The sequence below is a fragment of the Lottia gigantea genome (genome assembly GCF_000327385.1).
Source record: "Lottia gigantea unplaced genomic scaffold LOTGIsca_16, whole genome shotgun sequence".
In the NCBI taxonomy this organism is placed as follows: Eukaryota; Metazoa; Mollusca; class Gastropoda; family Lottiidae; genus Lottia; species Lottia gigantea.
Window position 1 is genome coordinate 2,214,815 of NW_008707965.1, and position 72,089 is coordinate 2,286,903.

Consider the following 72,089-nt stretch of genomic DNA (forward strand, 5'->3'; position numbering starts at 1 on the left):
ATGAATTTGTTGTATAAGCAGGCAATTATTTTCTAGAGATAGTTATAAGAGATAGTTGGGGATAAACAAAAATACATAGACGAGTACAGTTTATGATCTCTGATTTTCGATATAAATACGACATTAGATTTATAAAAGATACAAGACTTAAGGAAGAATATGTTTTAAGCCACTGATTGAATGGAATGAAATCTCCCGATCAGTGTTTATTGTTCACAATGCATGTTTACTGAAAGTTTTTATTCATAAATATTCTGAATATTATCATAATGAGCTATCATGTCTCAAAGATATATATCTTAGTATGATGGATTGATTTATTGGCTATCGACACGACAGGGTCGTCAAGTCAGTCAACCGTAGCCTCGATTAACACGGAAGACATTCAAATATCACGCCTCATTAAGCACAGTGCAAAGATTAACACGAGATCAATGTCCAGCGACATTTTGAATACCTTTGAATAAACATTTTGTTATGAACATCACGTGATGCATTTCTAACAATCTCATTGGTTGATACCTTCAAAAATTATGACACGTGATGCAATATGTGTGTTTTAATTGGTCGACCCCCTGATGTCTCAATCACACATTTTGATTGGTCAATTGGCGATCGTAGCATCTGCCACTCTTACATATTTTGGAGTAATATGTCAATTAAATCAACCACCTTGAATCAGCTATCATTGATTACCAAGCTACCTGTATCTGTGCCATGTGTCATTTTCTAGGATATTGGAAATTTTGAATTGAAAATTAAGTTTCGAACAAGCTGAGAATTTTTGACAAGTGTTACTTTGTGTTATTTGGATATATAGCTGGTAACAAAAATAAAATTTCATAATATCAACAGCCAAGGAGAAATAAACACTGAAAAAGTAAGTAATTCTATTAAAATTGAAGCTCACATAGGTTTCGGAAACGAATCTCATCAGACATTTGATTTGAGAAAATAAGAGCGATACTGTTATTTGATTTGTCAGAAAATGTTTTGATAATGTCATGTTTATAGTAAGAGGTATGTCGCCTTATACAAGTGTTTCGATTGTAAAATCTACCATTATGAAAATAAGGAATTATTTTAAGGTATAACTTTTTAATGCAAAATCAGGAATTCAGGAAATAAATCCAAAAATTATATTTTTTAATCTTCTGCAGCTTTCATTTTTTTAACATCATATGACAAAAAATAAAACACCTTAAAAAAAGGTCTGAATTCTGAGCTCCACTAGAATAAATACTGATAGGAAAGTTGTTGTAAAAACCATACATAATTGAAATTACAATAGCATAGGCCGAGGAGAAAATCCAGTTATGTGCAGAAAAAAATATAATGTATAATGTGGTGGAAGGGTGTGCACACTCTAAGGAAACACCCGGTGTTATTCTGCAACTGGCATCCCTTTCAGAGAGACCTCTCAGGGAGTCGCTAAGTTTTTAAATCGGGAAGGATATCATTTGAAACAATACATGCTAGTCCCACTCTTAAGGTATGTCCAGATTATGTTGTCTACCACAGAATTTGAATATGCTTTGGGCCTCTATGTCGATTTTCCTTCGGTTTGAATAATGTTGTATTTGGCCCCGTTATGTCGATTTTACCTTTGATTTTAAAAATGATTTTGGAAATTAAATGTCAGTCCTCTTTATGATTTTGTTGTAGTTTAATACCTAATAATGTTCAATAAAAACTGTTAATATTTTATGATAATTTTGTGAAGTTTTAATGTCGATTTCAGCTGTTTTCGTGTTAGATATCACATGTCACATTCTCTTAAAATCTAGAGATAAATCACACCATTGACAATCAGTTTCTACCTGCACCTATTTCTCTAATAATTGTCCAATCAGTTGTCAACTTTTAATTTTGTAAATTTTATGTTTCCGATGTATTTTTTATTGCAATGACGCAATGTTACTAATAGTGTGACGCTTCCTGTCACACTTTGCGTGACGCTTTTGTAACGTCACATTTTGCTGTAAAACACTTTTATAACTCTATAACAGCATTTCAGATTTTGTTTGTGACGTTTCTTAAATGCAATAAGCTGATGATAATTTATGTACAAACAGTACATTCAGACAGTGTTGGTGGTAGAGGAGGGATGGTTGGGCAAGATTCATTCAAAATGCTAAGTAATGACAATTCCCACGTTCAATTGCATTAAACTATTCAAGATATGAACTGAAATTAAAACTGTTGCGTTTCCCCTACTGAGGGAATAAACACCCGATCAATTCAGGATTAAAGGGTTTAAGTCCCCTCTGTGAAAAGGTTCAGTTTTAAAGTAGATATTTAGATAGAGTTTTCTTTATAAACCAAATTTAGAATTTAAACTTTAATTTGTCCTTAGGATTCAGCGGCCATTGCTTTCGGAGGTTAACCAATGTCGGCTCTTAACACCAATTAAAATCTGTCTAAAAACCAGATTAGGACAATCTGTAACGAGATTAGCGGTGTCTAGTTTTCTTTAACCCATTTGCGTTCCGTCACCCTCCTAATCCCAGTGTTATAAGAATCAAAATGAACAACGACAGTCTGAAAATTTGATTAACATATCTGTCCTAATTGATGAAAATTAGTCAAAAGGACCGAAATCCCTCAGGAGACAGAATATAAATTATTAAAAGGTTCCGATATTCGTTAAAACGAATTCGATTACGGATAAGAAAATTAGTGATTTAATCCGTTAAAATGACGATGTTTTAGATTTAAAAAGAACACTCTGTAATAGTTTGCTCATTAACAAACGAGAAGGGTTACAGGAAGAGAGTCAATGCACCTTTCGTTGGTCTCTTGATATTTTTGTACACAGAAGTGATTGGAGGTAGGGGAAACACATTTCTTTTGGATATCATAACATCAGTCTAACAAAAATTATTTAAAGTGTTAAGTTATTGTTAGCAAGACATATTGACACACATTTACAGATGACAATCTTATAATGCAAGGTTTGGAGAGTTGGCAAAAGTGTACTCGTAGTACTCTTAGTTCTGGGATTCGCGTTAGGGTGAGCATATCGTATCTATTGAGCTACAACAAGGTAAGGGATTACTGTGTCCATCTAGCAAATTAACTGCCAGCACATGATTGGTACTATGATAGTTGTGGTTGATACAACCATATAGTATGCCGTTATTTTCAAATGGTATAGATGAACTATTTACCCATGTTGTAATACACCGACCTGTAATCACCACCTTAATGTTAGGGAGCTGATAAAACAATAAGAACAGTGTCCATCTAGCAGACAACGTACTCGACAGTTTTCTGTGGTCATATTACTGCCCTATATACTGTTTTCCCAATCGTATACTCAATGAACAATCTAGTTATTGCCATGTTGTATCTCACAGACCTGTAATCACCACCTTGCTACTAGCTATCTGATAAAGTCATAAGAACTATTCGGTATTTCACCAAAAGAAGTTTATATTTTTAATTTGAGAAAATAAAGGTAAACCACTGAACGATTTGATCAGTAATTGGACAACTAACTGATCTCATATTGGACTGATAGGCCCCAAGGATGTTAGATTATTTTACCCTACAACCCGATTCAATCTTTATCAATTATTCTTCGATTAAAATCAGGTTTATTGGAGGAACAAATTACCCACAATAAAGGGCAGTAACTCTATAATTGTTTAATTGCTGGGCGCAGATGTAATTTTATGGTTTTGTAATTGGACAGGATGGTTATTGTTATCTTATGGACTTGGGTGGTAGCTACATGTGGTTGCAATGACTTCGGCTGCATATAGGACTTGGTTCGCATCATATGAACGGCTATTGTTAGGATAACAGCTGATTAAACTACAAGGTGCTTTATATTAAGGAATTTATTTCGTAGAGTTATTGTAGGAAAAGTAAAGTTTTAATAAATAGGGTGTTCACTTATACGAGGTTCAACTTATATATTGCTGAAGTTTATGCCCAAAATTCAACGAGAGTTTCGGCCAAGCAAACTATATTTACATGGCCTTTGAATAATTTCATTTTTTTTTTCAAACAAACAAAGGCGACGATTCATCGTTTGTGGAAGTATTTTCGGTCTTAAACTTTGAAGTATGTACTAATTTATGATTTTGAGCCTTTCGTATTTCCTTTTCGTATTTAACACCTATCATTTGGTTATTTTTTCAGAAATTGGTATCAAGAGTAAAGACTTTCAATGTTACGAATTTTCCGGAAATGAAATTGAAATCGAGGTTGAAGATGTATGACGTAGTGATATTCGTGTTGATGACGTCACTTGCCAGAACGGAGGCACTGAACAATGCGCAGCTGAAATACGAAATATTCGAAGAACAAGCTTCTAAAACTCTCATAGGAAACATTGCCAAAGATTTGAACCTGCATGAAAGTGTGACAGACATTAAAAATTTGAAATTCAGTTTATTAACGAAAGGAAATACAGACAGTTCGTTATTCATAGCAGACGAGCTTAGTGGTGACTTGATGACGTCACAGTTGATAGACAGGGAATCCATATGTAGCTTCATGGTAACATGTGATTTAAAATTCGAAGTGGTTGTGCAATCTAATCTTGGATCATTTTTCAGAAAAATTGCCGTGACTGTATCAGTAATGGATATAAACGACAATGCCCCCAAATTTTCTCCGGACCAGTTTTTGCTGCAGATTTCCGAGGGATCCGTAGTAGGTACAACATTTCCGATTGTAAAAGCCATCGATCAAGATACGGATGTGAATAATTCGGTGCATAGTTACGAAATTTTAACGAAATCGGATGTGTTTTCTCTAGTTACCGTAAAAGACAATAATGGAGGATTTAGTGAAGTAGCATTGAAACTAATTAAAAAACTTGACCGCGAAATCTTCCCCGAGTATCAACTGACAGTGATCGCTAAAGACAATGCTAATCCTCCTAAAACTGGAAGTCTTTCACTAACTGTTATGGTTGGAGACGTCAACGACAATAGTCCCGAATTTCACCAACAGTTTTACCCCTTTAACGTGTCAGAATCCCTTCCAGTCGATGCACTCATCCTTCAATTAAACGCCTCGGACAAAGACACTGGCTCTAACGCGGACATTTCCTACTATTTTAGCCCCAGGCAACCTGAAAGTATTTTGAAATTATTTAGTTTAAATCGACTGACTGGGGAGTTAAAGACAGCCATGCCTTTAAATACGTCCGTAGGCGATGTTTTCGAAATCCTTGCAGAGGCTAGGGATCACGGTAATCCAGTACTGACTTCACAGGTGACTATCAACATCCGAGTATTGGACACGGATAATAATCCCCCGATTATAAACGTGAATGTATTCTCTTCTAGTGGTTCGGCGGAGGTTTCCGAGTCCTCGACTATTGGTCGAGCAGTCGCTCACATTGGAGTTAACGATCCTGATTCTGGACTCAATGGAATCGTAAATTGTTCCATATCTCACGAATTCATCAGTATCAGCAAGCTGGACGTGAACGAGTACAAAGTTATCTTATCAAAAAAGCTAGATCGGGAACATATACCGGAACATACTGCAACAGTTACATGCTACGATGCTGGAACCCCACCTTTAACCAGTTCCGTAGCGTTCAAGATCAAGGTATTGGACGAGAACGATAACAGCCCTGTGTTCACTCGAGAAACGTATTATGCTTCCATCATGGAGAACAACTTCATTGGACGATATATCAGCACTGTTAAGGCCGTGGATTACGATGCTGGTTCTAACGCCAAGATAACCTATGCTTTAGTCGGAGATTTTAAGGATTCCTTTAAAATCGAAACAAATGGATCAGTATATGTGGTGAAGCAGCTCGATCGTGAGATCACGCCAGTAATCAGGCTTCAAGTTACTGCCCACGATGATGGTGCCCCAAAACTCACATCAACTGCAGTAGTAGAAATTGCTCTTGAAGATCAAAACGACAAGCGACCTGAATTCAACAAAACTGTTTTCTATTTCAACGCTCTTGAGAATCTGAAACCCGGCCACAAAGTTGGAACAGTTCAGGCTTTTGACAAAGACTTTGGCAGAAATGCTGAAATTGAGTTCAAGCTGATCTCAATTGACCCAGATACACCGTTTTCTTGTTCCTTTAATGGTGTTATCGAAACTACCGCCATGTTGGACAGAGAGACCAAAGATCGTTACAGATTTGTTGTTGAAGCCACAGATAAAGGCGAATATCCACTCAGTAGCACAGTAGAAGTGGTAGTCATCGTAAAAGACCTCAATGATCAAAGTCCAGTCATCTTGATACCGAATAAAGAAAATAATACTGTATCAATTCCCAACAATTTAAAAGCAAATACTGGCTTTTATGCCATCATGGCGTACGATATGGACCAAGGTGTCAACAGTCATCTAGTGTATTATCTTCAAGATGAGACCGTCTCAAGTCATTTCACTGTTCATCCCAAAACTGGCGAAGTTTTGATTAAAAATGCTTTTGGGCATCACACTGGTGGTATATTTCACCTGAAACTAAAAGTAGGAGATATGGGTGATCCTAGAAGATCCACTATAGCCGACCTGTATGTGCAAGTCTACCACGATGATGAGTTCCTGGAAGAACAGTCTTCAATGATGAGTATGCAGAACATCATTATAGTCGCAGTGATCGTCTGCGTCACCGTCATTCTCGGATTAGTAGTCGTAGTGATTATATTTTATCTCAGGCGTCGCGATAAACAAAAGCGTATCTATAACGCCAAAGAAGAAGAATGCAGGGTTATTGCCAATATGAAGCAATATGAGACGGATAGCTCTGAATCCTCTGAAACCAGTGGTGCTTTGTGTTCTCAGAGTACGTCCAGTGAATCGGTTAGCTCTGGTTCCTCTGTAAAGAAGAAGGAAGTCAGCTTCTCGCTGGATGACGATCGAAATCTCTCTGGCGATTCTGATGACTTGAAATCTAATAAAGTTGAAAAAACTCTCTTCAACCAGATGCATGACGAGGTAAATATATCATTTTTCATATTTCTCTGGGATTTTAGGATATACTCGTATCAGGAACACGTGATTCCTTTTCTGCAAAGAGGGATTATACCGCATATTTATTTGGCATGAAACTTACTAGTGAATTATCACAATATTAATTCCTTGTTGCAATAAATCAAAAATTTTCTTAAACTAATTCGTTTGATATATTTCAGCAAATGTTATATGGACAGTTGAAAAATACTGGTAAAATAGAAGCACCGTTTAAAGGACTTTCACCATATTTGTATCATCAAAAACCAATTATAAATGTAAGTTTCCTTTCTTTTTGTGTGTTTTCCTCTTATTCAGTTTTTTAAAAGTCCATCAAATCATTGTGTAGGTCTTTGACCTCCAGATGTGGTTGGATGATTTGAAAAAGAAAATTGAATGGAAATAGCTTGACTCTTAAAAGAGTTTTGTTCCTTGTTTGTTTTTGCGTTTCATGCGTGAGTAAACTTATAAATTTGTACAAAGCCACAACATGACGTCACCTTTTAAGCTCTTCATTCAATGAGGTAGAAAATTCATTTTATCCTCACGTCTTTGACGTACCGCTTTGTCTTTAGTTACATCTTTTTGAATTGACAGTATTTTGTCCCTCTGGGCTATCTAACGTCGGTCAATCGCTTGAGACTTTAGTTTTGTTGAAGTTTTGTTAAATTAAAATATTGAAACATTAGACAATGAAAGAAAGTTTTAATGAGATTTCATCATACCTATTGTCGCTTTAAAAGAGATGAAATATTGCCGAAACGTCTTTGTTTAAATTTAACTTCTTATTTACACTTCTTTATCTCGACTAAAATGTTTTAAAGAAATTACCAAACCAAACACTACGAAGTTTACTAGTATCTAGATTAAGTAGCTAAGAGACCTTAAAATATTTTCAATTTGAGCCCCAGTACAATAAGAATTGTAATAGTCACTAGTTCTAGTCTTTATTTTCCCCTCAGCATCTCTTTCTGAGAGCCGTTTGTTTTTTGGTGTACTTTTCGAGTTCTAATGTAAAATATCTCATATGAATCATCTATATAGAGTAACCAATCATTACTTGTCAAACACAGAGTTCATTTGTCAGGGGTAAAGCGGCCGTTATGATTGATGACTATTTGTGCATAAATTAATGATGATATAGTTATTTCTTTAATTAAACTAATTACTTCATATTTCATTGAAGTTCGATTAGTCACATTTTTAGACCTCAGATGCTCTGTAACTTTTCATTACATACCTTGACCTACCTTCCTTTTGTGCTATAGCCTGTTTTGGTGGTGGTGCACCTTAATGCATTTAATTCATTCATTTAGAAACGGCTTTGATCTCTTGACTAATGGTCTAATAATCTAATAAGTAAGATGGTGATGGCCTGCATTACGATTATAATGCGATATTAACTATATATTTTACCTGGTACAGCCAGCATGTTTTCTCGTTCATGGATTCAGGGTGCATATGGTTTATATAATTCCCTGTCGTTTAACGCTACTTATATGTAAACAGGGTAAATGCAGTGAGACTGGCGATGTATTGTTGTCAACCGCGCACTAACGGATGTTTAAGTCAGTGTGAAGTAAACGTTAAGAAAAGCTCAAGATTCTGTGGACAGATGTCTTGCCTTGCCACAAATATGCTAGAAGACTTGTCATTGCTAATATATTTTATTTTGACTCGTGTCCTATGATGAATTAGTTGAGGTATGTTGAATATCAAGAAATACTGATATATAATAGTCAGAATAGTGACGTCAATGAAGGTCTATCCCAAAACTATCTATTTATTGTCATCGGTGAAAAATGGGGATCCCCTTACATTTTCTAACATCATATTTATGATTTTTGTGTTTTTTTAACAGGAGAGAGATAATACAAGTGTTACTTCTGGTGAAGTTAGTATAAGCGACAGTGGGCGTGGCGGAAGTGACGTTGAAATTTCCAGTCATACGGTTTCCCATGACTCAAGAGGTATGTATATCATTCTGAAAGAACTTTGGCTGTTGTAATATAGACAGCTTTAAGCAATACAAAGAATCATAATCTAACTCTGGGTTATATTCTAGAGATCGACCTACTGTTTCACTGCTTTACTGTGGTTGAGAGTTGTCTCCCTTAGTATATTTATTAAAAATTGCACAGTTTTTAAAATATCGCCCACAATGACAAAATTACTTTACTGGCACATTTTTAAACTTGGTATATTTTTAATTTCAGAAATGTTTTTCGCCCAACCTTCAAGGCAAAGTTTCGTGAGACAGTCTACTCGTCGGACTGCCCCAGCTCGACCGCCACCATATTACGATAACAGAAACTATGCACCTTCACCGGATGTTGAGCGTCAGTTAAACGGATCACCTACGGTTCATTCCGACCGATTTCAAACTAATTATAGTAGCAACAATTCCCCAACGATACCAATTCGTGATGGACGATATCAACAGCGAACAATACCTGGTCGGTACATCGGGAAACATAATGTAGCATCGGGCAACAAGAAACCGCAAGAAGAAAGTATTTATATGGAAATGACAGCACCGATCAGCCAAAGTTTTAACTCATCGTCTGCGTGCGATGATTCTAAATGTGACGTCACGTGGGGTGGTGATAATGACACATCAACTACTTCCGGTAGTTATACCGTGGACGCAGACGAACTGTGTCAAGAGATCGATAAATTATTCTTCAAACAAAATGATTCTAACGGAGATGTAATCGTGTAAAGTACTCTTAGATAGATGATAGAAGTCCCAATAGACGTTAATCTTTCAAAATGTCTGTCGAATTATTAACACTAGTCGAATGGTGAAAGATCTTTCATACGATTAAACAAAAAACAAAGACATTATATGGTAGTTCTCTTCTAAAGGGGTGCCCAATGGTCGATCTAGTCACGAAGTGAAATCATATAGTTCGAGAGAGTGCGCATGTGCTACATTGATAGTATTAATCGAAAGTAGGATACTGGAGATTATTCATATGACAGAGACAGAGACAAAGAAACGTCAATCAAAGACTATTAGTACTCTTTTGAACTTATATTTCGATTCACATTAAGTAAATCGAAAAAATCGTTTAACGGAAAAGTAAGACGAGAAAAAGCTACATAATTATAAAGCTAAGCTAATGTTATATAGCAACACTCGTGTTTGAGTAATAATAAGCACACTTAGTCCCATTTTCCTTTTGTAAATATTTATTCAAGTGCTATTTATTTTTTGTTATTAAATATTTTGTTAAATCTTTCCTCAGGTCACCTCAGTCCGAAAATCTTATCTCTTCAAACATGCCGAGCAAAGATATTCAGGCATATCTGAGTCAGATTCGAAACATTAACATGGACAGTCCACTGTAGTTTGAGGTAGTTAAAGCTTAAACATTGCTTGACATATAAAGCTTTAATTACTATTAATTCTACCCTCAAAAAATTAGGCTGCTCAAGTTATGTTTTGAATCTCTATTATATATGATGTATAGTAAAGTATAACTACCTGTATATGTGAAGGTTCAGAGATTCGGACTAATATTGTATCAATAAAAATATATTGTATATAGAATATATTAAATATATAAATATTACCTCATTACAGTTCTATTTTTTGATATACCGAATGGAAATTGTTAACTACGTGAACCGGGGATACAAATACAGGGCAGACTGGCTCAGCGGGGGGACAACTGACAAGGATAAGTTCAAAAACTCTGTGGAGGTGTCTTGTCGCAAGCCTCTCTCGGAATCTCTGAGAGAAATATCTAATTGATTTGGTGCATTCTGACACATATTTTAAGATGAAAACGTATAAAAAAAAAATAAAGTTGGGGTGCAATCCATTTCATAATGGGATAATGCCCCCCCTCCCCCTCACCCCCAATTTCTCCTGTACCCCCAATGGCACCGCCACTGCTGAAAGGGATGCTTAGCAGACGACCTGATTTGTAGGGTGGCATTAGGTATTCTGGAAGGGTGATCAGGCACTGTCTCTATGGTAACATTTGTTACGTTTGTTCCCGTACTGTGGCTGAGTAAGGCTAGATTGTCTTTATTGATGCAAGAACTGGGATATCAGCAATTGAACTTTCTCTTATTCACACAACCACAATTAATTCAAAAGTTTATTTTAAAAAAAGCAGAATTATAAAAAGTGACTTTACAATATTAGTTACAATAATTTTCAGCAGAAAATAATCACAAAATAAAAACAAAAACATAACAATGAATCACTATCGTATAAATTTGGAACCCGAGAGATCTTTTTGCTCTTAGTTTTCTTTTATCTGTAGAAAAGCATTACAAAAAACAGTGACTGTACTGTGCTGTAGAGTAGAATGGTCACAGCAGGATCTTTAGAACATAGTCTTCAAGAAAATATAAACTTTAAATACAGAAATTAGTCGATCAATCAATGCCGGGTTAGGCGAAGAGTTACACAGAGTTCATTCCAATTTTACTATGAAAAATAATGTTCAATAGATTCGATGGTTATCAAGATCGCATTAAATATTACCTAGTATAAAAAAAGGAAAAAAAAAATGGACCGTTGACGTTATAATATAGCCAATTGAAACTCACTGTTAAAAAAGAACTAACAAAAGTTACAGAATGTATCCCAATTCCACATAGTTTATAATTTAACTATCAACAATATAGAAATGGAATAGATCATTGCGTCGTTGATGGTGCATCGCTGTAATTCATCGCCGAACACAATCCTTATAGGTAACTACAATGGGGTCACTATGATTCTTCTTTAGTTTGGTTATTCCAACACTTCAGTGTGTTTTGATCGCAATTTGGATCCATTTGTTAGGTCGATTTCTCTATATTTGCCCCGTTTCACCAAATTTATTCAATCGGTTTTGTATTGGGTCCGTTTTAATGTCACTTATCAACGTGGATCCCCGTCTCCGAACCAGGGGAACAAATACCTCTGGAGGAAATTAGCGAATATCACAAGCGGAAATTTAAAAAGTAGTGTTTCATAATATCAACAGCCAAGCAGACATCTTACTAACGACCTTTGGTTCCAGTATTCACCCCTTTCACATTATATTGGTATCAAAGGTGATTAAATGTAGAAAATAAGTGCAACAATTCCAAAAGTTGGACACGAAGGATTAAGGTGTTTCATAATTTCTATTCTCGTTAAATTTCCGTAGACTCTGATTGTTGATGAGGTTCAAAAGTAATAAGTTGAGCTCCACCACTGACCTGAAAGCACAATTTGGACACTGGACCGGATTGTTAGAGCATTTATTCACCATTGGGATACAGTACCATGGTCGTTATACCGAGATGTTCAAGACATTTGTTGTAAAGATGATTTTTAACCTGGGCATCCATACACAAAATATTCGGATGAAATAAAATTGTCATTCGTTAGATATTTGTTCTTTGTGAGTTTAGATTGCCTTATAAAAGATGATACGATGGACGTGAAGAATGTATGTGTAAAAACTTAAATCAATAATGCAACTTTCTAAGTAATACGTAGGCACAATGATCCTGTTATCCTGTTTGCTTTTAAATTCATGCCACATTTCATTTCACAAAACATTGCCATGCTATGGGAAAAACTGCCTACTGTCGCGTTTTACCTTTTTATTGCCAGTGTGTCAAAATAATTTGCTATGCAATACTTTAAATACTTATCAAAACATTTTTTCACAAAACTTTTCAAGTAAAATCATGCCCTATAACATTTCACAAAACATTGTCATGATTCACAAGAACTGCATACTGCGATGCTTACGTATACTCTTTTAATGTCAATATGCCAAGTTAGTATGCTATTCAATACTTTTAATACTTATTACATCATGTTTCTTTTCTAGACACATTGTCGTTTCAATATCTGAAAACAGAACACACATTGCAATCCCGGGAATGTCTAAATGCATTAGCATGCCGTTTTAATACCATGTTTTATAAAACATTGCCGATCGTCATGTTTCGCAATGCATTTCCAAGATACATAACTGGGCAATGCTTCACATCAAATTGCCATGCCATGTCATTTCATGCTTCACAATAACTCGCCATATCATGCTTTACAATACAATGTCATGCCATGCAACACGAACCATTGCAATGCCATGATTCACAATAACTTGCCACGCCATGTTTCACAATAACTTGCCACACCATGCTTCGCAATAAATTGCCATGCCATGCTTCACTATAACTTACCATGCCATGCAACACGAAACATTGCCTTGCCATGCCACACAATAACTTGCCATGCTACACACCAGTTTGTCTTGCCATGCCATGCCACACAATAACTTGCCATGTTTCACACCAGCTTGCCATGCCATGCTTGAAGTGAAAGTGTTTGTCAAATTACTTTATCTGGTACTCACTCCCCCATTTTCTCGCTCCGGTGAGTATGAGGCCCCTCCACGTTGAGGTACATGGTGATCTCTGTTGTTTACTCTCCAGTTGTCAACTGACTGATGCTGTGGACCATTGTTAGCCTTTTTAGCTATTTTCTGAAAAAAGGCAAAGATAAAAATCATATTCTTTATCATAAAACATAAAACATAAAAAACAGATGTGAGCTAAATATCTCGAAATTCGATACATTCAGTGGTTATTGTCAGACATTTGCAAAAGCTATCTATAGTTATTTATTGATTAAAAAAGATAATCATAATAAAACTCAGACGTTATGTTTATCCGTAAAAATAACACAGTGACATGTATGATTTATCATTATTACATATTTAAAAAAAATCCCTTTTGCACCAAGAACACTGTAATTGTAATTGTAACATTATGACTATGACATATTTTCTATCAGGAGTTTATACCCAGGAATATCTGCTATCTGTTTCAGTCCTTTCTCCAACTCGTTATTGCCCTAAGTATTGTAAATAGACACAGAATGATACTAAACCTTAGCTTTATTGGCGTATAATTTCTTCTGTATCAGGTATTCCAGTGAAGATGTTATCATAGCTAACACCAGTCCACCGATTAGGATATGAAATATACCAGACACGTTACTTAATGTTAAAGCACTTTGAGACGCATCCTGAAACGAAACGGAAATAATGGAGCTCGAATGACCAGTTAGAAATAATTAGACCCATTGGGGCCCCACAACAACGATTGTGGCTAACATTATAACGTTCGGAGATCGGGGTCAACAAAAGCACCCCTTTTTCGATAAGTCTACCCGGCCAATAATGTTTATCAACGAAAGCACAACTGAGGAGTCCATATAGCTAATAAAAATTATTTTGACTGCGCGGAGTCTTCGGAGATTCCTCATAGCAAACTATTAAAGTACAGGTTGTGCACTTTGTGTTGCCTGTCTATTGGGAATTTTCTTCTACAGATTATATAGTAATTCAGTTGATACTTAGGAAATTGTTGGTTGACTTATGTCGGATTTCAAGGGATGTGGTTTATAGAGGTTTACTGTATAGTTTATAGTATATTCATGGGTCTTATATTATATGAATTTTCTTACCTTACCACCGTCAGCATTACCACATTCACCCTTATCATACCACCATTTCTGTTCTAATTTGTGGAGTTCACCAACTTCACGTAACTCCAATACAGCTATATTGATGGCATCTCTGCAGAAAAGAAATCATGACACAATCCAGCAATGGAACATATTATACAAGTTGACTTCATGTAAAGGAAACAGTCATATCACAATGGGCATAACATATTTTAAAGATGGGTTCCCTTATTGATAAAAAAAAGAAATATCTAACAGCCGTTCGTTGGTTAAGGAAGACATCTTTTCCTGGAAAAAAACGAACCCCCATTTGGTATTTTGGTACGTTCAAGGATAATAGGGACCTACATTCAACCAATATCAAACCTCATTTAAAATCAAACCGCAGGTTCTATCTGATTAATCATGCCGTATCATTCAAATTCTAATGTTTAATGTCCGTGTCCTTGCCAGTTTGCAATTTTGCTCAGTGCCCTGTACTCTCCAATTTGGTATGATGCTAGAACTAGGGACAACTTATAGAATCACAGAGCAGGGTGTCCGCGTCAGTTAGTGCGTTAGTAACTTACCTGTGTGGGTAGCCGACAGGAGTAGCTATACCATAACCTTTATTATCTAAATTTTCACCTACTCTGATAGTATCACATGGTTCTCGTTGGTTATAATAATTATTCATGGTGGACTCCAAAAGAAAGGCGTATTTATTTTTACCAGATCTAACTTTCTCCACCCCATCTCGTACATTTTTAAATAACACTTCATCTTTGTTCTCTTTCATGTATTTATACATCAGTTTGTACGTTTGTACTTGGGATTGCTGAAAGATAGAACGGTTAGGCGAAAACAGTAAGTTTATCCAACCCAATTTTCAGTCATCCGATTTTTAAAAACAGGTTGCAGTCAAACATCGGACAGGCTACTACAGTTTGCTCCGATCTTGAATGCCAGTCGGATGCAGAACGATCATTGCATATTGATTTGTTCAAAGCTCACAAGGCGAATTCGGAGCAAATTCATTATTCTTGTCGACCCACATCAATTGGCTATTTACCAGGAGGTCTTCCTTCGACGTAAGCTATCAGAGGCACGTTTTAGAAACACCTTTTACCTACCTCAAAAAATTCCCAGGAAGAGCCTTCCATCTTGGTACCATATTTAATATCAGTTTGTCTGACCAAATCATCAGCTGAATCAATTGGAGTCAACATCTTCTCAATGGTCAGAAAAGCAGCTAAGTTGGCAGTATAGGACGAGATGATGATGAGGGTAAAAAACCACCAAGCACTGCCAATCAGTCTTCCAGATAAAGATCTGTAGAGAGAAACTAGATATATACCAGGGGCAGGCCTGGTTGTGTGAAATGAAGTTGTTATTTTTAAGAATTTTGGATCAATGAAAGCATATCAAGAGCACATTTACACTGCTGGTCATTGTGCAACATTGTTCTTATCGAAAATACTTCCAATATCAACAGCTTTATTGCTTTCGAAGACTTAACACGTTCAAGGTATGGCTGTTATGAAATTAGATCATTTGATGAATTGTAAGAAGCATACCGCCCTAATACAAGAGAACCATGAGGTCTTGGGTTAGACAAATGACAGTATTAGACTTATGTGGCATGCAATAAAACAGGACAAAAGTTGAGACCAATGTTGACCAATTGCTGATGTAATGGCGCGACTCACTCACGGAAAATATCAGTAGGATAATTGGCAGGAGAATGACCTACTGCTGGTCAATAACTGTAATGACTCAATGAGACAAAGGCAAGAAAATAAATCATAAATCTACAGGGAAAAGTGACGCATCCAGGATCTGGTATGTACCCAAGGTTGCCTCCTTTGGTAAAATCATAAAAGTATATGGACGAATCCATTGATTTAACCAAATACAAGCACTATTGAAGGCGTAGTACCCATTACTCTCAGGGTATATAATCCAAGTTATTCGCCATCTAGTGATAAGCTATTGCCTTTGTTCTAATGCCATTAAATTTAAGAAATTTTCACTTCCCCACACAAAAGACCTGTCAATATTTCAGAGCTTTGCCCAAATAAGTCAAAATATCTTGCATATGTAAGGTAAGAAATGGGTACTACGGCTTCTTTTCTTATAACATTTAAAAGGATAAGAGTGCTTGGGCGTTTTATGGAATATCTTATGAGATATTCCCGCCACAGGAATAAGTCTTTATACGTTTTGGGTTGGGAAATAAACATTACCATTTTATTATCAGTGATTCTCATTGAAATAGTATGTGTTATGTCAGACATGTGAGAAAATACATTTTACTTCATCATCAACGCAATATGTATTTAATTCTTCAAGCCAACAGTTATGCGTTTAGAATCCCCAATTCTCATATCAGTTCAATTCTTTGAATTTGCATTTGTAATAAACCCATTCCTCATTTTGAGACAAAATTACATATTGGGATCTAAAGACTTATTCCTCGGATAACCTTAAGGTCAACCTTTTAGTAACCAACCTCGGGGATATATCAGAGCCCTGCTGCATCAAAGCCCCTAATGAAAACCACATAGTATTAGATATTGTGAAAGTATTCGCCACTTCTTCGTCTTTATCGCCATCACCACTCCATTCATACGGACTGAATCTTCCCACGAAGAACAGCACGAAGCTCACGGCCAGGAAGCCAATACCAATACAACTCCAGACCGTCATGTCCAACGGCTGCATAAAGGAGAAGACACCTGGTTTCTGTTTATCCGGTTTTTTTATCATGATACTGATACCAGTACTCATGAACGGTTTGGAGAAATCTACAGCTCTCTCCCGTTCTTCTGTTATAGTTAACGATGCCACTGCAATGTCTTTTTGCTGTAAATAAAAATATCAGAAGAAAAAAGTAAGGTGGGGTGATAAATGAGGTAGATAAGTGATTGGAGCTCAGTCGGACGTTGAATTATACATGTGGTTGTCTTCTAGTCAGTTAGAGTGGAATATGTGACAAGACAAAAGATAAAATATGATAGACAATCAAAGAGATGCGAATGAACGACAAAGCCACGATTTCGAGGAAATGGTGAGTGTAACAGTCCTACATCTCTGTCTAGAATATTCCATGCATACTCACGATGTCATCTGGAAATTCTAAAATGGTAAATTACCTTCCGAACAAGATCACCAATCATTCCAGTCCACGATCCATTTGGTAATTTCTTGCCATAATCATTGCTGGGAAGAATAACATAATCAAAACCGACTTTAGCAGCCACTTTCTCTATCAGATCCACACAGAACCCTTCATATTGCCCGTTAGGACCGACCGGAGGTTCCCCATCTCGTTTCTGCCTTCTCATGGTGAAAGGACTCTCCTGAAATAAAACCATCATCCATTGATGCAACATTGCCAAGGTGAATAACAGTTTGTAAAAATACAATCGATGTACACTGGAATATAGATATAAAAGGCAGAAAACAGTATGTATACATGTATGCAAATTGAATTTATAATACCAATGGTAATGGTAGCCGAAAGATTCAGATTGAGAAGAGATTGGTTAATCCTTGGGGTCATTACAAGATTATACCTTGCAAGGTCCATTCTGAATGTACTGAGTAATGAGTTTATGTACTTACTAATACTGTGGCTATTCGTTGTGTTCGATTCCTCAGATCGGTATTATTCCTGTGAATCGAGTAATCTGGTAAATGTTTTGATGTTCTCGGCTTCCATGTTTGTACCTTTCAAAAATAAAGCCAGGTTTATGTAAGATGTATTGGGAGAAAAAAGTGATGAAGATTTTCGGTGTTCGGTGAGGGTAATTCTTCATTTGATAGTCAAACTGGGACACCAAATACAATGGTCATATGCCAGACATTGCACGACATTCTGCAATCACATTGTGCAACAGAGAACACGCATTGAAAAAGAACCATTAGCCCACATCGTGTAGAAAGTAGGACATAAACACCATTCATTTCATTGGAAACAGAAAGTATTTATTGGAGATTGTTACGATTACAGATATATTGAATTAGTCCCTGTGGCGTCCAACACTTAATGTATTATCGTTTTCCCTGGCCGTACTTGTTCTTCAGACGAAATCACTACCACATATAACGTAACATACAGAACTGGTAGGGCCAGATTTGTGGGCTTAGAGACAGATTACTTCCTTCGAATAACATATTTTTATTCCGGTGTATAACCAGGTGAAATACTATCGGTAGCTTTAATGAAGTTATTTCGGTCGAAATACCAATTTTTACCTTTTTAAAACTCTCCTGAAATCCCATATTCATAACATCTAAAGAATAATCTTTCCTGATACCCTTAGCATTGAAAACAACTGGTCCTGTTAACCCTTGTAGTTCCACCTGTTAACGAGAATAAAACAACAACAGAGGAACAAGCAAGAACATTTTTTTGGAAATTGTTAAAATTCACTACTGTAAGGCATTCCAAAAATTACCCACTTTTTCACCATGTTCCACATATAAAAGCAATTCAAAGTTGGATTTCACTGGCATGGATCTGTACGGACCAGACACGATTCACAACTAAGTTAGATACAAGCAAAAGGCCACTATGTTGATCAGTAAAATTATAACCTCATCTAAAGGTTGCTAAATAATTTAATAAAAATACGTACAAGCAAGACAATTTCGTTAATCAAAATTTCGTCCAAAGCATGGAAAAATCAAGAGTAAAAATATTATAGTAGTGGTGATATTAAAGTTCGTTTGGAAGATTTACCTGTAAGAGTTTTTCCAGAATATGCCGACCTATATAAGACGGCTTGATAGACTCTGCTCGACACTGGACCCGTAGACGATCCAAGGTTCTTCTGTTGGCACGGAACAGTTTACTCTGCTTGTCTTGAGTGTACAGACTGGTTATGGCTTCATGTACCACCATTACTGCATCTACCATTAACGATGTTTCCGTCTGAAACAAACAGAACCAGATACTGTGGTTTGGTAAATTTCCAGAGTAGTAAACCAGAGCCAGGTGTGTTTTACGTGACACAATAGTGGACCTGTAGCTGGTGTTTCAATTACAGGTCAACAGTGACTTTCCCTCTGATTTGTTATGAGAAATAAAACAGAAAATATATTTATTCAAGTTTCTCTCTGGGTATCTATTATTTTCTGTGGCTTCCATCTGCCTGTACCACAGGCTGCATTCTTATGGTACAGGAGGCAGATGAAAGCCACAGAAAATCTTAGAAACCCAGAGGGAAACTTTAATAAATACCTGCTCAGAATCACTTTAGTTTTTGTCCACATCCATTTTTAGCCTAGGTTGTGGAGGAAGGGGCTCTAATTTCCAAACACCCGGTCAATGTACACGCAAAAAGCTTCTGGAAGTCACAAGACAACGTCCTACCTTAAAAGGGTACAGATCTTTAAACTGTTGACTGTATTTCCTGGCTAAAGTTTTCCAGCGTCTGTAAATCTCGCTTCGCTTGTCAATCGTATCAAACGTGGTGATATTTACTCCACCATACAGAAACATGTCATAAAAATTAGATTCGTTTAAATCTACCGCACCCTGTAACGAAATTGATGTCAGCACATGTAAAACATCTCCGATAAAAGAGAAAATAATTTTTTTTAAATATATGTCAGCGAAGTTCTGGAAAATTAATAAGCAAAATATAAAATCAAAATATAACCATACTAGGAGAGATTGGCAATGAAGTCATCGATATTCATATGTGTATCACATGATGCACGAACTCTAAACTGTTCATTTGTCCTACTCTAGTTGAGCAGCCTGTGATGGTATCTATAACAATAAAGAGACTTCCATTTCAAATTGAGGTTTTCCACAATAGTTGTCTCCCTTGATCTGTTAAATAACGCCCCTTAGTCTTAGATTTTCCTGTGCTTAAAATCAAATTATAAGAACTCTATCTCGAGAGTAAAATAAATCTTGACTTACCAGCCCAGCTAAAATATAATGGTAGTTATCTCTGTTCATTCCCATATCCACCACCTGGAATATTGAGGTCAAAGGTCATAAATAACAATATCATTCGAAGGGTTGGGGTTTGTGCGGAGGGCACAGCATCAAGTACCAGCATTAAATATTCATCGGTTGAGAAAAGGATTGCAGTCTGATAGGACAGTGGCATAGCTCAGTCGGTTGCGAAGTGGATTGCTGCCTGCTAAGACAGTAGCATAGCTCAGTCGGATGCGAAGTGGATTGCTGTCTGCTAGGACAGTGGCATAACTCAGTCGTTTGTGAAGTGAATTGTTGTCCGCTAAGATAGTGGCATAGCTCAGTCGGATTCGAAGTGGATTGTTGTCTGCTAAGATAGTGGCATAGCTCAGTCGGATGCGAAGCGGATTGCTGTCTGCTAGGATAGTGGCATAGCTCAGTCGGTTGCGAAGTGAATTGTTGCCTGCTCGGACAGTGGCATTGCTCAGTCGGTTGCCTGCTAGGACAGCGAGCCTTCATGAACAGTGGCATAGCTCATTCGGCTGCGAAGTGGATTGTGCGAACCCTCACAAGACAAAATACCATTTCCGAGGTGTTTTGAAAGCTACAAACACGCGTTACTTTACCTGCTCTAAGATGGTTCTATAGGCACCAGGAGTAGATAAATCTAGCACGATCCTTTTAATATCAAACTCTTTGTTATCCAGTCGTCTTAGTTGTTCGTACGAATTCGCTACTGATTTGATTCGGTAAGCATCAATTACGATAGGACCATATTTTCTTCGTTGGAAATATTGATAGACCTTCTGTAGCCGCCACAGACCTGGAAATATTTTGTATGTACATTTATTAGCTTTTGAGAAGGTATATTGAGTATTTCGTGGAAATTGCTAACACACATGATTAAACCTGCTTTTATCCTGATTCAGTGATTTGGTCTGGAGGATACTAAAAGAATACATTATATCACTAACCTGTTTCAAATTTCCTCCTGACGAAACGAATAATATTTTGTATTTTTATTTTGCTTTTTATTACTAGAACAAAATCATGTCCCTAAAAGAGGAACAGGCGAGACAAATCTAAACGTCGTAATGTGAAATTTCTAGGGAGAAAACAGCTTTTTCAAGAACCTATTTACTTACCGTCATCGGAATCATAAATATAGTACACCTTGGGCCATTGTAACCTGTCAATCAAATCTATGACGACATCAGCAAAAGGCGGGCACAAACTGACGTCATATTGATACACATCGTTTGGTATAGACCGAGCGGGAGTTACGAGAATATATGGTATTTCTAAGGCGTGGCTGTAAGACTGTATGGTATTATAAGAATCAGGGTGTCCGATACCAATTATAGCAGCTACACCTTGATTGGCTAGGTTACAGACTGAAATAAACAACATCAATATCATTTGGGCTGTGTTCGATTGACAGAAATGTTAAAAACATATTTAGTTCTATTACAATAAGAAACAACAGGTTTTTACAAGGACAACAATACTTTCTACTAGCTGGTCTCTGGCCAAAACTCACAGCAGCATCGATCATTTCCGGATTATCCGTGGGTTATTATAACGAAATCTAAGTTTAGAAACTTGAGAAAAATCGTCCGCACCATGATAGATCGTACTTTCATTTTAGATGAGCCTGGTAAACAATTTGGAATGCAATAAGTAAACCAATTAAAATTGAGCTCTATTGCGATGAAATAAATTATATACCAGTGTCTCCTTAGTAAAGGATATTTTCTACTTACTTGCAGCGCCTAATTTATAATTATCAGCAATGGTGGTTTTATTCACAACCATCGCCATCAGGAGTTGTCGCCCATAATGGCCACGTGGTGATTGTCTGGGATAACTAGCATCGTTGTTGATCACCATTCGAGCAAAATTAAATGCTTTCTCTAAATCAGATTCACTTTCATCCAGAATCAACCCTGAAAAGATGATACATATACTCAGAATGGGAAAGTAGTAGATATATGAAATTGTACAACATTGGTTACACTTATTAAATGACAAAGAACCCAAGTTGAAAGTTCCTCTTGCACTGAGATGCAGCTATTGAGTTTCAGAATGGATGTAACTCATAACATTGTGGATTCTCTGAAAGAAATGTTGATTCGCTGAAAGAAATGTTGTTTCTCTGAAAGAAATGATGATATGCCACACCCAGTCCCAGAATGACACATGTTCCCCACCCCCACACCTCTCTACGCTGACACACATCAAAGAAACGTGCTCTTAATCAATAGTCTGCTCGTGGGAGTTTCAATGTTCAGTACTTTTTTACTGTGAAGTGACCATATTCCATATTTAATTACTGGAAGAGATTGTTCATTAGCAACTTCGAGTAGCCATTAACCAATCTTAACACAGAATATTGACAATACAACATCTGGAACCTCTTGATGGTGAGATAGGGGGAGGTGGCCTGTCTCTTCCAGAAACGTTTTGCAAGGTTACTTGTGAAGGTTATAGTAATTGCCACTTGAAAAACAATGGATTTATCAAACCGAGGCCAAATACAATCATTTAATCCATGTAAAGTCCCTTTCTCTTTTCCATGTACATGATTTGAAACTTTCAGATAGCTGGTGCTCATTTCCTTTGTTCCACATGCTAATATGTCATACAGTTTCCTTTTTGAAAGGTCGAGATTGAACAGAATAATAGAGCAGAGAGTTTAGAAAAGCGAAACCTGTTTTGTCACGACACATATTCCCCTGGGGTGAGTACATTGATACAAAATGGCAGCAAATCAAACAAGCAGATGCAAAACACTTGAATCGTGCTTTTGAGAATATTCTCGAACACTTAATGTGGCGCAGGTTCTTAAATTGTGGGTTTAAGTATGGGATCTGCAGGTGTAAATCTTCATATTGGGTCTGTCTTACTTTATGGAAATCATTTTCACAGATGATTAATGGCTTGAATTCTAATTACCACTATTACTCAGCAATTAGTACGTAAAGTCATGACATTGACGATTATAGTTCAGGGTCACATATTTGTCAAGTTGATTCAGATTACGATGTTTTTTGGCGCCAAATTGCAATCAATTTCTACTCAATTCTCAAGTCTCCGAGAAGCAAGCATCATTTCCCGCCAACATTTTACCCGAGTCTAATTAGCCATGTTATAAGGAGAAAATTCCAATATCGGTTTCCACGTGAAGTCTACTGAGGAATACGTTATGTAATTGTATTTGAAAAGGTTTTTAAACCAGATGCAATATCATGGTAATTCTATGACACTTCGTTGCATTGTAAAGAATAAATAAAATTTTGTGAATTTGATTAAAATAGTCTGGTACATGATGGTTGGTTAGTTGGTAGACGACAAGTTAACGCACGCTTCAAGCAGATGCTGATATCGTAGACTAGGTATTAGTTGGTAGATGAAAACTTAACGTACGCTTTTAGCAGATGCTGATATGTAGACTAGGTATTTGTTGGTAGATGACAAGTTAACGCACGCTTCTAGCAGATGCTGATATCGCAGACTAGGTATTTGTTGGTAGACGACAAGTTAACGCAAGCTTCAAGCAGATGCTGATATCGTAGACTAGGTATTAGTTGGTAGATGAAAAGTTAACGTACGCTTTTAGCAGATGCTGATATCGTAGACTAGGTATTTGTTGGTAGATGACAAGTTAACGCACGCTTCTAGCAGATGCTGATATCGCAGACTAGGTATTTGTTGGTAGACGACAAGTTAACGCACGCTTCAAGCAGATACTGATATCGTAGACTAGGTATTTGTTGGTAGATGACAAGTTAACGCACGCTTCTAGCAGATACTGATATCGTAGACTAGGTATTTGTTGGTAGACGACAAGTTAACGCACGCTTCAAGCAGATACTGATATCGTAGACTAGGTATTTGTTGGTAGATGACAAGTTAACGCACGCTTCAAGCAGATGCTGATATCGTAGACTAGGTATTAGTTGGTAGACGACAAGTTAACGCACGCTTCAAGCAGATACTGATATCGTAGAATAGGTATTTGTTGGTAGACGACAAGTTAACGCACGCTTCAAGCAGATACTGATATCGTAGACTAGGTATTTGTTGGTAGACGACAAGTTAACGCACGCTTCAAGCAGATACTGATATCGTAGACTAGGTATTTGTTGGTAGATGACAAGTTAACGCACGCTTCAAGCAGATGCTGATATCGTAGACTAGGTATTAGTTGGTAGACGACAAGTTAACGCACGCTTCAAGCAGATACTGATATCGTAGACTAGGTATTTGTTGGTAGACGACAAGTTAACGCACGCTTCAAGCAGATACTGATATCGTAGACTAAGTATTTGTTGGTAGACGACAAGTTAACGCACGCTTCAAGCAGATACTGATATCGTAGACAAGGTATTTGTTGGTAGATGACAAGTTAACGCACGCTTCTATCAGATGCTGATATCGCAGACTAGATATTTGTTGGTAGATGACAAGTTAACATACGCTTCCAGCAGATACTGATATCGCAGACTAGGTAGTTCTTGATATCTCTTTAACAAACTACAAGGGACGGTTATGTTAGCTCGTCATTGCATATTTTTTGGTTTGTATTTTAGTCGGATTTCTCCTTGTGATATGAATAATAGTTTTGATGGGTATATATCAGTTTCTCCTTGTGATATGAATAATAGTTTTGATAGGTATATGTCAGTTTTCTCCTTGTGATATGAATAACTGTTTTGATAGGTATAATATGTCAGTTTTCTCCTTGTGATATAAATACTAGTTTTGATAGGTATATGTCAGTTTTCTCCTTGTGATATGAATAACTGTTTTGATAGGTATAATATGTCAGTTTTCTTCTTGTGATATAAATACTAGTTTTGATAGGTATATGTCAGTTTTCTCCTTGTGATAAGAATAATAGTTTTGATAGGTATATATCAGTTTTCTTCTTGTGATATGAATAATAGTTTTGATAGGTTTATGTCAGTTTTCTCCTTGTGATATGAATAATAGTTTTGATAGGTATGTCAGTTTTCTCCCTGTGATATGAATAATAGTTTTGATAGGTATATGTCAGTTTTCTCCTTGTGATATAAATACTAGTTTTGATAGGTATATGTCAGTTTTCTCCTTGTGATAAGAATAATAGTTTTGATAGGTATATATCAGTTTTCTTCTTGTGATATGAATAATAGTTTTGATAGGTTTATGTCAGTTTTCTCCTTGTGATATGAATAATAGTTTTGATAGGTATGTCAGTTTTCTCCCTGTGATATGAATAATAGTTTTGATAGGTATATGTCAGTTTTCTCCCTGTCATATGAATAATAGTTTTGATAGGTATATGTCAGTTTTCTCCTTGTGATATGAATAATAGTTTTGATAGGTATATGTCAGTTTTCTCCTTGTGATATGAATAATAGTTTTGATAGGTATATATCAGTTTTCTCCTTGTGATATGAATAATAGTTTTGATAGGTATATGTCAGTTTTCTTTTTGTGATTTGAATAATAGTTTTGATAGGTATGTCAGTTTTCTCCTTGTGATAAGAATAATAGTTTTGATAGGTGTGATTTGAATACTAGTTTTGATAGGTATATGTCAGTTTTCTCCTTGTGATATGAATAATAGTTTTGATAGGTATATATCAGTTTTCTCCTTGTGATATGAATAATAGTTTTGATAGGTATATGTCAGTTTTCTTTTTGTGATTTGAATAATAGTTTTGATAGGTATGTCAGTTTTCTCCTTGTGATAAGAATAATAGTTTTGATAGGTGTGATATGAATAATAGTTTTGATAGGTATATGTCAGTTTTCTCCTTGTGATATGAATAATAGTTTTGATAGGTATATGTCAGTTTTCGTCTTACCATTTGAATAAGAGTTTAGATAGGTATATATGAGATTTCTCCCTGTGACATGAAAAATGGTTTTGTTATATTTATGTCAGGTTTCGTATTTGAATCCCCTTGTGATATTGAAATAAGATTTGACAGTGTATGTCATTTTTTCTCCCACTGTTCGGAATAATATTTCTTTTAGATGAATATCAATTCCTCCTTGTGATATGAATAATAGTTTTGACAATATAATAAGTCAGACTTCACTTCATGGTATAATGATCAGTAAGTTTATGTAAATGTTTTCATTCGCCAAGCAATAAAATAGCAGAATTCTGGAGAAATGTAGCAGAAATTGATGTATTTATAGAAAATCCAATTCCATGTAGAATTTTTCCAGAAGATTATCGATCTTTTGGCATCGTGTCTTTAATAAGAGATTAAAACCCAGTCAGAGCCATTTATTTCTTCACTATAATTTACTAGGTGGGACTAAACGTTGCCATAATTATCTACAATTTGACTTTTAATGAAATATAATTTCTATTCACGGCCCCATTATTATCATGTTTAGCTTATACGTTTAATATAGCATTAGCATTTAGCAAGTATAATTAGGGGCATGAAAATATTATCAATATATAAATATTCCATAATTAAATGTTCTTCTGGTGATTACATACTATTTTGTCATTAAGTTAGAAGAAAGACCAAACATGACTTTTGCAGAACAGTAGACAATAAAACTATTTCATTATGACTGTCTGGCAGTGTCAGTGGCAGTGGCAGTTGGCCTTTTGAACTAGATTAAAGGACTGAAAAGATTTTGCTACCAAGGAAATTCTTGCCCACTCTGCCTTAACACTGTAATTATACTACTTGCCTTCTGTCGAAAGAGAACGAGAGTCCATGCAGCTAATATTGTTTATTTGAAACTTTGGTTTGTGAACTCTGCAACTATTTCTGGTTTTTTAAAAACGTTTCTAAAAGTCAACATAACCATTGATGTTTATTTGGTACAGCGATATCCATTTCTGAGACTCAAATAGCCACTAAATTCTATTACTATTCATTGGCAATTAGTGTGCTAATTGCAGCCATTAATTAATGAGGTCCGAGTGATTAAAAAGTAATTATCTAAATAAATATGCAAAACAATAATTAAGAACAACATCAAAGAAGAAAATGCGCATACCAATTGGAACTTCCAGAACGGAGAAACTTCCTGTCAGCAAAAATCCAATAGCAACCAAATATCTCCAGACAATAGCCATTTTCATTGATTGTCTTCTGCCAGTCAAGGAAATTTAAAGATGGCGACCAGGAACGATAACAAACGATCTCATCGTGACTTCATTATTAAAAATCCAATAATTTTTGTCTTCACTGTAATAAGACCACCATTAAGGTACACTTCGTGTCAACAACTTCAATTCCTCTTGATATACCCACTCATTTCCACACAATTTGGCCAGAATTAAACGATTTGCTTCGAAATTAGGTAACAATAAAGCTGTTTTGAATACAGACGCTGGATGCCGATAGTGTTGAATTATGCCAATGAGATCTCAATAGTGGTCTTCATATCGATCGACTCACCAAGTAGTTGTCTGATGCGGTGAATTCCAAATTTCTGTGTAGTCGTCTACAAAACGATGTTTTGCTCATACAGATTCTGTGAAAACGTGCCATTTTCACTCATAAATAAGTTTCGTTGATTTTTCATGAAATTTTAATGTTTTGAAAGGAATTGAGATTCCATTATGATGGCGGAGTCCTAATCTGACGATGGATATTTGGAAAAGTTTGACACAATAGCGTGTTGGGAGTGTTAATGGACGGGATAAATTCCACCGGGATACTCTGTTTCCACGTCGCTAATACTTTAAGAGGAGCGTGAACATTATGACATTAGAATTTAAAAACTGATCGTGTAGAATCGGGATTGAATTTCCATTATTTCCAGTTGATTTAATTAATTTACAGATCCGTTAGTGGCATTAGTCGATTTTAACTTCGCGATTTGTAGCTTAGCTTCTGACGGGGTTCGAAGAGGAGAGTAAACAGAGCTATCACTTTCTATAGACTTGACCTAAACTTCCTTAACCGAGCAAACCTCAATACTTTACTTTTGTTTTTATATAATTAAATCAAGTAATTGAAAAAACAATACTCTTTTACTGGGATAATGCCAACATGTCTGTGCCTTTGCTTTCGTAAAATTTGCTTTACCTCAATTTTACACCCTATAATCCCTATCTAGGAAGTCATGGAACGGAGTTAGATCAGCCAGCCCTCTTCAATCAAACCATCAGTCAAGATAAACAAATAAAACTTGAGTACGTTTTTTACACTTACTTCACCATTTGGGTACACGTTTTTGTTTCTAATAACATGTTCGCATCAAGGATCGAAATGGATGTATCTTGGCTGCTTCACGTACAAGAAACTGAGGCGTGCTACGTTGCAAAATAGAACCGTTTTCTTTCTTAAGGTGTTCTCAGACCAAGATGACAAACTTATAGCGTCTATTTCTGTCATTCCACTTCCCCATCAGGGCCTGCGGTTCTTGTTATTTCAGAATATCTCAACCACTATCTCTAAAACAGTTTAATTTGAACAATATTTGTTTTCTGGTCTTGTTGAAAGGAGGTATTTTATGAAACGAAATTCAAATTTTAACCACCTCAAATGGAGGCAACCCTCGACCAAAATTAAAAATGGTCCTCTGCAAGAATGCCTCTTTGGATAAAGGTGTTAAAATACTTGGTCTCGTAGCTCAATATCAGCTGTTTGTCTGAAATTACATTCGGAAATATGTAGGGCCAAATAAAAATACGCCAACAGAACTAGGAAAGCAATGAAGTAGACAGCTTTATCCCATTATGTATTTTGCAATTGAAATGACACATCAAAACTTGATAAATCACCTGACAATCTCCCTAAATTAGATTATTAACATAACAAAGTTCTGACTTTTTTCAGAATAGAATTCAACAAAGAGTTGCATCCTCTAGGGTGGCTAAACAACACAATTACATACATGTACATAGATTTATAGAGAAATATTATTAACTCAACACGCAGGATAAATTAATGGCATCATTTCCAACCTATCTTGTTACATTAAACTCTGTCATAATGTAAAACATCGTCACAATGTCAAGTAATCGAGAGTTATTGTAAGTGATTGTTTTGTGGTTAATACAATCAAACGCTATAGTAAAGTCATCATTGACTACAAACGCTAAAGCTTATTAAGGTTATATGTAATTAGTATATAGAGATTCACAATATAGCTTAAATTGCATAGAGCGAGTGTTAGATTAACCTCTCTTAAGAGCTACGGACTATACTCACGTCGCAATGTTACAATCAGTGGTAAAACGGATTTATTTTGTTCATTATCGGAGTAGAAGCTCTAAGGAAACAGCCGAGAGGAACGAATGAAATCCTGCTGGTTGTTTTCATTTTGAAATTTTTAAATGCAAGGAGGAAATATCGGATCAATTCTAGTTACTCATTATTTTCTTACTCGACATGTAAGTGGGTGTGGAGAGAATTTGACAGAAAAGATTCCTTTGCAATAAGAAATCAAAAAGAATACTTAGACGTTGTTTGCTCCTGTCAAGGCAATATGTCCCTCATTGCAACTTACATTGCTTTCTCCAACCCCATAGTCCAATTTGAAACAGTAGCGTAGGACGTAAAACACCGTTCAATTTGTCATTGATAGGACGAAGATGATAAATGATAAATGATAACCAAGCGAGATAATTCATATTAACTTGAAACGAAGTTTACCAGTTGAGAGAAACATTGTCCCCGATGACTGCTATACTTTCAATCATCACTGCAGTTTATCATTTATATTACTTGAAAAAGTTATGTTCCAGACCTCTGATACTTTGAAGTATTAGTTACTACATCTTCACAACGTCTTATACCTTGACAATAGCTACTATCCTGTTTCAGTTTTTTAGTGGCTTTCTCCATCTCTGAGTTTTAATCAGAAATCCTTTTGATTTTCCCCGTCTCTGGGTTAAGTCTGAAATCTTTTCGCTTTCCTCGTCTCTGACTTTTAGCCGGAAATCTTTTTAGGTTTCTCTGTCTCTGGGTTTTAGTCAGGAACCTGATCGATTGTTGTTATATTGTCAGCCTCTGTCAAATATATTATTATTATGAACTGTCTCTCATATTTTCAGTATTGTGAGCTTGATGTGTATTTATCGTTTTTAGTCTTATGATGGATAGACCTAGTCAAGTGGTTGGTTATTTAGAGTGTAATTGACCTGTGTGGGATTATATTAATACAATAACAACAGGATTCAATATAGTTCTATTCTATCAGGCGTCTATTAAATTGTATATATATCGTAGATGATACATGGATAGATAGACCAGATATGACAGTTACCATTTTTCATATTCGCGATAAACAAAACACTATTCTGAAACACTGTCTGTAACATTAGATAATACCAGACCTCTAACGAATCAATTTCTTTATTTCCTGTATAGTCCATGATGTCTGATGTACTTCCAATTTGGTAGTGAAATGTGTTGGTGATAGGGGAAAGGTTACTCTGAAAGCCAAGAATTAATAGTCCCCTCCTACTCTTCGCCAATGACTTGATTGAATGACATGGTTTTACGACGTACTTAAATATTTTCGTTTTTATAGACAATAACATCTGAAGAACTTCGAAATGGAGTCTGGTAGTAGAATGAGATGGATAGTTTTAGGTTTTGTTTGAAAGCTGAAAGTACTGAAAGTAAAATATATATCAAAATAATTGATGAATAACACAAGAATATGGCATGACTCGAGAAGGAAGTGGATGTGAGCTCTTTATAATTAGTTAATTATCATATTGCAGTGTCCAAAATAAAGAAAATGCATAGTAAGGCTTCTGTTTAGTAAGAGGAAAGGTTTGTAGTCCGAAAGCTTAGAACCCACCACTCTCAACACTTTCGCCAATGAATTTCATTAAATGACATGCCGTTTACGACATCACTTTGCTAATGAAATGCATTGTTCTTGTGCAAACAGACAGTTTGCTAGCTCAATGCCAGTATTTTTTATGGTTAGACTGTAATCAAAGCGTTGATTAGATTATAGTGTTTAACTAACTAGCAGATGGCTCTAGGCTCAACGAATGTTTTTATGGTCAGATTTAGAACACAGTGTTCAAATAGCGACCAGATTGTTTGAGACGACGGCAGTTTGCTCTGTGTCTCAGAGAATGAAATTAATTCATCGAAGCCATTACCGAACAGGACTATTATAGTCTGGATCATGTGCAGCAATTCTGTTATTCTGTATCAAACTCAAATAATTGAACTCTTTTCTAACAACAATATACTAGTCTACTATTATATTACTATATAAGACATATTAAAACTCCATGTATTGGATCCTCGCCTGTAATCAAGACTACCAGAGGTATTGATAAGAAGGCATAAACAGTACACTTTGTTGTTCGAGAATTGGTCAACCATTAAAATTGATTTTAAATTTAATTTTGTTATCCAATCAGATTACTGTATTTCTTAAAAATCTGGATTTTATTTTAGTTTTGAAGACTATTAATATGTTCGTCCAGATAATGACAACAATTCTAATTCAATGCTAATGAAGATGCTTTGTTCTGACCAATTTGTGTTCTCGGTCACCCAGGGTGATTAACTGACTAAATCATTAGTAACAGTGAATTAGGTTTGACGTGGATAGTGTGCAGTGATATTGTAGATTCCTCTCTTGGAAGCCGTATAAGTTCTATTTGTGTTATGATGAACGACTTGCCGAATTCCTGGAGGCTTTCAAGACCTTTAGGATAATGGAATGAAGTGGGAATTGGCACCTCACTATTCTGTGATTAAGATCAATAACAGTCCTTCAGGGAGTTCAAAACACACTTCTGTAGTCTCGTACAACAAAGTACACTGTTTATGCCTTCTTACCAATACCTCCGGTAGTCTTGATTACAGGCCTCTCTAGATCCAGATCTTCCTATGATTACCTGGTACTCTCGAACACCAGTTCTCCTGTCCAATCCAGTTAACCATCCCTCCAGTAGTCTTGAACACTAGTCTTTCTAGTATCAAGTTCCTCATTTAATTAAACCTTCGCCAGTGTTCTTTAGTTTCTGTGAGTTGAACATTGACTCGGCTATAAAAGGCTGACATATTAAATAAAAGTGCAGATAACTTTGATGATTGATTTTGATTGGCTAGAATAGCGTAGTAATTTTGGCACGGTCAAATTACTGTGTAATTTCAAAATTCGCAAGACGAAATAATAACACCTATTCTGGATTTTCGTAACTCATGCCTACAAGAGTTGTCGTTTGTGCGGGAAGGTTTATTGACTTCCGGTTTAATTGTAAACAATGGGAAAAGAATACTTCTGCATCTTTGGATGGCATAATTCTTGTAATAAGGTCGGTAAATTTGGAAAGAAAGTGACTTTAACAATAGGTGGTGTTATTGAAGATAAATAAAAATCCACTTGTTTGTTAACAATTTAACACCCAGGATAGGTAATTACTCCCCTGGATATTTCAGATCCTAGATGTCACTCCAAGCTTCTCCCTATCTGACCATGCTGCCCTGACAGAAAAACCCTCCCTTCCCATCCCTGTTTTTTATATGCTTGCTGTGTTTGGTTTCTTTCTTTGTCTTTTCTACTTGTTTTTACTGATATCAGTTATTTTCCATACTCGGCCGGTGTTTTAGGATATGGCGATAACCTCTACAAATATAATCATGACTGACTTGAGACCTTATGAACCTTCAGGTCGTTGTTATAGCTCTGATACTCAAAATAGACATTGCGTCATTTGAACAGAAACATGTTTTGAATATGGCGATCTCCGTTCAATAGACGAGGGTAACTAACAACATTCAAGTCCTGAAGTTATTATGACTGCCTAGTTCCTACCAGTTCCCTGCTATAGAACCAACATCATAACGTCTACTTTTTAGTCCTTGTTACAATCACTTGATTAATATTATTAATCAAATCACTGACCTGGAAATCGCGAAAATATTACATGTCTAGCCAGTCTTCAGAAGCTCAACCAGGTGCAAACATGTAAGACGTAAAACTCGTAATTCATTTTTGAATATTACCGATATTCGGTCTATTCGGAATGACAACTCTAAATCTGTATTATATCTTCTAAGGCACATTAATTCTTTAATAGACAAATTCTTCGATTACTGAAGGCAATTATAAAGTCTCTAGTTAATCAAATCACAACTTTTCCTTTATCTTATAATTATCTGGCTCTATAATGACCCGAGATCGCCTGTAGCCGGAACAGTTCAGCCGGCAGTGTGGAAGGTCAGAGCTAATAATCCCGCTTGTAATCATTATCAATAAGGCCAAATCAAATCTTTAACCAATATAAAACATAGTTATAAGGTCGATAGAAATGAATTGAGTTTTACTCTGCTCATTGGTTCACACCGGCTCTACACGTGGGTTCACATTGACGAAGCACTTGGGTGCACATCGGCTTTACTCTTATGGTTTCACATTGACGAAACACATGGTTAAATAATAAAAGATTCAAAATAGTTTTCCTAAGTTTTAAGAACATGGAATAAGCTGTTTGAAATATTATGGCGTCTGTGGTTTTAGTAATCTCAAAAACTATACACAATTGTGACGTCACGTTGGTAAATACCATTTGGCTTACCACCCCCCTCTCCCCTTCCAAGTCCACGATAGCACAATAAATCGAATATTGTCTATTTTCAAACAATATTTTATTCACATATTCAAATGAACTGAATTGGGGAACAGTTTTTTCGTCGCCGTTTTTGACGCCTCTCCAAAATACAGAGAAAAACAGAATAAGAATATGTATTTAGAAATCGGTGAGCGAAGAGAATAAGATTTTGATGGTAAACAATATGCAAGTCGAGAAGTGTTTAAAATAAAATGTAGGAAGTTGAGATATCTCATGCAATATTCATCACCAACAAACTATCACTTAGTGGTTTAAAGAGTTAATACCGCTTATAACACCTCTGATAGAAAGCACGATGGATCGACGTGTGGGTTGATTAAAGTGCCCTCAATTCAGACACGACACGGTACGACACGTTGTGTAGTGTCATACCGTACCCTGTATGTATAATGTATGCAATATTTATTGTTTCGGTGTTTTTCTTGTATCGTAGAGTTTCGTATCTTGTGTATAAACGCCTTTAGAACTACCATGTCTCCTTAAAACACCCTGACAGCTATTTATTGCTGGACGACACTCTACAGTTAAAAGCAAACAGTGGGATTATTGAATGCTGGCTGGTAATGGTATTATATTTCCTGGTATTATAATCAGTTATTGTATTAATTACTGCCGACAATTCCTGAGGGTAATATCATGTTTTATAACTAAATGGACCGGAATTTCTTCCAACAGACTTTAAAGTGGCGACGTGCTGTTAGTTTCTTCGAATTTCCATGTATTCTACTCGACCCTATTATGTTTTCTATTTCGCCCGTTTGTCTGTCATTGGGTTAGAGGGATTGATGAAGCGCCCAGTTCAATAGAAAGTTAAAAAGCAGATTTCGTGATATACAATCAACCTTCATGTGTTCCCGAACCTTGCATTTTGATTGTCGAATTTTTATCTTAGGAAACGCTACTTAGAATAGGGTTCACATCGACGACGAACATTTACACATCGATTCATCGATGAAGCACACAGAATCATATCAGCGATACATAGGTTAATTTGTTGTCTGTTTCAAAGTGTTTCTAGCTACTCAAGATTATTGAGTAACTTTAGAATACTAGCTTGTGAATCATTATATCAATTTAATTTATCTTGATGGATCCAGGATGACTTTTGATTTCATATCTAATACGTTGACCATGCCAGCTTGTAGATTTGTACTCATTGATTGCAATTGTATAGGCACATGTCCACGTACATATCCAACGATGGTGATTGGTGTCGTAAACGAAATACAAGCGTGTAAGATACGGCTAAACTAAACGAGTAGGGCCAGTGATATAATGGCCCGTGGACGTGGTTCAGTTGATGCCGGTGGTTGTTGAGCCACTGTCAACATGCCATCCGATCTTTAAATATAAAATTGTAATTTCAATATTCGCATCGATCGGCTTGTCGTTATCAAGTCTGACTGCATACAGATCTCCAATCGTTTCAATACAGACCAATTTAAATATCTAATCGTACTTAAATAACAATTTACGATGATGAAACAGCTGATGCTTGAGTCAGTCGGCTTTACAAAAATATTTCTACATTTTAATGCGGTAAGATTATTCAGAACGTATGGAATATATTAAGAAAGTGATTTTCTTGCCTTTGTTCGAACATCTTACTCACTCAAAGTTTCGGCCTGCTCCATAAGGCGCCAGACTTTTAATTAGGAAATTATTAATTCTCTGATCAAGTGCTTGTTTGATTTTTTCATTCTTTTTAGCCAGTTGCCCTCATGTTAGATTCAAATTAGTCGCAGTCCGGTATATTCTTGACGTTCCTTACGACTAGTATGGATGAATTCACTTTGGTTCAGATTAGGAATGCCATTTTGGGAATGAGCTTCCCGAATAGGGATTTAGCGAACCCCCTGAAGGGATTTGGGGGGGGGGGGGGGGGGGGTTCGAGAAAAGACGACTCATCAACTTTCAAACGTTGATAATTCTAGACATACATGGATTTGAAGGCTCAAATTTCGAGGGTGAGCTGTGAACACTATTACTGATTACTTTAGCGCTAAAAAAACCCGTTTCTGAGGCTAAAGTATGGTTAATCAAACAAATTTCACACCTACCCCATTAAGAAATACCTGATCAGGGTTCAATAAGCGGTATTGTATCACAGTTTTCGAGACAAAATGAGCTTTTTTTGCGATCCAATATTTCTTTTTTAAACAATTTGATGTGACAAATTGTTATCAAAAATTTTCAATTTAAATTGAACCCTGCACCTGATGCGATTTTACATTGGATTTGTCAATTCGGCATTCTTTAATACATCTTCATAATAAACAATGATTAATAACAATGAGTAATAATACCTTGATCATTGTGAAGATACCCTTAACAGAGATTTATCGGTTTCAGCTATGTTATTTATTTGGAAACGAAATGTCTGTCCATTATTCAACTAAGAATATTACCCATTGTCTTCGCATCTTCATTGGTATATCGACATTTCCCTATTTTATAAAGTTAATTTGAATATCAGTCTCAAAATAGTACTTGGTATTCTAAGAATAACTTTTTGTTAATAAAACAGCTAATAGTCTGCTATTTTTCATTATCCCAAAAAGCCTTTTCCTTGTTTCTTAATTCTTAAATCATTTAAATTCTAAATTCATCTTGAAAGTGTCACACAAGGTTTAAAATGATGCGAATAAATCTACGGTGAAATCGCGTGTAATTGTTTCACAAATCGTATTAAACGGATTTCTGATGAGGAAAATAAGGTCTTAAATAACGTTGCAGATGTCAGGATGAGAATGGATGAAGCGCATGCGTTAAGAAGTGTGGATAGAGAAGAATGTATTGAAGTGGTATTAGTATCGTAGAGCACGTGGTATTGACAGCGTAGTATTTAGTAATGACTAGATTTCATCAAGTATATAATGTACCCTATTATTTATATCAAGTTGCTATTTCAACTCCTAGTCTGTGCCAATCTATTCTGTGCCAATCTTAACGCTAAGAGGGATAAAATTAATCTTGTACCAATTGGTGAGTTCCTTTGATTAATTCATTTTAAATTTCTATCATTTATAAGCCTTGATTTTTTTTTCTTTAATATGATTTTGATTAATTCTTGATTTTGATAATTTGTTTGATAATGATTTGGAGACAATGGGCAATATTTTGAAGTCATGAAAGTCGACTTTTTTTACCAATTCATGTTAAGCTTTGATGTTTACTACAAAGTGAAATTACCTTCATGTGATGACAGAGAATGTAATCAAGCGACTTCTCCTACGACATCAGGCTTAATCGCTCTCTCCCATTCTGAACGGTGGTCGTAAGGGCTCAATTAGTTGGGCGCTCTCTTGTTTACCTGAAGTTCAATAGCGGCGTAAGTCGAGATAATGGCCTACCTTTCGCTTTTACAACCCGGCTTGCCCTGTCAGTGATGCAGGTCGGAGTGGCGTCTAGTTCAGATGAGGTAATAAACCAAAGCCCCGTGTGCTACGGGTTAAGCACGTTCGAGATCAACCATCAGTTGAAAATCGATACAAAGCAGGCAAGTTCCGCTGTCCCGTAAAGATTTCCAAATTGCTCACCGCTGTCATTGCCAAATCAGTAGGGAGTAAAATCAATTTCATTTCACTTCCTAGTAGGAACACATCATGACATTCTGTAAACAGGTCGTCCAAACCTTCCTTTTTGGTGAAACAAATTAACAAGTAGGGTATATGTAAAGCTATGACAGTTCGTAGACACAGTCTTCCAAACTCTGCTGTACATGTTCTTTCCCAAGACACGGTTCTAATTCTTTCCTGATCTCCAATTGTTGTTGTATTGGTAGCGTGAACGAATGTAGAATTCTCTCACCATTGGTTCGATGAAAGCTCAAGTCGAACTTCCCGATGTTGAAAAAACGATCACAAATTACACGGTTTATGTGACATCGACTTCACTAAGAGAGCAAGTAATTTTGGTACAAAGAAAGAAACAACACTTGGATGACTTTGGTTCACGGAGATCAACTTGTCTTTGGACAAACCGTTTTGGCATTAATCTTCCCGGCATTAATCTTCCCGGCATTAATCTTCCCAGCATTAATCTTCCCGGCATTAATCTTCCCGGCATTAATCTTCCCGGCATTATTCGCACCTATTTGCAACTGGTTCTTTTGTCGACTGTGAAAATGAGGACTTGTTCCATTGGTCATTATACTATCCCATGCCGACCTTGTTAATGATATTTAAGTGATATTCTGGTTTGTCACCTTTATGAAGATCCCTTATGTGTTTGTCATTCCAATAACCTCGTTCTGGTCACTCAGCCACACTGGACGCTACTGGTGTTTTTTCCTTCTATTTTTACACTTGATAAAACAAGTTAAGGTATTTGGTTTGTCAACTGACTTCCTGTCCTAGATTCTTCAGGGTTTACTTAATTTGTATGATTATTTATCAATTCATGATATTTTAATATTATTTTGAGTTGACATCAAATACACCTTTTGAAATATTTATTTAGCACTTCTCAGAGTAAAGCAAAAATTAAACCTAACCGTGTTTTAAGGAGAGGGTATTGTAGGCGAAAGCCTGTTCCCTAATCCTATTATTAAATAAATATTGTTTATACAAAAAAAAACGTGTGTTTTGGTGACGGTCAACTCTGCTATCTTTCGGCTAGTGAACCATTTGAGTGGCTAAGGTTTGTGTCTTCTCCAACCGAGCATCCTTCTTGTTTATATACCCATTGGTTATTTAAATCAAGCGCTTGGAGAGTTTCAGTTTTTTAACCATGCATCTTATAACTGATTATGAGTATCTACGCTTATATGGTATCTTTTATAACACTTTGTGAAAGAAATATCTAATGAACAACTGATATTGGTATTGGTTTGTCAATTTGGCTTTCACTTTGTGAGAGTCATCATCATAGAATCTGACCTAAGACTTTTTATTTTTATTAAAAGGATTGTATTTTATTGTAAAGAGGTTTTCTAAACTTTTTATTTGTATCGGTGACATTGATAGTATCGATTAACATCATTCTTACTTTCTGTCAGACTTTAGAAATAATGAATGGTGCAAAACGATTCTAGCATTGTTCTCTCTACACATTAAGAAATAAAATTGGCTAGTGACGGTAGCAAAGCTTAATGAATTCGTGGATACCTAAGGGAGCCATGGTTGTGAGCTTATGGTTCCAATGTTCCGTTCCCTGTAAGATGGTAGGGGGTAATCGGGCTGCTCTGGCTTCTGGAAGGTGGTTGGGTGTTAAATTCGCCTTCGCATTCTTTTTAGCATAAATAGGGGTGGCACTTTGTCTTATACGTTATTACCCCTGAAGAATTCAATCAAGAACGAAACCGGTCGGCTATACCCTACCTAAGAAAGGGTATTTTCGAGGAAGTCAATTCTTCCCTCTTAAGTCTACACATAAAGAGTTCTTAAAGTTTGAAAGATTAGAAACATCTTTACAATCCCTTTAAGTTATTGTCAGGAGATCATTTCATTCCAGTATTCCGCAAAATTAGTTCATCAAGATTCGTTATGTTTATTAGACCTCTGTTATCACATAAGAATCAGAATCTATTATGTCTTTCAGTCTTATTCACCGAATACTTAACAGCCAACAGTTTTTTTGTTACAAATTGAAAGTAAGCCGTGGTAGTCACGAACGTATGATGACTGACATTACTGAAGTTCTTGTTTACGCACGTTTGATGTCTCTTGGTAATCTAGGCCTTTAACTAACTGATAGATGTCAGGTTTACTCAGCTTATTAAATGGAATTGGAATAGTAAAATATGCCTACTATGAGACCAATATCAATATACGCAAATTAAAAGCTGGGTGTTTCGTCTCGTTTTCTTTCCAAAGGTGACTCCACATACCATCCATTACCTGACGAATAAGCTATGCATGGGGGACCGTGCAATCCCCAGCCCCTGTTCCCTGTCCTCTGTTTGTCAACAATGAAGCAACAATATTGATAATGAATTCAATTTATTTTCTTTCAAATAGTAAAATTTTGATGCTGCAAATCTGTAAATATTTATTTCTGAAATACTTACACACTTATGATTGATATAGTTCCTCATGTGAAAATGTCAAAAGCTGCTACCAATATTTCGCCAACATGTTGTTTTAGATTTCGGGTTTCGTTTTGCGATTCGGATCGTTAGTTCTTGGTTTACTAATTCCTGAGATCCACGACTAACCCCAATTCTCATTGCCCTTCGGGATATAATACTGGCACGATGAGAAGCGAGAAACTAAAGGGCTATAACACTTTAAGGATATCGTGTTGCTTTCCAGTTATCTAAAGCTTTCTTTTAACAGCAAGCCCTTGTATGATATATTAGGTTCACAAATATATCTACTCTCGGGAATCTGGTATCAATCTATTTTCATCTAGTGGAAAAGTACTACTACTTGCTTAGAAAGGTAGATGTCCATAGAAATTTGTAATATTATTCCAATAGGGTACAGAACAGTGCGAAGTTTAACGACCTTTTTGTTCAACGTAATTTGATTATATTAGCACAGTAACATTCATAAGAGAAGGAAAACATTATTTGCCGATTTCTTCATAGTAATGATGGAACAAACTTAAATAATGCAATAATAAATAAAAAATGTTTGTCCTACGCTGAATGAAACCTAATTTAAACCTACGTTAACCGTATTGATATAAACCTATCGCTAAACCTATTGAAAGTAACCTATCGTTAAACCTATAAATTTAAACCTATCGCTAGACCTATTAAAATTTAAACCTATCGCTAAACCTATTACAATTTAAACCTATCGTTAAACCTATTAAAATTTAAACCTGTCGCTAAACCTATAGCAATTTAAACCTATAAATCTAAACCTGTTCCTAAATATATTGAAATTTAAATCTATAGGGAATTTAACCAATCGCTAAACCTATTAAAATTGAAAATCTATCGTTAAACCTATAAATCTAAACCTATCGTTAAACCTATTGCAATTTAAACCTATCGTTAAACCTATAAAGTTAAACCTATCGTTAAACCTATTAAAATTTAAACCTATCGCTAAACCTATTGCAAGAAACCTATCGCTAAACCTATTAAAATTTAAACCTATCGCTAAACCTATTGCAAGAAACCTATCGCTAAACCTATTGAATGTAACCTATCACTAAACCTATAAATTTAAACCTATCGTTAAACCTATTAAAATTTAAACCTATCGTTAAACCTATTGCAATTTAAAACCTGTCGTTAAACCTATTAAAATTTAAACCTTTCGCTAAACCTATAAATTTATACCTATCGTTAAACCTATAAATTTAAACCTATCGCTATACCTATAAATTTAAACCTGTCGCTAAATATATTGAAATTTAAATCTATAGGGAATTTAACCCATCGTAAAACCTTGTAAAATTTAAACCACCTACATGCAGTATAAATGTTTTATTTACACCAAATTGTTAAATGTCGCAATAAATCGGTCGTTTCTGAAGATGAATTAAAAAAATACAGTTTAAATCGATTAAATTCTAATTTCGTCTTAAGCGATAGAAGGAAATAGAATTGAATTAACTTTTTTATCAACCATTACGTCGTTTTGAATAATAAGTCATCAACTATGATATGATCTAAAACGTGAAAATTCTGTCATTATTTCGTTAGAAAAAATAGGCAGTCTACTAACAGTCGTAATGGAATGTAATTTAATAATCATCTGCTTCACCAACTGACAGCATGCTGCTCAACCTTCGCCATTGTTCGTTAGTTGTCGTGAGTTCCACCATTAAAGGCTGACATATTGCCAGGTAAATTGGCAAGAGCAGACAACTCTGTCTGAAGATTGATTTTGATTGAAGCGGTCAAATCATTGTGAAAAATAGTTTTCAAATATTCTACTCAAATAACATTATTTCACGAATAATAAATGGTTGTTTTAGTGTGATATAATTATGTTAATTATAAAGTATGCAGTAACCATTAAATAAATATAGATTCACAAACTAGATGATATACTTTGTTATTGTAGGTCTGATACTAAAAACAGACATTGCGTCATTAAACGGGAGCAACCGGAACTATTTTATTTTCAATATGGCGATCTCCGTTCAATATACGAGAATAAGTAGCAGCATTCTAGTCCCGAAGTTGATACGAGTGAAAGGGGCAGATTTTCAGGCCACATCCCTATACTAATAGTAAATGAAAGGATATGGAGCTTTACATCTTTTGTTTAGGCCAATGGGGATGGGCAAGCAGTGTGCAATCGGGACATTTTGCCAATACAGTGACATTGGCCTAATCTGTTTCAATTTCATACTGTCGCCACCTCCTTCTTCTACACCAATTTGTTTTTCGTTATTGTAGACGAACCACGTAGTATACAAATAACAGATGGCTACGATTACGGTTTCAGAAAGAATCGAAAGATAAGCCTTTTTTATCCCCTCAAAGTCAATCTCATGGGAGCCGCGGTGGCTCAGTGAGGGTCCAGGGTTCAATCCCGGCATAGATTGAGGTGTTGCCTTCGGATTCTTCAACCCGGTTTCCCCTTGTCACTGATGCAGGGGAAAATGCGTCAAGTCGTTAGGATGGGACAATAAACCGAAGCCCCTTTGTGCTATAGGCTGTGCACGTTAAAGATCCCTCGACAGTTGGAAATTGAAAAAGAGCAGGATAATGCCGCTGTCCTAGCAAAATATCCCTCAATGCACCCAGCATAGCGTCTTCATTAGCCCATATGGTGCAAAAAAGTAGGACGTAAAACTTCATTCATTTCATTTCAAAGTCAAACACTTCAGTCTGACCCATTAGCTTGAACACAAAAGCTGGAAATAAATGCGCAATCATGTTCGTTATGCAGTTGACAGATAAAACAAACAAAACCACCAAGATTAGGTGATACTTGTTGGCCTATCTATCAGCGCACTTTAACATTCAGCGTTGGAATACTGTCTTCTTCTCTGACCTTAATCATGAAAGAAGGAAAATATAAATAAAAATTATTTCGTTTTTTTCTTTAATGCTGCGAGTTTTTCTGATTAGCTATCAATTTTACAGAAGAAAAGAATAAATTCTGAATGATTTGTGGTTTGCAGACTGATGATTTTACTGTTGTTTTTCTTCCACCTTCTCGGTTCATTTAGACTTTATAATACAGCTTTTGGTTCTGTTAGCAACACGCTTTAAAGGGATACTACCGCTTAGAATGGACATAAAATTTAAAGTCTAAAACTTCAACAAGTGTATAAATATATTCATCAGTTGGACTTACCATTTGTCATAATGAATAAAATCTCTATATAACGATGTATCCATTAAACGAAATAATTATTGAAACACGCTTTCAGGCATCTTTCAAATTTACTTGTTTATTGAATTATTATTTAGTTTTATGGATTTATTGGATTATAAAGGGACTCTGTCGTATAGTTTTGACTCCAAGTAAGTCCACAATGTTTTGGTTATCCTAAGAGGCTGTATACCTTTAAAAAAGGGTTTCGTGGCAATTTATTGTTTTCATCTGAATGAATCGAGTCATGTCAGGTAGTTTTAAAATAGGCAGAATTTTTTATGAAAACTATTGTGTAAAAACGTCCAATTGAACGCAAAGTCGGTTCAGATAGAGTTTGATCACAAAAACGTTTTGGTCAAAATGGAGTTTTACGTTACTGCTCCTGATTAGGCCGGCGAAGACATACGATGCAATGCAGTATGCAAAGAAGAAAAACTTGTCTCAACAGCAGCATTAGCCTACTCTTTTTTTCGATTTCCAACTGTCGTAGGATGCACATCCTTCGGTACACGGGACCTTTCTTTATTGTTCTGTCCGAACTACTAGAAACTGTTTCCTTGTCAGCCCCTACGACCTGCATCAACAAGGAAACCGAGTAGAAAATCCCAAGGTATGACCTATGACCTATGAGTTGATGCTCAGATTTATTTTGTAAGTTAAGATGTAAACGACCAAAAGAGTAAAGTGGTATGGAATTAATTAAGTTTGTCTGGATATATAGTGATATGTTCAATGTCAGCTAACTGCCTGTTACAGCTCTATCATTTACTTATTGAATACAGCAATTTACATACTACCTATAGCTAGACATTACTTATATTGTTACTGGGTAATTCGACCTGGTATTCAATCTGATAAAAATGCAGATCTATATGTTCTGTGTGGTGTATTTTTAATGGACCAACACGCAAAATAAACGCGAAATGAAACATAAATATATGTATTGTGATCAAATGGAAATTTCAATAGGTTAAAAAAAACTAGCAGCATTATTCTGTGGTGACGCCAGCATTCCGAGAGGGGGTGGGGGTGCATATAGGAGGCAGACTGACTCAATGAAGGGACAACTGTCGAATGAATTCAAAATGTGGCGGTTTTGTGTTAGCCATAGGTAGAAACCTCTCGAGAACATTTTTTTAAAAATAAAAGTGATATGGTGCATCCTGACACATATTTTTGGGCGAAAACGTATTTTAATCATATTTTGAAATTTGTTACAAATGAAGTAAGGTACGATTATGGAGGTACACGCTATTTTCCTAGAATCTCATATCATGTAAAAAATAAAAGGCACAGTCAGATTCTACGTCAGAACTGTACTAGCAGACATGGCAATTGCATTGATTGAAATGCAGATTTGGATGTTTAGGCCCAGGTTTTTCTTTGCCCGACTCTTATTACCACTGGCAAAGTTGTTGTACATTCAGTGTTCAAGGTCACTGAGATATTCAACCAATCATATGCTCCGTTTTCTACATGTACTACCACCGTGAAATGAGGAATACTTCAATATTTCGTATTTTGGTATTTCATTTTTTTTTCACATAGAATTGTAGCTCACGGTCATTTTGATTGGATAGCATGATTAATGACGCTATAACTTACTGAACAAGAATTTTATTTTGTTTTATCTTTTTTATTTATTTAAGCTGCCTTGAAAATTATATCTAAGACTACATTCATTTCATTTCATTTTGAAATGATATTGCCCTACAACTATATACTGAAATATACAATATTAAAATTGATCCAATTGTAGTCAAGTCAGATAAAATTTGTTTCAATTATTAACGGGAGGAGATCGATGCCACTGGAATTTGACGGAATACAGGAAACTTAGATAGAATTTAATGAAACACCTGCAGTCCTGTTTGTCTAGGTCAGTGAAAATATCACTTAATGTCATCTTAACTCATCAGCCATCCTAGCAGAAAGTAACAGAGTAGGAAGCACAAGAACAATCTGATCACAATAAACTGCTATTGTTCCGAGCACCGAGTACAGATCTCTGTAGATATAGGCGTCCATGTTAGATTCGTGTCTCAGACGTTTTGTTAAAAAATGAGGGGAAAGTGTACTCCGAAACATCTACCTCTCTATTTTCACAGATGTCGACTGAAGTTGAGTCAGAAAATCTAGGACCTGTTTGATGGGGATTTTCCACATCTCCGAAGATGCGTTTTTAAAACATATATTTAATTACGTTTCCGGTGACTGTAAATTAGTCTTTGGAGTATATAGGGAGAGTTTGATTCTGGATAGTAAAACTAGATCCTGTGACCCTTGAACTTTTGGTGTGGAGCACAATCTTAAATGGCCTATGATAGATAAACTTTGATTGAACTACAGACGCGACATAAATGGTTTAGGGGGATAATGATGGTTTTGCAGCTGCAATAATACCCATCTTCTGAATATATCTTGGGTTTAAGGATCCAATTTAAATAAATAGGTTTAAAATCCTCACACCTTCGGGGGTGCGGAAAATTCTCACAAAACAGGCAGATGTTTCAGTCTAGGGTAAGTGGTCAGTGGTCAGTGGTCAGAATGATACCATTACATCTATTAGGAAAGGAATGAATGATTGAAGTAGGCCTCAGAAAAAAAACGTAAATGAAATATTTAGATCTGTATTTTGGTTGTATTGGAGCAGAAAATTATTCATTGCATTTTATATTTTCATATTTTGTTTTGTTTATGAGATGTTCGAACGAACACGCCAATATTCGAGTTTTTCTGTTTTTCTTCTGACGTCTTCACCTCTCGTCACTTCTCTCTCCAGCTACTACCTAGCGAAGCGGAAAATTCCCAGGAGACTTAAAATAATATTATTTTGGTAAAAAGTCGATATCTAATTATATATATGTTATAAATGGACATGATATAAATATGGAGAAATTACATGATATTTAAAGACAATAACGAAGATGGCTCTATATTTGTTTAACATATTTTCTTGGGTTTTTTTTCGATGACAGTTCTTGATTTCAAGGCTAAGCAGCCACTGGTTACATTGCTTTTATAAAACCGTCTTTAAAATAACAATTTGTCTTGCGAGGTGTAACCTTTTGTAATTACCCGACTTATTCAGTAGAAAAGTACAAAGTCAAACGAAACGCTTTGTAAACTGAACGCATAACATGACGTTAGTCGGAGTCGTGGCTCCTCCGGAAGTGAAAAATTGTGCGTGGTTAACCACGAATGGGGAATGATGATGATTTTTTCAATTGCTTTTCTATTTAGGTTCTTGCTATCACGGCTAGGCAACTTTAGCAGTGGAATTATACCAAAGGCAATACACTAACCGGAAGTGAACAATTGTGCCATTTTATGGTGTTTATGTAGTATAATTATCGATCAAACACTTTGTATTCAAGTATTGAAATCATGGAACTTGGAGGAAGGGTGTGGCATGAAGTACGATCCAGGTTGAGACTCGATATCATTGAGTAAATACAAAATACTTGAAAACAGAGAAAGATGCGAGTGGCTGTGGGACATTGGAACAAATTGACAAACACAATAAAGATGTTGGACAAATGAGCTCTATTATTAGATAAAGGGCTTACAAAACTCTTCAATGGCGTACAATTACAGGAATAAGTCTATTAAATACTGGACAATGTGGACTATGGATGTGGGTTAATATAAAACATTGTAATAGGGACTATCTTTAGACCTGATCATAGAGTTAATATATTAAATGACTCCGGTGGGGCTGATAAAGACGGAAGTGATATCAGTATACTACAAAGACTTGATAATTTCTTCTTCTCTTTTGGTTGTTATCTAGATTTCCATGATACAATCTGATTGTTGAACAGAATTATGTGCCAACTTTATAAAACATAAATTGAGTCTTATTCCTTTCTTCCAATGTTCAAGATACAATATACGAGTTTTTAATATTCTGTGTTGTGGATTCAATTTTGGAAGTCTTTGGTCTTACCTGGCACCACCCCCACCATAGATCGAAACTATATTTTTCTGAAACCTCAAAATATATTCTTTCAGAATATCCATGTTAACATGGGAGAAATTGGGACTCACTAAAAATAAACTTCACATTAGGTACTAGGATATAAAATTTGAAGACCCAATTTAGCGACTGAAATATGCAAAACTTTTTTCAGAACTAACCGATTTGATAAATAATTAAACCGTTTTACTCAAAATTTGATAAGCACCAATTTGTTATCCTTGAAGGCATCTTTGCAAAAAGTGCGTGACGTCATTATTTACTTAAACGTCATTTTTTGCCCAAAAAGTCAGATTTTTGAAGCAACCTGAAAATGACGACATGTTTTCTATTTCAGATTGGTAACAAATTGAAAAACATCATGAATTAGTCTTATTTTAACCCCCAAAATGAATTTTATCTGATAAAACTCACCAGAAAACCTTTAAAATTATGTTAGATTTATACTCTTATGACATCACTATAATTAACATTAAAGCAGGGATGACGTTAAGCACACTGAGTATTTTAAATTCAAGTCGGTCTTACTAATGTTAAATATAATCTACCTTAAAAATATAAGCAGATATTTCATATTGACTTTTACCTTGTTTAAAATTAAATATTTTGGTTTCCATGGCAACAAAGTTGGCTTTAGCTACTTGTTATTAGAGACCAACCAACCAAGGGGCGTTCCCAAAGTGGTTTAAACAACGATGATAGCAGGCGAACTTACAGAATTTGCATAAAAATAGTAAATTAAACACTAATCCATAATACAATTATATCAGCTAAGATATGGCTTCTCGAGGTTTTCCATCTTTAAATAAAAAATTGGAAAATATTATATTATTCTACTTCAAACCCTTATTTCTTACCAATTTTTTTACATAAATTAGTTACCAAAATAGGAACCATTTTCTTTTGGACCAAACCTCCTGATATTCTCTCATCCTCTTGGATTCTGCCCAAATTGGAGAAGAGATAACATTGTTGCGTCTAGACAAAAGAAACGGTGTAAATCAGGTTTGAAATCAACTAATGAAAATGTTACACCAGTCTAGTGTCATTCGGAGCTAATTTGGTCGATGGTAGTCAATCTGGGATGGTTTGGTGTGAACAGATCTTAACCTTAATACCTTACTGGTAGTTTGACTATAAAAGTATAATACGTGACTAATTCAATTTATCTTTTTAATTCCCACCACTATACTCGATGGTATCATTTGAGATGAATTCACCACCTTGAAGACATTCAGTACGAAAGAGTCACAGTAAGTTTTAGCAATGATATTTACGATTTTCTGGATGCGATTTAAAACATCGACTTCAGGATTCCACTTGATATTGAAAGTAAAATATTCTGACAACCTACCAATTCCATTACCGCAACTAAAAACCATACCCCATTGCCTTCAGGATATATTACTTGCCCCACCAAACAATAACGCCTGACTACCGGCCTGTAATCTATATAAATGTGATTTTAGTTTATTACTCTCTAAACTACAAAAAATTTAAATGGACGCCTCATTTTTATCAGACCGCTGAAGTCGAAGCAGCCAGTAGCAAAATGAAACATTTCTATAATCTAAAACCATGTATGTAACTAGCTGTCTTGAAGACGATTTTGTATCCGAAACATGTGTCGATAGAATGAGATAATGTCTGGTCAATGCTAAATGTTACATATTAAAGGTTTTCTAGCCTGTGTATCAGAGAAACCTATATCTTGACTGGCCTCATCACCCAGAAAGTGTTGTTGTTTTTTTATTTTTGTTATTTGTAAATTGCAAGCACTGTTCGTTAAACTAGAAGGCACAGATGTGATATCAAAATTACAATAATGGCTTTGTGGAATCTCTTTGAATGTGATGTCGAGTTGACATGAAATATCAAAATAAAAAAAAACTATCCAAAAGGGATATCAGATACTCCGAAATAGAAAAAAAAGCAACTGTGAAGACTTTCTGAAATGGATGCCAAGATGGCAAACCTAGTCCCAGTCCAAGCCAGTCCAGTCCCCGAGTGGCATCCGGTCGTCAATTTCTAGAGTATAGAGTAATGAAGATTAATGAGATTATGATAGAGAGGACATGATTGTCTACTGGTTCCATCAATCTTCTGATTGTCTGTGAATACCAGGAATCGATGGCACCGTCTCCAAAATATAAAAGATTCTACCGATCCTCTTATTAAATATTGTTTCAATGAATTTTAAATAGATATTTGTGAAATAGATAAAAATCAAATTTAAAGCACTATCAATTGGTAAAGCAAGTACTTTACTGTATATGTATATAAATGACAGAGAGATATGGTCAACATTGTGCATTGTTTGGATTACTGAACACACATAATGTCATTTATTGTTTACAGTATTTCCAAACAATTATAAATTACCATGCATGCCACTTAAAGTGTTTATATTTACAAAAACTCAGTGACTCAAGGAGGCCCGTGGACTAAAATGGGTTGGGGCCCTTCCCCCGGGATTGTTTTGTATTATGCTCTCTTGTATTTTTTTCTCGGAGGTGTAGACCCCTTAGGGGTAGGGTCCGTGGACTAGGTTCAACCATTTACCCGTGGTAGTTGAGCCACTGCAAAAATTTCTATAGTACCAATCAAGTATGCTTACAAGCTATACACAATAGTTTGATATTTTGTAGAAGGGATTTTGTTAGAATATTTGTGATTAGTGACATACTTGTCTTGGATACAAATGAGAACAAGAAATCAGTATCATCAGTAGAATTAGGTTAATTAGGGTCACAAGTCAAACCACTAAGTGATAGATCCTACAGAACTACAGACTGACTGGTTATAGAAGATCCATATTACTTGTATAATCCATTTGAAAGGGAGGGATATGACATAAAACAGATAAAGATAAAAAGTTCTCTCTACTGACAATTATTGATAAGCTAAAAACTTATTCCGGAATATTAACAAAACATATATATTGTTGAAAAATTGAAAAATTTATATAGTTACAATTCATGTTCTTATCTTGTCCTTTTTTAGGTTTATCAATACCAATTCTTACAAACAAGACAATTCCGTTAATCAAAATCGCATGTCAAAATTGAGAGTCAAAATTGTATTGTTGACTTCTCTAAAAAAATGAAAAGAAATGAAATGAATGGAGTTTAACGTCTGCATTGTGCAATGAGGGAAATTTTGCCAGGACAGCTGCATTAGCATGCACATTAACGTGCCAAGTCTGTAGCACATGGGGTCTCGGTTTATTGTCCCATCCGAACGACTAGACGTTTTTCCATGTCGGCCTCTCTTAGCAGCATCACCGACACTGAAAGTGGGTTGAAAAATCCGATGGTATTATATCGTCGTATGCCGGGATTCAACTCACAGAGCCATCGCGGCTCCCGACTCCTGCAAAGAGAAGGAGAAATTGACGACTCAGGTTTGTTCTTTTAACGATTGCAAATGTCGTAGAAACAAAAGTAATATTTAAGGTCACAACCTTTGAGCCTACAGCGAATTGATTACAGTAGTACAACATAGTATAACACCGGCCTTAGGGAATTTCTCGACAGTTGTTATCCATCTTTCCTCGAGAAGTAAGCGATCACATCTAACCTTATAAACTATTCTGCTTAAAGTGGATCTAAAAAGTTAGTGGGGCATATAATGATAAAAGGTCTAATTTTAGAAGGTGAACCCCATCTTCAAGCCGTGCTGATGTGGATTGTTTATCCCTCATTTGGCTCCAGATCACGGATTACTCTTTGTTTTAATCTTATGGAAAAACGTAGAATGCATTCACTCATGGAAAAATGTGTATATTAACATATCTTCCATGTCAATCTTTCTCTTTAATACAACTTCCATGTCAATCTTTCCCTTTGATATATCTTCCATGTCAATCTTTCTCTTTAATATATCTTCCATGTCAATCTTTCCCTTTAATATATCTTCCATGTCAACTTTCCCTTTAATATATCTTCCATGTCAATCTTTCTCTTTAATACAACTTCCATGTCAATCTTTCTCTTTAATACATCTTCAATGTCAATCTTTCCCTTTAATACATCTTCCATGTCAATCTTTCCCTTTAATATATCTTCCATGTCAACTTTCCCTTTAATATATCTTCCATGTCAATCTTTCCCTTTAATATATCTTCCATGTCAATCTTTCCCTTTAATATATCTTCCATGTCAATCTTTCCCTTTAATACATCTTCCATGTCAATCTTTCTCTTTAATATATCTTCCATGTCAATCTTTCCCTTTAATATATCTTCCATGTCAACTTTCCCTTTAATATATCTTCCATGTCAATCTTTCTCTTTAATACAACTTCCATGTCAATCTTTCTCTTTAATATATATCTTTCCCTTTAATACATCTTCCATGTCAATCTTTCTCTTTAATATATCTTCCATGTCAATCTTTCTCTTTAATATATCTTCCATGTCAATCTTTCTCTTTAATACATCTTCCATGTCAATCTTTCTCTTTAATATATCTTCCATGTCAACTTTCCCTTTAATATATCTTCCATGTCAATCTTTCTCTTTAATACATCTTCCATGTCAATCTTTCCCTTCAATACATCTTCCATGTCAATCTTTCCCTTTAATATATCTTCAATGTCAATTTTTCCCTTTAATACATCTTCCATGTCAATCTTTCTCTTTAATACATCTTCCATGTCAATCTTTCTCTTTAATACATCTTCCATGTCAACTTTCCCTTTAATATATCTTCCATGTCAATCTTTCCCTTTAATATATCTTCCATGTCAATCTTTCCCTTTAATATATCTTCCATGTCAATCTTTCTCTTTAATATATCTTCCATGTCAATCTTTCTCTTTAATATATCTTCCATGTCAACTTTCCCTTTAATATATCTTCAATGTCAAACTTTCTCTTTAATACATCTTCCATGTCAATCTTTCCCTTTCATATATATACCAAGTCAATCTTTCCCTTTAATACATCTTCCATGTCAATCTTTCCCTTTAATATATCTTCCATGTCAATCTTTCCCTTTAATATATCTTCCATGTCAATCTTTCTCTTTAATATATCTTCCATGTCAATCTTTCCCTTTAATATATCTTCAATGTCAATCTTTCCCTTTAATACATCTTCCATGTCAATCTTTCTCTTTAATATATCTTCCATGTCAATCTTTCCCTTTAATATATCTTCCATGTCAATCTTTCCCTTTCATATATATACCAAGTCAATCTTTCCCTTTAATACATTTTCCATTTCAAACTTTCCCTTTAATACATTTTCCATGTCAAACTTTCTCTTTAATACATCTTCCATTTCAAACTGTCCCTTTAATATATCTTCCAAGTCAGACTTTCCCTTTAACATTTATAATGAAATATAGTTTATTGATATTCTCCGCGGATCAGCTGGCTTACTGAAACCATTAGATATAAACATTGCTTCGTACAGTGCTGCAGTAAATCATGTACGAGAATATTAAGGTCACATACAAACAAGGAGAAAATTACTGCGATATTTTCTAATGCATTTATCATATTTCAATTTCCGAATGAAGTGGCGTGTTTCGTGAAGCTATATTGACGTTGGTGTTGTTTAGTAGGAATAAATCGCTGATGTAAATGGACGATTCTGCTTCTAAATTGAACATAAATTGTGCTGGAATTGATTCGTATAAAGTACCTAACAACAAGAATAATCCGCTTATTTTCTATATAAATGAAATGGAAAAAGTTAATTTGAAGGCGAGGGTCATATGTCGTACTTTTTTTACTCTAGAATGTATTCTGATCACAGAATGCCAGCACACTAAGCTAGATGTTTTAGAACGATAGTTTTGTATCACTGGTCCCATTCGGGCCATAAAAAACTGTCATAGTTTGTTAAGCAATCTGCTGGCTAGTTAGTCATAACAGTTTTGTTTGCTCTTGTCCAATTCTGACCACAGAAAACTGTCATTGTACCAAACAATCTGCTAGCTTGTTGGACACAATAATTTTGTATGCTCTAGTCCAATTCTGACCACAGAAAACTGTTATCTTACCAAGCAATCTGCTGGCTAGATGTGTTCGATATTTATTTTTTGGTGACTAGTTTGATAAGTTCAAGGGGCAGTCTGCTTATTCAAGTAGGTTTGGAAAAATAGGCGACCTCAATATACTAATGTATTTGTATTTATATTTCAGGTTTGATTTTCGGTTTTGATAACGTAGCGATAGAAACAGCAGTCAATGAAAGAATACAGCTATACAATGCCTATTCCAGAGATTCCGGAATCAAAATCAGTGCCAGAACTGTCCATATAGTTCCCTCCAATAGTTTTAATGTTAGTCGAGCAGGTGAGCCAAATTCTGTTGATATGGGTTCTTGTGGTTCTTTTATTTAGAGGGGGGTGGGGAAGAAGGGTTAAACAAGGGCTGTCACCATATCATATTTAAAGGGACATGTGCTCCAGTTGTTTTAACCAACCATACTTTAGTCTCAGATTAGCTTAGCCAATCAGTGATAGTGTTCACAGCTCACCTTCGAAATTTGAGCCTTCAAATCCATGTGTGCCCCGAATTATCCGCGATTGAATGTAAAAAATGACTCGTATGTCTGTGATATAGAAAAGACATATATAGAAATATTCCTAGTTTGAAGTATTTTGTAAAGGAATTATGCGATTTTTGCACATTTCTATAGTACTTCTGAGGACTATTTATACTGTGTTTAATCATCGTGACTGTGATGCCACTTTCCGACTGCGCTTGACAATTCAGGATCCCTTTACCCTACATCCTCTAAGTTGGCTCGTTCCAGCTTTTGTAGTACACTTCCTACTTGTATCTCGAATTGAAGTCATTTGAATCTTAATGATTGGCTCATTGACACATGAGGGTAGATTCTATGATCTTTTACACTATCTAGGTTGGCTTAATCGGTTTTCAGTAGTACCACGAGTCCTGTATTCGATTTTTAAAGTCATCTGAACGACCTAGATTTGCTTCATGATGCTGTAAGATTATTTCTTGATTTTTTATACAGTGGCGAATCACAAAAACGTCTGAGGGTGTGGGGGGGGGGGGGGGGGGTCAAATATGACGAGGCTCGGGTAGACATTTCGTGAAGTGCCCATTGACCTTTCACAGGACGGAGTGGGTAAGGGTTTCATGGCCCAATGGCTAACCCCTAAATCTAGGTATCCTTCATTTAGTAAACATCCTGATGGTAATATTTAAGTCCATTGGACTGTCATGATAGATGTATTTTGGATTACAATGTGTAATCATGATCGTTGTTATTGCCCTACACCGTCTATTCAGCTATTGTTCCTGTACCAATGTTCTACATCGTAATGTGATAGAGATCAATGCTGCCTTAACTGGCCTTCACCATTTCCAGATGTCTTCTCTTGTATTACACTTCACAATCTCTGTATATTGAGAGATTGAGTGTCATGACGGATGGAATTTGATTTTGATGTATGATCACAGCTGATGTAATGAATTTGTTACGGTGATAACAACAAATACTGAATTTCTCGTGTGAAAACAGAGAAAAACCACCACTAACACAATTTAATTGTTCTGCAATATTTTCCGGGGACGTGAAGTCTTTAATCTATCAATTTGTCACTATCAGAGCTCACTAATTGATCGTGAGTGATACCAGAGAGCCTGATAGTATTAAAAATTTATTTCCAGATCATATGGATTTGGTGAGATCTGTTCCCGTGGCGTGCAGTGCTTACTCGGTAATCTTGGTAGATCTCATCAGTTTACTCTTTTCTTAATTCAATTTGGTACACTATTGACCTACTTTTTTTATGTGAACTGGTAGCTCAACACTGTGGTGTTGTTAAAGTGTCCAATTTAAGAATACAGGGTTAATAACCGGGAATGTATAAGGGGGCCAGATCACAGAGATTTGTCCATGTGAAGTATTTCTTAGTAGAAATAATCTCTGAGGATCTGTACTTTATTCAGTGTAATTATAAATCACAGGAGATGACCTAACTTAATTTGTACCTTATAATAAGATTGCCGCTACTAGATATAGAAATTGTTGCCCTCTGACCACAGAAAACTGTCATTGTTACAAACACCCTGCTGGTAAGCTGGACACGATACTTTGGTTAGCTCTTAATGGCATATAGGCAGTAGTTTCGGGCCATGACCTCCTTCCCCGGGCCATGAAAAGTGAAATAATCATTATACTTTCACTTCCGAAATATTCTCCGGCTTCCTACATTCGCAACTTTTCCAGGGTAAGGCCCCCGTCATCCCCCGCCATGACGAGTGACCCTCTAAATTATGCGAATGGCCGTTGGGGCGCTCGTATGCCATCAGACCCCCCACCACCACCACCACACACACCCTCACATACACATACACATACACATATACATAGATAATTTTCTATTTTCTCAATGTTGCTGGATAATTTGACACTTTAGTTTGGTGTGATTGATCAAGCAAACAACTACAAAATTTCATTTCCTACATGTCAGTAATTTCACTATAGTTCGTTAGATTCTATTGATATTTAAAACAAATAAACTAAGTGGAACATTATAATATGATTGTTACGAAATATCATGATCAGAATAGAAATGTCATTAAACCTATAGGGATACATTATTACCATAAAATGAATGTTTTTGAGATATCAAATCAGTCAGCTAGATCCTGGCAGAAAGGTGAATTTTAAATTAACCGAATATGTTTTTGAGGAAATATGAATTTGATTGGAATGACAATCGGGCATAGCTAGTGCTCTCATGGGGAAAAGATGGAGTCCACATAGCTTATATTATTATTTGGTATACATGTATTTATCACACACCAGCATAAGCTCTATAATTGAGTAACTTTATCGAGTCTTAGCTCAACCTACATAAGCAGTGGCGGCGCCAGTACTAGAGGGGGGAGGGATATGTGAGGGGGCATTTGCCCCCCTAGAAAAGTGGTTTGCACCCCCAATTGTACACACTTTATTTTCAACAAATCTGAATGTCTACTTTTTTCTCCAAATTATGTGTCAGAATACATAAAATCATTTCATTTTTTCAACCCTATAAGACACTCTATGAGAGGCTTGCGATTGTGACACCACCGCAGAGTAGATAAAATTTGAATTCAGCCTCAGCAGTTGTCTCCCCATTGACTCAGTCCTCTATTTGTACCCCTAGTCTCGGAAGGCTGGTGCCTATTAGGGTATCGGCAAGACAGGAAGTGTTCACCTTCCACATCCACGCATCACCTGATGCAACTTTGCAAAAGGGTATGTCAACTCGGCACCACTTTCCAAGAGTTATATAGCTAATAATGTCTATTAAGTATAATTATCAGGAAAAAGATACAGGAGTACAGTCGAGTCTCGTTAACCGCACGTTTCCTTTCCCGATAAATTCGAATTTCCGATAAAAACGAATTCCCGGATAGTTGAAGCATGTACATTCTACAGTACATATTGTTCTGGTTTTCGACACTGATTCTATTAGAAACTTTTGAGGATTTTACCGCTTGAACGATATACATTACAAATTGGATTATACTGTAGTTAACGACCTACTCGAGCAATACAATCCTGGCGTCTGAGAATGGTTTGTCCTGCATGACATGATCTAATTGGACATTGGAGGATTTTACTAGCTATAAAACAAATTATATTGTACTACATCTAACTCTCATTCGACCAGTGTAAGGTGAAAGAGGTTTAGAGCGTAAAAGCAGACACTGGCCGACTTCCGGAAGTTCTCGCAGTTCTCATTTTCTGACCTTTCAGAGGATCCGAACCTACTGCATCTAATCGCCTAGTCGACGATAATCCAAGTTCTCGTCGACTGAGCTGTTTCACTGCCGCGAAAGACAATGCTCCAACCCAGAAATAGAGGGAAGTATTGAAGTTGACACAATTCCAAGGTTGCTAACCGCTTTAAGGAGATATTCATACGTGATATTCGAATGGATATTGAAACTGGTAAGGATAGACATTGGCTTTTCACATCGGATGAACTCATTAGGGCCAAATTTGTTCGGGTAGGACAATGTTAGGGTGATAATTCACAACAGTATTCCTAAAATTTTGCCAAAATAAACATGGGGTGGGGGGGTGTTGACAACTGCTACCTTATAATTGTTCTATTATAATAGTAATCATTTTCATTTTATTAGGCTAATAAAATGCTGATACAACAATTGTGTCCAATTCGCCAGCAGCGTGTTCGACACAATAATAGTTTTAAGCAGAAGTAAAGGGGTAAAGTAAATCTCCTTTAATCAAAACCCAAAGCGGAAGTCTAGGACTGATTGCCGAGTAACAATTTGCTACATCACGAAATACCATACGCCACTTATAGCGGTAATGTCTTTCCATTATCAGAATAAAATAGATTGTCTCAGTCGGCAGGTGTCTAGAAGAGTCAACATACCCTACCTGGCGCCACACCTGTCATTGTTGCTCAACATACACAACAAAATTGAGAGCATACATTTATGACATCATTTTGTAGGCGCGAATTAGCAACGTGTAAAACTCTATTCGTTACATTAATGCGTCTGAATTGAAATAGAAGAGTAATTCGGTAGGGATATGAATATTACCAACTGATTAGGTTCAATTGTTGTCATAATTTAAAGAGGAGGATTAGTAAAACCCCATTAACCTTTTTGATTGATAGTTGTGTGTTAATATTCATGAGGGAACTGATAAATGACAATATATAATATAATATTTATTTTATTATGACCCAAAACTCCATTCTTCTATGCTATTATGCCAATTATTAGAATTATATTAAAAAAAAGTCAATAGGGACTTAACCCAGTACATATAACATCATTAGAAATACATCATTCGAAATAACAGCAAAAAAATGATACAATGTGTCACTTATTTTCTACCATTCTGCTTTAATTATTAGCATTATATTAAAAATAGTCAACAGGGACTTAACCCAGTACGTTTAACATCATAGAATTTTATCATTAGAAATAACGAAAATATAGAAAGACGATCCATGTTTATTACATTATTCTCTACTTTATTAGAAAAAAATATAAATAAATTCAGAAGGGACCTGACATATTACAAACATCATATAACATTATTTTATTGAATGATTTATATTATATATCTAACAACCGTCTGAAAGGGTTTTAGTCTACTGAACAAATGTTATTAAAGAAACACAGTGGTCTTAATATTCATTTTAGCACCTGTTACAGCTCATTTCAGGTATCTGTGACGCATTTCAAAATTGAAAACAGACGTCAGGTTCTCATGCAATGCCACAACAATATAGTTTGAATGTTCAGACTTTAGTCCAGGGTGCGAGCGAAATTTACACGTGCAAATATCATACGAAACTTCGGGCCTAACCTTGTTACCAGAATCAGAACCTCTCTATGTTAAAGGCGTTTTTCAGCTCATTTCAGCTATCCGTAACGCAAAATTGAAAACCGATGTCAGGTTCTCCCAATTCAATTTCAACAAAGTACTTTGAAAGTGCAGACTGAGGTCCAGGATGCGAGCGAAATTTATACATTCAAATACGAAACTTCGTGACACCTAAGAATCAAAACACGAACATAGTCTATCTCCATGTTAAAGGCGTGTTTCAGCTCCTTTCAGGTATCCTTATCGCATTTCATAAGTGAAAACTGACGTTAGGTTCTCCACAATTCAACAGCAAGTTTCAACTGTGGTCATTTCCAGGATGCAAACAAAATTCGCACGTACAAATACCATACGAAACTGCGCAACTGACCTTGTGAGAATAAGAAAAAATTCTTCCATATTCTAAAGGCGTGTTGAAGATCATTTCAATTATCCGCAACGCATTACATAAGTTAGAACTGGCGTCAGCTTTCTGCAATTTACTGAAGAAAGTTTTGGCTGTGGTCAATGATGCGAGCGAAATTCACACATTTATTATTGTCCAAGGAGCTAGTGAAATATTAATGGCAGATGTGTGCTTCAGCTTCACCATACAGGAATAATTTTGGCACAAATTTTCCTCCCAGAGTTCACAAATATATATACATATATTATTTTGTTTATATTATTATTCACCTTTTGTCGAAATAGGAAATCATCTTTGAGTCGGTTATAAAATCTTTTTCACAATTAATTAACGATTAATGAAACTGGTGATACAATTTGTTCGATATGGCTAGACAAGACAATATGGCTCGCCAAATTCTAACACAAAAATCGTTTGATAAATAATGATTTAAGCCATAACAATATATTATCCTGTATGTACAAGTACAAGTGCTAAGTGAAAAATAACACTTGAAATTTTGAATGCAATAAAGAACGTATCTTGTTGAAAGATGTGGGTATAAATTGAACAGTAATCGAGTTTTTGGAGCCGCTCGACCTACGAAACTTGATTTTAACAATTTATTTCTACCTAGCATTTATAACATATAAATATTTAACGAGAATCCGTGGCTGCGAACTGTTCCTGATGGATTTCTCACACCCACAAAACTGTTTTCCTGGACGAAAACCGTGCTTCCAAACTCCCAGGAGAAATGTCTTTCCAAGTGTTAAAGTAGTTTCGTTGAAGCGTTAACATTGAGTATGATTCTGTAATCAAATAACCCGGCTCTATAGCCAAATATTGGAATGAAGCTTTTTACAATTTCACGCCCTGCTTTTTAATCGTAAACGACAGAACTATAAAGGATGTTGGTAATTGCTACGAACAACAATACGACACTAAAAGTGATAGCGGCATACGACTTTTAACCACAGAACACCATTACTAACTACCGCAAGTACGAGTATATTTCACGACAGAAATGAAAATCATGGCGTTGAAATTAGTCAACGACAATGCAACACTTAAAGATGGGTTCCCTTATTTTCATTTATGAAATTGGAAATGCTAATACTTATATGAATAGAGAGTATAGGTGTTCTAATGACTTGGAAAAGTTTGTCTCACATGTCCATAATTATTTCATAATTAGCTAAATTAGAAGAGAATTACCAGCAGAATTGCAACGAGTGACCGATCAAGAAAGGTCAAGAAGTCTTTTTTTTTTGTTTATCCAGACTGTACATTCATGGACATTTGTGATTGGTTAAAACTCTTAATTAAATGCAATTAGAACATAATGATATGATTAAGAATACATGACAACTCCAATTAATTAAATCTATAAAGTGATAGAGGAGTACGACTTTTCACCACCGGATATCATAACTGATTTGGATGGTGTAAAAGGTTTAGATTACTCTAAGGAATAGTATGGTGTTGAAATAATTGCTTCGAACAACGCCAAAACACTTAAACTGATATTGGCGTGCGAGGTTCAACCACCGAATATTATAACTGACTACCGCATGTTTAATGTGACTAGGTTGTTATATTGCGATATGCTTGTAAAATATGTTGTTAGATAAGTTGCAAAGAGTGATATTACAAAACTCAAAATGATAGTGGCGTGCGCCTTTTAACCAACGAATATCATAACTGATTACCACATGATTGCTAGTTTGACACTGTGGTAGTCTTATAAGACTTTTAACTATCAAAAACTTAAATGACTTCCAGTTGAAGTTAATGAAAATACGAATCGTATCTCAAGAGGCATTTTTGGGTACGACTCCGATTTGGATTTGGTGACTGGTTTCATATTTATCTATTTGACCTTTAGACTGTTCCCCGTGTGAATTGATCGCAGTGGTTTAATGGGGCGAAAGGAAAAACAACGAAATAATATGGTATTCATACTTTGATTTTTTTTTGGTAAGAAATATGTAGCCTACGTGGGAGATAGATTACTAAAAAACAAACATTTAGGGAAGTCTGTCTTTAAGCCTTTAAGTGGACAAATCTTTACCGAGCGATCTGTCTGTAAAGCCCTGGTTTAGATACAGACGTAATGTCTCTCGACAATAGTTGACTAATAGATATTGATATCGAAAATAAACTCTGATTCAATTAAACTGATCGTCTAAAGGTCAACAGAGTTAAATAGACAACTTAAGTTTCATTCTGTCTGAGGTGGCAAGATGGTTGAATATCTTGAGAAGGAAAGTTGTCTGGGGCGAGAAGATGTCTTGTCAGGGAAGATGCTGTCTGGGCAGGGAAGTACTGCTAGGACGAGATACGGAGATAACTCTGAGTATGGTTCTGAAGCTGTCGGAGGGGAAAGTTTTCTGGTCAGGGAAGTTGCTGGGACATATGGGGGCTGTCTGGTCAGGGAAAATGTCTTGAGCGAGATGCTGTCTGGTCAGGGAAGCTGACTGAAGCTCTCTGGATGAAGCAGATGTCAGGAGTGGGAAGATCTAAGTTCAGGAAAACTGTGGAGGATGAATCTGTGGCTAGGGAAGATGTTTAAAGAGAGAAGCTATCAGGATAGGGGACATCTCTTGAGAGAGAAACTCTCTGGAGAAGAGGGCATCTCTACAAAGACAAGCGTTTTGAGCATGGAATTTGTCTGGAGGGAAAATGTCTGGAGAAGTTTCTGAATATGTCCGAGAAAAATCTGGTCTTTCCCGCGGACGCGATACTGGAATGAATATTTGGATCGTTAGTGTTCCAGAATCAAAAGCCAAATCTGGTATTGGTATCTGTACAAAACTGAACCATTCATGTGTACATCTAGGACATTGCCGAATATTTTTTCTGTGCCCCAAACTTTACAACAATACGGTCAAGGGATAGGCTTCTCCCTTTTGTGCACAGTTCAGAGAGTGAAGCCGACCCCTGGATCCTAATGTGGTACTGTGTTGAATAGATATTACCTTGCTCTATTTGGAGAAATGAAACAGTGTAAAGGGTCGTCGTTCACCAAACTACATGGCATGAAGTCACGGTAAACCATCTAAGGGGATAAGTAAGTTCACAATAAATTCATCTTGATAATAAAAGGTAGAGACGTAGACTCATTGAGATCATAGTAGGCCAACCTAGGTGGTGATGAAGAAAGCATATTGTGTTAAAATCGTAACTAAACCTAGATACTCTAAACTCGTGTTTAATAGTGGTGGCTATCAATCTAAGTCCTACTGAAGTCCAATCTAGATGGTGCTAAATTATGGAAAACCAACCTAGAGGGAGTAAAGGATATAGAAATATTTCTATATGTCTTATAAACAGTATATAACACAGAGGTAACGGATGCTGATAAGGATATCAATAAGCTAACTAAGAGAAACTGGAGATATTAGTTCAAACCTTTGTCGTTGCCAGTCACTGTTGCACTGTTGAGTAAAACTTGTAACAGTGTTTAAGGACCTTAATAAACCAACAAAGCTGGTGTAAGGCCACTTTAAACCTATCTAGCTAGAGGTAAATATAACACAGAGCCAGCCAGCTATATATTATGTATTTTATGATAAAAACTACCTGTCAAATTACAAATTTTTCTCTGTACCGTCTGGGAGAAAATTGGTCGTAAATATATAGTTAGGAAATACCCTTATCTACTTTACTTAAACACTTTCTTGTATGAAATTAATATTGTAGACGCTTTTCTTTACATATTTTTTCTGTTTAAAGTTTAGATAATTTGGAGTGTTGCGTCTACTAATAAACTTGATGTATTCTTCTTAAGATAATTCCAATGAAAACTATTGTTAAACAGTTAAACAGTTAAAGAATTTGCAGCATACTAATAGGCCAGTGAAACTTAGCGGAAATACTTCGCAATCAATTACTCTTTTGTCACCGAACCATCGACACATTGTTCGACAGTCATGCTCATTCTTAATTTCAAAAAAGGTCAGAAAACGCTCTTCGCTTCGGCATGTCAGTGATGCAGGTCGGAGAAACTGACATGGACAGCTAGTCTCGACGTGTGCTACAAACTGTACATGCTGAACATCCATCGACAGTTGCAACTCGGAAAAAGGTAGTCAATCTGTGGCCTTATTTGCACAATATCTCACTGCTCAATCCATCTTCATTGACAAAATCAGATGCAAAAAAGTAAGACACTTCATTTTAATTTTATTTTCAGTGTGTACGTTAATGAGCAGTGGTTGTATAACAGTAATTGGAATATCATCACGAGATATGTTACCTATCATCAGTTCACATGTTCATAATAACGGCATCCCTTTCATCTCCATCAATAATCCTGCTAATCCCTTTGATGGTGCCGACTCGCAATATGAGTTTTACATCAAGCCATCGACATCCAGGGCAGTGTGTGACATGATTGATTATTTTGAATGGGAAAAAATTTATTATTTTTACGACAACGATGAAGGTAAGTAATTTTTTGAGAGTAAAACAGTCTTCTCAATATTCGTTTCCTCAGCTGATAGAGTTTAATGTTTAGCTCTCTGGGTCTCTTGCAAATAAGAGCGACTGAAATTGAGCTTTATCGGCTGTTGAAGAACATATTTTGACGACCATATCCCGTACATTTAAAGACTTGAAACCCTTACAAATTTAAAATCCAAAGGGTTCTGTCTACAAGCTGGTCATTGGCTAACTGAAGACATGATGTCTTTATTACTAATCAAAACATTGTTACGATCTATAAACTTTCAACATTCTAAAGAAATAATCCAACTCTGATCGGTCAAACTAGTTCCTCTTTCGAAGTGCTAACGTCGCATATAAATTTTGTATTGTTTATAAATGGAAGTTTTTGACAATAGTGACTTATTAACAGATAAATCCCTCTAGGTATTTTGACATTTTGTTAGTGCTATTTACATGTTATAGGGGCTAATGAATGTGTGGCGCTAGGCAGGGAATGCTTACCTTTCTAGACACCTGATACAACTTTTCATTATGAAATACTCACTTATAATTCATATACTTCCTCATGTGAAAAGTTCATTAGCTGCTACCAAGGCTTCGTCAAAATGTTGGTTTGGATATCGGATTTTGTTCTGCTGTTCGGATCGTTAGTACTTGGTTTATTTATTTGCTCGTGCAATGCTACAACACTTTTGTGATAACAGCAAAGAAGGGTTACAGAGCAGAATAGAATAGCTTTGTTTAAGATAATGACGTATTCAGCTTTGATAAAAATTCTCTAGGTATTTCTGACTGTAACCAGTAGAGAGATAAGAAGCCAGCATAAATACAGAGAGTCCCAAGATCGATGTTAATATGGTTTGAACACATCATTAGCCGCTATATCAAATATGTTTAGTTTTTATCTTCGATCATCTTTCTCCCAGAAATTCTACAAATTGATTCCAATTAGCCATTAATTTCGCTTACATGTCCGTTTTTAGATAATATTTTATTCAATTATAGCTGTTTCCCCCACGTAATTGACTTATTTGAAAGTTATTTCTTATAATCAGTCCATGATGATGCATTATTGAGTTATCTAAGTTTTGGAAAGTCCACATTGCTGAAGATGTTATTTTGATATGTTGGTTTGCCAACTCGCCATCCCTTGCAGAGAATCACATAGCTCTTATTTGGTACTTTGGTTTGTCAGCTTTGCATCCTTTACAGAGAGTCACATAGCTCTTATTTGGTACTTTGGTTTGTCAGCCCTGCATCCGTTTCTAAACGTCTGATGATCCTTATTTTGGTTTTGTTGGTTTATTAACTCGAATTGATCCGAAAAACCTTCTAATGTTTGTAATTCAGAGACTTATTGGGAGAAAGGTGATTCCAAAACTCATCACATAACTGACATACAAAAGTAGAATTTATAAGAGCTCAATAGCCGAGATAGGTTTTAGATATAAAATGCTCATCGGGACAGTCAATTGACTAGAGTTAATTTTATGCTGCTGACATTGGTCTCTCATTCCAAAGTTCGGCAGGTGTCACTGTCCGAAAGACCATCTTCGCTTGCGACACTAACCACCAATCATCCTAAAGGTGCTGGCACCGGAACAGTCTTGGTGTAAAATCTCGCGTATGTCCGTGCTTCCACGACAAGGATATATATAACAAAAGACCCACTGGAGATTTTTGTCTCCTCGCCTTTCTGCGGACGGTGTAACTCTTGACATGACTCTAGCTGGCGACGACCAAGACCGTTCGTGTGTACTTAAATAGGTACGATTAATACTTGATGTTGAGATTTCCAAGAATTGTGCAATATTTACTTAAAATTTCACATTTGAAATAGTGCTGTAACCATGATGACATTTGCAGAGTCACGAACGAAATCAGCCACCGCAGCAACCTAGAATCAATATGTTATGGAATCTGGACTATCAACCGTTATGATTTCATTAAATGTAGCTAAACTACAAAAATACAAAAGGTAGTTCACTCAATGGTTTCTTGTGTGTTGTAGAAACGATGCATCTGTTACGGCATCTTCACAATGTCAAGCTATTACAAGCCTTTGACTGCAATAGCCACCTTTCTTGTGTCATGGAAGTTTGTAAATACAGCGATTCTGGTTGATTGTACTTTAGCGAATACAGCCAATCAGAGTCCTCGAAAAAAATCTGTAAATAATAAGCCAAAATGTTTACAGTTGTCTGTCGATGTCTATGATTGGTTGTGTTTGCTGGCGTACAATTCAATCAAATCACTGCGTTCCGTGATACAAGAAAAATGGTCATTTCAGTCAAGGTATAAGGAATTCGCAAAAGCTTGATTTTGTGAAAACGGTGTATCCAAGCAGATTTAAAATGGGACGTGAATTGTATTGTCCAGACGTTCTATTATATGTACATGGCAGATGCAATGTCAATAAATGTCTGGATGATTGAGACTAAGCAATTTTCGTAACATCCATATTGATTTTAAATTTGGAAAGTCATAGAAGTACAAACGTTCTATTTCCCGGGGAAGCAAATAATATGACAAATATCCCTTTAACTGGTTCAAATCGACATTTAGAATCCATTGTCGTTCAATAAGGTTTTTATCAACGATTTTAACTAAATTAACCCTCAGACTAAAAAAATATATATCTTCATTTACTGATCTTTCTGGTGTCCCGGGGGTTAACATTTTACAAAATAAAGTATCGATAATAGAAATTCTTCGTTTTATTTTCGTCTGATTTCGTCAATTGTACGTCTGCGTTATGTCAGGGCGAATGCTTTGATGTATTCCCGTGTCGTTAGTAAAGTCCAACACAGTTAGTCTGTAAACGTAATTGTATTTTAGAGGATTTTCGCCATTGAAGCACTTCAAGTACGAAATTTTGCCAGACTCGGCTCGGCTCCTAAGGCAAGGGGCCATGGCTAAAGAAATATGCACATTTTCGTAGTTAAAATGCAAAAATATTGAATTTCAAATTGTATAAAATACAAGGTTTAAGCCTTTCTCACGGATCTCTACCCTCTTAAAATAGATTTGAAAAAAAATTTTCGATCCAAAGTCCTGCAGTCGTCAATGAACTCCGCTTTACTAATATTCTTCTGAGTCTTTAGAATCATAAAAAAACCTCGAAATACTTAGAAAATGGCTGTACATTCAATAGATATTAATGCTTAGCATCAACACCCTTACATACCATATATTTGCGTGTATAATGCGCAATTTTTGTACACAAAAATATATCGGTCACCCTTGCCTGATTTGAAGCTTTTGTTTGATAATATCTGTTTGCTGCTTGGGTCATATTTTACATTAAAAGCCATTTCACATGATCGATCTTTTATTTTTTCAAATTTTGCAACACAAATTTAAAAAAACTTGGTTTCTTTCCCTAGAATGGCGAACACTTGATTTTTTCTATCGTTTGGGAGCTATGAATATGTTTAAAACACAAATATTGTGAAAATCAATAAAATTCTTATTTGATTTTACAGCATTAAGTAGAATGGAGGCCACAACAGACTACCTTCATCAGATTTATATTCCACCGGAAGTAGATATCCGCCATGTTTTTAACGTGTACGAAACGTATGAAACCATTAAAAATCTCCATATGGTAGATCGGGGTATGATTATACGAATTGTGCTGGATCTTATCCCCCAAAATGCAGAAATTTTCTTAAATAAATTGGTGAGATTATTTTTTTCTGATATTTTTTTGAGATATATGTATTGCTGTGTATTCTCAACCCTCGCCTTATCAGTTATTTTGAAATTATTTGGGGGTAATGAGGCGCTTTGTAGTCTAGCATAATCCTTTTTTTTTAAGTTTATATTCTCCGACATGAAAAAGATTGCAGGGTAAACCTAAAAGATATTACTAAATAGTACGGTTTTATGAGGGGGGGGGGGGGGGGGGGTAATGCAATCGATCAAGGGTCAAAGAAAAGAAAAAAAAACCCTCCCCCCATTTAATTCCTTTTTTTTCTTTTTTTTGCAGATGAATGACAAAAAAGTTTTAAAAATGAGATTCCACATTTTGTTACCTCATGTCGTAAGTTTTATTAGATATAGATTTGGCAATCGGTTGATGTTATAAGAGCATTGAAACAAATTGAGAGTCTGGCTGAGAAATTTTCTCCTGTATATAATAGAAAGTGCATGGTGCTACAAGCAAAGAATCACAGAAGTATGAAACGTTAATCGCATTTGATTTGATTTCATACCCTTGGATGAATGCGTAAGACTGCAATATTCTTCTTTAATATCTTTTTATTTCGTTTCAGAATATGAAGGAGTTAAATTTAACAGTTTTAAATATAGGAGGAGTAAATGTTACTGGGTTTGAATTACAGAGAGAAGGTCACTATTTTAATTCTTCCTTGAATTTATCTCAAGTAAGTTGGTTTCACTCCTACTCTGTCCATGTTTACCAGACATAGTCTATGTGTGTATTATACAAGCTTCAAACGAAGGATCTAGCATCAGTTAGCATGGTCGCAGATTTCGATCGATCAAAATTATACTGAAGGTAGAACCTGAAAACTGAAGGCAACTGACAGGTTGTATACCTAATAAGGTCGCCGCGATTGAACTGACTCTCCTACTTCCAGTCGTTCTCAGTTGTCCACTAGATCTTCATATTACTTCATGTATTCGGAGGCAAGGGAGATCTCAGTTTTATATACCATATAGCTCATAAGCACTCTAAAAGAGTCTTCGATAAAAGACAAAAGCAAGAAAACCTTATCTGAAACCCTTTAAGATAGATATAATATGACAAAGATAGACATAATATAACAGAGTGACAATTTCATTTTTATTCAACGCTAACATTAATACATTTTTATACATTTCAGTTTGAAAATGCATTAGCCATGGATTCTGTAGAATTGTTCACAAAATCTATAGAGAAATTACAAAAGATACACGGAAGTTTAAGTTTATTTCGTAATTTGAGTGGTTGGAGTGACAGTTTGACGACAGATGAGATTAGTTGTATTGATGATGGTACTAGGTTATGGTTGTACAGGCGAACCCTGGCTGAAACCATGTCAAAGGTCAGTAATCGACACGTATTTCAATCCATCAAGGCAAATTAGACAAATTCCAGTTGCCGAATTTAACAAAAATAAATTTGTTCGATAAATTGGAAATATTAATGTGATAGGCCTATTCTCTGAATGTATAGTTTATTTGATGTCGGTAAAAGTGGTTACACCTTGAAGTTACCAAAAACATTATGATAAAAGACATTACAGACTTCAGCTAAATACAGCCAATCGGGTCCTTCGACGGAAATACGGCGACTCTGAATGCTGTTTTCAGTGCTGCTAGTAGTTTGCAACGCCTGGATTGAATTGCAAGAGAATGACGTTATTTTAAATCTCAAAAATGATTTGCTTGGGCTGAGATTCATATGTTAGTGGTTGAGCACATACATGTATATATAATTTAGTATCAATTTAAGTAGCAATGTGATATAGTCCTTTTATATTGCAGATGGATTTAAGAAATGGCCACACGGGAAGAATAGTGTTTAATAAAGCAGGTCAAAGGACAAATTTCACATTAGATGTTAAACAAGTAACCATGTACCGTGGTATCCATGCGGTGCGATTTTATTGTTACTTATACGTTTCTCTTTTACCGATTCCAACTTTATGGTTTAGTTTTTTCACCTTGTTTCATTTGTACCTTATACCAACATCTTCACAATGACAAACTATTACGAACATATACCTTGATTACAATGTAATCCCAGAATGCAGCAATTACCGTGGATTTTATACCATCAAATACAGCCAAGAGAACTCACGAATGGCTGTAAGCATTATGACTTTGTGTCGAGGCCTCTGATTGGCTGTATTTGCTATAGTACAAACAATTTACAAACTTCCATGATACATGAAAGGTGGCTATTGCAGTCAAGGTATAAGTACACAGTTCTTATTATCTTGGCATTGTGAAGATGTCTATCAATTGCCTAAACATACTGTTATGTGCTTCATTTTGAATTTTATGTCAGTTTCTTTGAAAATATCTCTTATTATGACTGGATAATTGATACACAAAATTTTATGGATGAATATTACAAATCTGTTTCTAGCATCTTGGCTGGTCAGATAAAAATTGTATAATTGTATCTCATGCTGTTGGCCTAGACTATATAGTAGTGGCGGTTGTAGCGCTCAAAGCAGATCATGCTTACTCTTTTCGAAACACCTGATGGTACTTCTCTTTGGAGGAGTCCACTACTATACAACTTTTACTCCCGCTTTTGCCATTCTTAGACGAGATTTTGATAAACGAAATTTTCTTGCCTGTGCGAATTTTTATTATGCATAATTTGCACCACAAAGATTTATCCTTTTCGTTTCTTCTTTCTCTTCCCAAACACAAGGTTTTGGTTTGCTTTTGCTTGTTTGTGTGTTTATCCACCTCTATATCCATTGCCATTGTCTTATATAACAGTTTTATGTCGTATTGTTTGTTTTCTTAAGTGTCGGATATAACATGCATTTAAGCTATTTCGGTTTTAATTTTTGCAGTTTTAATATGGTTTAACCTGTGTATTGTGTATATAAATTCTCTTTATCATTACATTATAGTGACAATATGTACAGATCTACTAGACATCTTCACTAGGCCAAGCATATACAAACTGTGTCTTAGGACGTAAAACTCCATTCATTTCATATTCCTTTAACAAACTGTGTCTAATACATCATTAGGTGCTTTTCCTGTATTGCGGAATGTTTTAAATGCGTCAATATGATTGGATTATACACTAGAGAATACAGCCAATGACAACCCCCGATGACAGGCACAACCAATTATCTACAGTCTATAAGTAGAAGCCTCTGATTGGCTGTACCTCTAGCATACAATCCAATCAAATCGCTGCATTTACAGACTTCTGTGATAGAAGAAAAGTGGCTATTAATGACAGGTATAAGATGCTGTTTGTAATAGCTTGACATTGTGAAGATACAGTTCGTAATAGCTTGACATTGTGAAGATGCTGTTTGTAATAGCTTCACATTGTGAAGATGCAGTTCGTAATAGCTTGACATTGTGAAGATGCAGTTCACATGCTGTTTGTAATAGCTTCACATTATGAAAATGCAGTTCGTAATAGCTTGACATTGTGAAGATGCAGTTCGTAATAGCTTGACATTGTGAAGATGCAGTTCGTAATAGCTTGACATTGTGAAGATGCAGTTCGTAATAGCTTGACATTGTGAAGATGCAGTTCGTAATAGCTTGACATTGTGAAGATGCAGTTCGTAATAGCTTGGCATTGTGAAGATGCAGTTCGTAATAGCTTGACATTATGAAGATGCAGTTCGTAATAGCTTGACATTATGAAGATGCAGTTCGTTATAGCTTGACATTGTGAAGATGCAGTTCGTAATAGCTTGACATTGTGAAGATGCAGTTCGTAATAGCTTGACATTATGAAGATGCAGTTCGTAATAGCTTCACATTATGAAGATGCAGTTCGTATATAGCTTGACATTATGAAGATGTGTTCTGAAATAAGTAGCATGAATGTAAAATATCTATATGTTTTTCTATTACTAGTTAAGCGTAGAATGCTATGGTGAAAAAATAAATGACAAGGTTCTCTTTTGGGATTGATTTAAAACCCCGGACAGTGCAAAATAAAGAAATTGATAATCCTATACAAAGAGGAGAAAATATGTGTACTACACAAGTTGTATTTTAATATACTTAATACTTTCACTTGATTGTATTTTTATTGTGATGATTCAAATGCTTCACTTTTCTTAAGAGGTTTTCTCAAAAAAATTATGTGTGATGCCATCAGTGTCCCCTATACACATACATTTATTTTAGAAAACTTCTTTACAATCCCTTTAAAATAACTAACTACATATTTAGTATAACAATAACTTTTCTTTCAAGAGTTACTTTTGTTCCAAATTATACTTGCAGCATCTGCATAACAACCATCTGTTTTGCAAAAAATGCCAAAATTCTAAAGTTAGAATAAAGTTTTCTATACTTCACCATATAATATTGGCGGAATTGGTGGGTTGTAACTTACTCTTATTTGTTTTTACAGGGTGGGTCGTGGAGTTACTTAGGCTACAGACCACAGGGACCAGAGCCAATCTTAGATAAAGCTAATAGAAAAATTGATAACAGAACTCGTATTGTGGTTTCAATAGAGGTTTGTAAGAATAGTTTTCTGTCAGCTATTTCAAATTACTCGTATTTTGCCAGGTTTATAGATGGAGTAAATTCGTTGTTCAATTTCGATTTTGAAAAACATGAATATCGTTCATTATAATTATCTTCTTCATCAGTATCATCGTCATCTATCATCTACATCATTGTCATAATTATCATCATTAATGTCGTCATCATCAGCATGCATCATTACCCATCATCTTCATCTATCATTATCATCATTAATATCGTCATCATCTATCATTTACATCATTATCATAATTATTATTATTATGATCGATCGTAAGTTATCAGCAATCATGTAAAGCGGCATCATCGTCGTCTATCATTATCATCATTAATATCGTCATCATCATCATCATCATCAAGCATCATGCATCATTGTCATGCATCATCACTAATGACTTATCTTGATTTATCTTAATTTATCTTGATTTATCAGATATCTGCAATGAGCGCAACAGCGTCACCTCTTTAATCATACATATCAACATCTTCATCATCAATCATTGTCCATCTTCTCCATCTATCAAAATCATCATTGATATCGTCATC

At 35.6% G+C, this 72,089-nt stretch overlaps 4 protein-coding genes across 4 annotated transcripts in view; 3 read left to right on the forward strand and 1 right to left on the reverse strand.

The window, feature by feature from the left end:
- Positions 1-4,302: 4,302 nt before the first annotated feature.
- On the forward strand, positions 4,303-6,675 carry LOTGIDRAFT_51965 (hypothetical protein; the record flags this gene model as incomplete). The annotated part of the gene is made up of 1 exon (XM_009050997.1): positions 4,303-6,675. A coding segment is annotated over one exon (2,373 nt), but the record flags the coding sequence as incomplete, so codon positions are not given.
- A 7,162-nt stretch (positions 6,676-13,837) lies between these two features.
- On the reverse strand, positions 13,838-22,250 carry LOTGIDRAFT_112937 (hypothetical protein; the record flags this gene model as incomplete). The annotated part of the gene is made up of 14 exons (XM_009050998.1): positions 13,838-13,981; positions 14,423-14,534; positions 14,992-15,239; positions 15,535-15,733; positions 16,914-17,266; positions 17,557-17,763; positions 18,029-18,133; positions 18,662-18,769; positions 19,149-19,340; positions 19,782-19,946; positions 20,340-20,393; positions 20,966-21,162; positions 21,485-21,733; positions 22,103-22,250. Coding segments are annotated over 14 exons (2,481 nt in total), but the record flags the coding sequence as incomplete, so codon positions are not given.
- Positions 22,251-51,998: 29,748 nt separating this feature from the next.
- Positions 51,999-52,487, forward strand: LOTGIDRAFT_112913 (hypothetical protein; the record flags this gene model as incomplete). The annotated part of the gene is made up of 1 exon (XM_009050999.1): positions 51,999-52,487. One exon carries the CDS (start codon positions 51,999-52,001, stop codon positions 52,485-52,487), a length of 489 nt encoding a protein of 162 aa, XP_009049247.1.
- A 10,578-nt stretch (positions 52,488-63,065) lies between these two features.
- Positions 63,066-72,089, forward strand: part of LOTGIDRAFT_213260 (hypothetical protein) — a gene marked incomplete at its 3' end in the record, with an annotated part of 15,105 nt that continues 6,081 nt past the window's right edge. Inside the window, exons 1-7 of the mRNA XM_009051000.1 lie at positions 63,066-63,321; positions 66,809-67,005; positions 67,315-67,368; positions 67,601-67,735; positions 68,174-68,374; positions 68,817-68,940; positions 71,429-71,514. Coding sequence (XP_009049248.1) covers positions 63,081-63,321; positions 66,809-67,005; positions 67,315-67,368; positions 67,601-67,735; positions 68,174-68,374; positions 68,817-68,940; positions 71,429-71,514 — 1,038 coding nt within the window. The 5' untranslated portion in view covers positions 63,066-63,080. The remainder of the gene's footprint in view (positions 63,322-66,808; positions 67,006-67,314; positions 67,369-67,600; positions 67,736-68,173; positions 68,375-68,816; positions 68,941-71,428; positions 71,515-72,089) is intronic.